Here is a 71642-nt window from a genome sequence, read left to right as displayed (position 1 = left end):
TTTGAAGTATTCCTCGGTAGGTGTAGTGCCGTTTTGTACGCCTTCCTTAGTATGGTTTCTGCTTGTTCTCTTTCTAGCTTGTTCATCAAGTGGTAAGGTAGCGAGTATGTGACTCTGCTGACCACTAAACTTTTAACCAACTTGATCCTGTCTGCCTCTTTCATGCCATGTCTTCTATTTGAAACTCTCGTAATCATCCTGCTTACTTGATCTGTCGATTTTTGGAGTAAGGTAATTGTGTGACTGCATTTTCCGCTGCTTTGCAGCCACATTCCTAGAATTCTTATCATGTTCTTTTCCGCTATAAGCTGGCCCTCTAAGTTTATTTCGATTTCGGCCTTGGTGGGGTTCTTTCCAATTCTAAGTATTTCCGATTTCTCTGTGGAGCAAGCCAGGCCTCTTGCCTTAACATAGTTTTCTACGCGGTTTGCTGCTTCTTGCAGTTTCTCTTGCTTTTGTCCTAGCGTTCCTTGGTTGGCCCATATTATGACATCGTCCGCATACATTGCATGTCGTATGCCCTCGATTTCGCCTAGTTCCCTGGCCAAGCCAAGCATCGCAATGTTAAACTGTATGGGTGAAATGACTGAGCCCTGTGGCGTACCTTTGCTTGGGGTGACAAAGGTTTCGCTTCTTATATCCCCTAGACCTATTGTGGCCGTTCTTTTTGCTAGGAAGGCTCTCACGTAGTCATGAGCCCTCTTCCCAGAATTTATGTTTTGAGGCCCTTTCATTATTGCCGCGTGGCTGACATTATCGAAGGCTCCCTTGATGTCTAGTGCCATTATGATGTTTTCTCCTGTCTTGGGTGCTTTGCTTAGGACCTCTTCCTTAATCTGTAGGAGGACATCCTGTGTTGATAGCTTTGCTCGGAAGCCAAACATACTGTGCGGATACAGTTCCTTGCCTTCCATGAGTTGCTGTATTCTCTTTGTGATTATTCTTTCGTATAACTTTCCCAAGCACGAGGTGAGGGAGATTGGTGTTAGGTTTTCTATCTGTAGTTTCTTTCCTGGCTTCGGGATCATTACGACCTCGGCGTGTTTCCATTCCTCCGGGATCGTTCCCTCGTTCCACAATTTGTTTAAGTAGATTGTTAATTGATCTATCGCCTCCTCGCTTAGGTTGCGAATGAGGGAGTTGTTAACTTTGTCTGCTCCCGCTGCTGTGTTTTTGGTTAGGGACCCCAGAGCTGCGTTCACTTCTTCTCGTGTGATTGGCCTGTCCATATCTGCGTTTTTTTCCCCCTGGTATTCCCCTTTATATTCTTCGGGTCTTTCCTGTCCGTAACATTTTTTTTTCAAGGCCTCGATTAGCTGCTCTTCGGTACCATCGTACTGGTGAATCAGCCTCTGGATTGCCTTGTTGCTCTCTGCCTTTGTTTTCCCTGGGTCCATTAATGTTTTCAGAATGCGCCACGTTTTGGCCGTGTTGAGCGTACCTTGTAGCGAACTGCTAAACTGTTGCCAGCTTTGCCTGGCCAGTTGCGTTGCATATTCCTCTGCTTTTGCTGTGATTTCTGCTATTTTCTTTTTGAGTTTCTTGTTAAGCTTTTGTCTTTTCCATCTTTTAGTGAGCCCACGTCTCGCTTCCCATAGCCCAAGCAGACGTTTGTCCACCTCCGGTACTTGCTCCGTCCTATCTATTTCATGCGCATATGTTTCCTGTATTTGTTTGAGCTGCCGACACCATTCCTTGATGGATATGATCTCTCCCTTTAGTTGTTGACTTCCTTGTCTGAACGCGTCCCAATCTGTTAAATGGGCCAATCCTATCTTTCTCTTGATTGTTCCTGCCTCTATTGACGTTCTTATGATGTAGTGATCGCTGCCTAGGTTTTCAGCGTGTTCTCCCATTCGACCTGGCTTGCTCCTTTCACAAAGGTTAGATCTCGGCAGGTATCTGGGCTTACGCTATTCCCTAGTCGCGTAGGTTGGTTTTCGTCTGTGAGTAGCTCACATGTTATCCTTTCCGCCGCGTCACTTATCTTTTGTCCTTTTCGTTCTGCCTTCTGGTAGCCCCAGTTCGGACTTTTGGCATTAAAGTCCCTGCTATGATGAGTGTGTTCGATCTGGCTAGTTTGTCTGCCTCGGCAAACAGCTTCTCGAAATCTCCATCTTTTTGTCTAGGGGGGCTATATAGGTTTATTATGAACGTGCTTCTCCCTTTATATTTCTTTTTGGGTATGATTTCTGTGATCACGTGTTCGATTTTTGTCCCCTCAATCTCCTTCTGTGCTATGGTTACTATCTTATTGCTAATGAGGGTTGCGGTCCTTCCGCTCTCTTGGCACGTGTATCCCCTTAGCGTGGGTGTTATGTTGGTTTCCTGTAGCATGATTATGTCTGGTTGTGCTCCTTTAGTGTTAATAAACTGCTCTAATAGGCCCTGCTTCCTCCGATACCCTCTACAGTTCCATTGCCATACGTTTAATTGGTTTTGTCCTGCCATGCTGTGTTGTTATTGTTTGCACTTTGGCTTTCAGGTCCGAAACGCCTCTCATTGTAGAGTCTATCTCTGGCGTCGTTAGTGGTTCTTTGGGTATTTTGGTTTTTAACGTAGGTGCGGAAGCTCTGTTCCTGCAACGCTTGCTTTTGCTGCATTTCGTGCATCTGCTTCTGTACTTTTACCATGAAACCTTTGATCTCGTCTCTGAAGTTTTGCTCTTCTGTCTGTTGCGTGTCCTCAACTGATGGAGCCGACGTGCTTGTCACGTTCCTCCCCTGTCTCTGCCACTGCAACTCTTTGATGAGTTCGTCTAGTTTTCTTTTAAGTTGCCTAGTCTCTGCGCGACATTGCTCTAACTGCTTTCTTAATGCCTTGTTTTCCTCCTCTAGTTTCTTTTCATTGTTTGTCTGTGTAGTGTTGGTATCCGAGTGCGGAAATAGTGATTTGGGAGGGCCTGCTCTCCAGCTCACCTTAACGCCACCTTTCGTCTGCTGTTGTTTTGGTCCGGGCCCGTTCTGCTTCCCCAGTGGCGGGTAGGACTCGTCCCGGCGTCCGTCCTGGCTCGTGCTTCTTCCTCGGCTCCGGCTCCTTGACTTGCTTCTGCTTTGGTCCCGGGAGTCGTCTTCTCCGAACCACCTTGGTCTTTTTCCTCGGCTACGGCTCCTGCTCCGGCTCCGCTATTGCTGGCCCTTTTGGGCGAATCTGCCGCGCAGCTCCTCCGCTGTCTTTAGTCGTTGTTTGCAGTCCCTAGTGCCCGTCTTGTGGTCGCCCCCGCAGACTAGGCATTTGGGTGTGCATTGATGCTCTGTAATTGGGTCTTGCTCTCCGCATTGCTTGCAGGCCTTGATGTTCGGGTTTGGGCAAACGCCCGATCGGTGTCCTTGCTGGCAACATTGTAGCATATCTGTCTGGTCGGCCTGTAGGGGTAGCACCACATTTCTCCCCCGTAGTATAAAACTTGCTTGGGGAGAATGGGGCCTTCGAAAGTAATGACAGCCGTGCTCGATCGGCCTAGCATTCTGGCTGCCAGTATATTCACTCCCTGCGTTCGGGTTCGTAGGTTCGCCTTGAGCTCTTCCGGCGAGGTCCCCGCGTCCACTCCGTGGATGACCCCCCGCAACGTGCCCTCCGGCGCCGCCACGTGTGCATTGATGGCGTAGCTGCTGTTCCCGAACGTTAGCTGCGTGATGCGCCGTATACGTTGCGCCGCCTCTTCGTTGTCGGTGCTTACTATTATGATGTTGGAGCCATTGCGCAGCCTGATGATCAAGTCTTCCGCCTTGCATCCGGATCCGGTGGCCGCGACCACCGCTCGCGCAACCTGGTGTGTCTGCAAGCTCTTGACTGCGAGTCCCCTCGGCCTGAGCACTATCTTTAAATCGTCCTTAAAAGCACTTCTTGTTGGGCTAGTTGGTAGCTGTTCATTATAAAATATGAAGACGCCAAATAAACAGACACACACAAGAGAAGAGAACGGGACAGGGCGCCACTCGCAACTGTTTTATTTACAGAACGCAGGCACATATATACTGTGTGTCAACACATGCGCAGAATGCAAACATTCATTCACGCATCTAATCAAACATTCATGACGCAACACGCTCAAGAAACCTCGTCTCGGCCTTATATAATGTTATCGAAGTATCGCTAACACACAAGCTGCCTTTCTTGCCTATGTGATAGGCTTCAACCAATTCCCTTGCTCTAGTATCTTTACTTCGGGCAAGAATCCGCACGTCTGAAAAACGTGGTTCACAAGAGCGTGCGGGACAGGTCCCGATGTGCTTAGGCAAATTTGGGCCCTCTTTCATTTGCTCAACATTTCTTTCGTGCTCCCTGACACGCTCATTAACACAGCGCCCGGTCTGACCTATATAGGAACGACCGCACGAAAGGGGGATCTCGTAGACAACCCCTTCGGCACACTTCATGAAAGGTCGCCCATGTTTGGTTCCACAGCCTTTTTCACTTCTTTTTTCTTTTCTTTTGGCGATTTGGGAGCAAAGGCTTCCGAGCTTCCTTCGGGCTGAAAACACTAGCGGGACGCCATGTCTGCTCGCTACCATCTTCAGATTGTGGGCCACCTTGTGCACACAAGATGGCATTGAGTTTCGACAATCAATTGGCTAGGCTGGCTTCAGCTGGGTTCCCTGGTTCGCTCCTAACAGGAGTAGCCGAAAGCCTATTACAGAAAATGAAGAGAAAGGTGATGAGAGCTGGAGCAGAGGCCCCTCGGCAAGAGGTGAGACCGGTGGCTGTGCCGTATGTACACAAGGTGGCCCACAATCTGAAGAAGGTAGCGAGCAGACATGGCGTCCCGCTAGTGTTTTCAGCCCCAAGGAAGCTCGGAAGCCTTTGCTCCCAAATCGCCAAAAGAAAAGAAAAAAGAAGTGAAAAAGGCTGTGGAACCAAACATGGGCGACCTTTCATGAAGTGTGCCGAAGGGGTTGTCTACGAGATCCCCCTTTCGTGCGGTCGTTCCTATATAGGTCAGACCGGGCGCTGTGTTAATGAGCGTGTCAGGGAGCACGAAAGAAATGTTGAGCAAATGAAAGAGGGCCCAAATTTGCCTAAGCACATCGGGACCTGTCCCACACGCTCTTGTGAACCACGTTTTTCAGACGTGCGGATTCTTGCCCGAAGTAAAGATACTAGAGCAAGGGAACTGGTTGAAGCCTATCACATAGGCAAGAAAGGTAGCTTGTGCGTTAGCGATACTTCGATAACATTATATAAGGCCGAGACGAGGTTTCTTGAGCGTGTTGCGTCATGAATGTTTGATTAGATGCGTGAATGAATGTTTGCTTTCTGCGCATGTGTTGACACACAGTATATATGTGCCTGCGTTCTGTAAATAAAACAGTTGCGAGTGGCGCCCTGTTCCGTTCTCTTCTCTTGTGTGTGTCTGTTTATTTGGCGTCTTCATATTTTAAATCGTCCTTGGGGAGCGGAGGCAGTCTCCTCCGCGGCACCCCCTCTCGTCCTCCTCACTTCGGCGCAGCTGGAGCACCGTCTGTGATCTTTGCGTCCCCTAGGGAATTTCTGTTCCCTAGCGCCGTTCCCGCCAAAACTTGGCTGCTCGATCCTTTGCCGTCTCGCTGGCGCCTCTTCTGTCTCCTGGACATGGCGATCTCCCATTCCGGGTCCGCGTCGTTATTGCTTTCTGCCTGTGGTCTTCCTGTCGTTGGGGTGCTGCCTCTAGGGGCTTGGGTGCCTGCCGCGGGCCCGCTTCGATCTTGCACGAGGACGGGCTCGGTGGCGTCGTGAAAATCTTCCTCCATGGTTTCCTGGGTTTCCGCCATGAAACCTGTCGGTCCTCTCGTCGATGATTGCTCAAAGTTGGTGTTGGGTATTCGGGACTTCGCTCCGGGTCGTCTCTACCTCGGGCCGAGGTCGGGGAGCCCGCGGAGCCCCGCTCTCGTGCTAGGTCTCCTTAGGCCTACCGTCCGGCCGACCACGGGGGAAATTCAAAGTCCGAGAAAATCCAAAACATTGGACTCACCGGTTTGAATTTGGGGTCCTCGTGGTCTTCTTCAGTTCCGGCGTCGATCCCAGCCAAAATTTTGGTGGTCCAATAGGGTTTGACGGGTCAAAAAGTCCAAAAACTGCGGAGTGCATGTGACACTCGTCCGCTCGCCTCGGCTTCTTCTTCTTGAAGAAGAAGAAGCTATATTTAGAAGAAAATACGCTGCGCTTGGCCAAGAGGCAACAGCCCGCGCTAGCTTCTAATTGTCGTCGTCGTCTTCACACTGCTCGCCTTTTCGTGATCGCACATATTCAAGGTGTCTACCAAGTTGACATTTCCAAATTCCCTGAGTTTTCCAGGTTTTCCCTGAGTGCCTTTGCACATTTCCCTGAGTGATGCAGAACTATGTTTTATGTCAAGACGGGCTGAAACCATATCGCCTGATACTGTCACTCTCTAGCAAGCACATGAAAAAAATAAAAAAGCGACTTAATCCAATTTGAATACTAAGGAGTAGTGTCTGTTATTCACAAAGAGAATAGAAGGCCGGGGTTAGTGAAATGCACAGCAAATAAAGTGTCTTCGAAAAAAATTGCACATGAAGTCGGACATTCACAAATACGAATAAAAAGGAGATGCACAGAGAAGCAAATATATTTGAATATTAGCTATTTCTATCAACTGATAGCAAGCTCAGTGGTATGAGGCCCGAACTCTGTCACAACTGAGATTCTCTCTCAACCACTCCTAAGTCAACCTCAACTGTCCTGACACACTCTCAGCCCGCGCACGACGCCTGAGTGTTCGGTTTCACTGCTTTAAAGAGTTTATTTTGGTTTGGATGAGGGACACCTGCATCTCGGCATCAGCCAAAATTTTGTTTTGTTTTTTTGAGCTCAAACTTCTTCCTTTCCCGTTTATTCCTCAATGCGTACATCATTTCTGTTCTTGTCCTCCTTCTGCCACTCGTTCGCTCCAAGGACTATTTGAAGCATCTTGGTCAGTTGCACAGTCCACGACCGATTTTTAGAACTCCCTAGGGGTCGGGAAAACGTTCGAAAGATCGGCAAGTTGAAAAAAAATAGATGCGTGTCATTTACTGCCCTTAGGGGCTCAAACCGCGACAGGCACGTTCGAAAACGCTCTGAAGGCCTGTCGGTACACATATTAGGCATATCGGCGCTCGTACTGTAACAGGAAATACCGGGTGCACGTGTGTATAATTAAGGAATGCATACAGTATTCCGTGGCAATAGCCCCTTCCCACGCTTGTTATGCTTCACTGCAATACTTTTGCGTATGCTTCGCCATGTTATAGTCCTGTACAGAGGCGAAGCTGACTTTCGGGAACCGGCGTTATGCAACGCCACCGTGTTTTCTAAGTTCCTAAGCCAATCGCGAGGACCACAAATGCGGCGTCCGTGCCATTACTGACAGCAGCTAATTCTTTCAATAAAAAACTCGGCACCCAACGGCAAGAAGCTTCATAGCGAACGTCGAAGCAGCTAGGCCTAGCGTTGCCGAAGTGGTGGCAACGGCTGCCAGCGTATCTGCGTGCGAGAGTGCCGGTTCGAGGTGGCGAAGTAATCAAAATGGCAGCGGTGGTGCCCTTGATTATTGCCGTTTCGGACCTGCGGTCACGGCAAAACGTCCGGTAAATAGGAAGGCGAATAGTTTTTGTGTCCGAAATTTCACACATTCTGATACGTTGGCTCTATGGGTTACGAGGCGGTGCCGTGAAGCCGTCCAAATTATCGGGAATCCGGAAAGTCGGTCGTTGACTGCACACTTGGCAACTCCTCCAGCCGACGACAGCACGTCAAAGACGATTCATTACGATTCCTGTCTGTTGCTCAAGCCAGCATTACCGCGACTTTCGACCCTTTCAATAAAATTGCCGCTAATTTTCCCTGATAGAGGCCCAAATTCCCTGAGTTTTCCCTGACTTTTTCCAGACTACTCAATATCCCTGATAATTCCCGGTTTTCCCGGTTGGTAGACACCCTGATATTGTTCCGTAGCAATATTATCGACTCCTCTTTGTATCACTTGTCATTCAGCATGTGGAACACTGTACGGCCGGCAGCGTATCGCATTGGTGTCTTCGCTGTAAATACGATGAGTGACCACCGATGTCTAGCCTAAAGGGCGGCAGTTCAAGGTAAAAAATGTCGCGCTAAGTTTCCAAGAGACGGCGGACGTGAGCAGTTTCTGCCGGAAGCAGATCAGGTGCAATCATCTTGCTAAGTTCGTCTGCGAAAGTCCGTGAATCCGAGGTTCCTGTAGACGGCCACGGAATTTCTGCATCAAGAGCGGATATCTCGCATTCGTTCGCAGGTGAGATGTCGCCCAATGACATGTCTTTTGGAAGAACTTGAGTCGAGTAGTTATAATTAAGAAGCGGGAGCTAAGTCTCATTGCCTGCAACAGTGACCACGGTATGGATAACAGCCAAAATTATTTCAAACAGTATGTCAGCGGTGGGACATAGTACATAGACACCGTCAGGAACAGATGGCAACGACAGTACAGTGACGTACATAGTAGCTTGAGGGGACTGGTTGATGTCTTCGGGAGACCATAACCGTGATTGTGTGACTGGTGGACCATAGAAGCCGTGGAGTAATTCAAGCTGAATGACCCTAGAAGCCCAGTCAAAGAGAGCCGAATTTCACGATAAAAAAGTCTAAGCCGAGTATAAAATTTTAAGGGCATTGTCCCAAAACGGCAAAAAAGGGATGTAGTTAGGCGCCCCGCGATGCCAATGCGAGCGGTGCAGATGCCAAGCACGGTAGGCATTCCTCCGTCGGCGACGCGGAGGGTGCGTAATCCAGCAGGTGTAAGAACTTTGTTTAGACATCGGCGCATTTGGGCACTCATCAAGGATACGTGCGCACCAGTGCTAGTGAGTGCAGAGACACTGACGCTATCAACTAAAACATCCGTCAAGTTCTGTTTGGTAAGCAAATGGATCAGAGGTTATTGCGGTCGAGTCGTCAATGCAGCGTCAGCTCCTGGAGGTACATCGCTTAGTGTTCCGGAGACGGCCGTCGGGGCTGCATCGGGGACGGTGGGCGACGAGCTGGTGGCGAACGGGACTGGTGACGTCGGAAAGACGACGAGAGAGCGCGAACGTCATTGTTGGGCTATTGCGGTGCCAATGGAGGCTGGTAACGACGATCGTTCTGTTCGGGGCGATAATAACTGGTGAATAGCGGTCGCAGAGGGGAGGAGACAGTACGGTTGTTACAATGTGGAGCAACGTGACTGATACACCGGCAGGCAAAACAGATTGGCCGATCACCTCCTATTCGCCTCTCGGCTGGATTTTGGTAGCGTGCAGTATACCGCGGCCAGTCGATGGACCTGGAGCATGAGACAGCTGTGAAGCAGCAACGGCACATACGGGATGAACTCCAAGATTAGCTAGTTACACGTGGACTATGGCCTGCACCAATGATGCTCTATGAAAGCTGTCTGACTCACTGGGGCGGCAAAGAAGGGATGCAGGTGCTATGGCTTCAAGTTCTCGCCGCACAATCCACGTCAGGTCATCTAATGATGATGGTCGTTGCACTCCTAGTCGGTGGTCACAAGAGGATGTCGCAGCTGTGTTCGGCAGACGTGCGAACGGCTTTGCCATGCGGCGACTCTTGACCTGATCAAAGTGTTGACACTCTTTTATGATGTCCTGTACTGTTGCACAATTTTTGCACATGAGCAGGTTGAAAGCATCGTGAGCGGTCCCATTCATTACATGCCCAACCTTGTCCGACTCACCCATATCCCTGTTGCCCTTATGACACAGAGCCAGCATGTCCTGGATGTAAGAGACGTAGGCTTCTGTGGATGTCTGGGCGCGGGTCGCTTGTTCTTTCTTAGCGGTGCTCTTCCGCCCCGGCGGGACTGCCGAATAAGTCCCTCAGATTCTGTTTGCACGTGTACCAGTCATTAAGCTCTTCCTCTTGGTTGTCATACCACACCTTCGCCGTGCTTTGCATGTAGAAGACCAAGTTAGCCAACATAATCGTAGGATCACATTGGTTGTGGGCACTCACACACTCATACGTGGCGATCCAGTCTTTCACATTGACGTGGTTGGTTGGCACTGCAGAACATTCCTGGATTCCGCGGCTGAGCCAGCACAACCATAGGGACTGTAGGTGTTGATGTGGGCCGCGCCATGTAGGGTCCTGCTTCGTCCGTCATGTTGTCCAGTCCAAGGTGACAACCACTGCAGAGCTCCACTGTTGTATCTCATGGGTACTCCGCACCTCTCACCATTTTGTTACGTTGTAGAAGTTAGATATAACGATGTATTTACAATAATTACAAGAGAGACAGCGATGCCAACAAGATGGCTGTCGAGGCCGATTCCACTTACACACGTCAAATTGTTATCTTCTGACTGGCGCCACTTTTGGTTGTGCCATAAAAATAATATGCTAACTCAAACTTAAGGGAAAGTTTCAGCACGGGGCCTGCTATGTAGATGTACGGGAAATCGGCAATCGTTTTCAGAGCAACCACTGCACCAAATGTGAATAGTTATGTCGAAGTTAGAAGAAAAAGTTGAAAGATAGCGATTTCAGAAAGCGGTATTGTAATTAGGCTGTCTACTTTCTTACGTAAGCTTAAAAAATATTTTGAAGAATGAAAACGACGTTTAAAATTCCACCTCAGCAACTAAAAACAATATCACAATTCTGTAAACTGCCCCTAATAGTACATCCAAACGCCTGAAGGGGACAGCAATGATATACGCCACCCTGAAATATACCACTAATTTCAGAACGTTGCATTTGCAAAACCCATCTAAACAGTGTAACGCATTCACATCGGTTGTAAATTCAAGCAAAATATTTGTTCGCTTTTGATGCTCCAACGAAAGCAGGCTATAAAAATTCGATACCTGCTTTTCATGGCTGAGTAAGCTGCACGCTTCTACTTTTTTTTCCAAATATACCAATTTCTTCTAATTGTTGTAAAAAAATTTATGGTCCAAATGAAAATTCCATTTGCTCTGCCTTATTTTAACTCTGCCTTTTATATGCAAGACATTTTATTCAAGTCGGTACAGCGCCCAGGCAGCACACCAGCATTGGTCCAACCATGGCCCAATGCTGGCAGAAATTGGTACCAATGTTGGACCAATGTTGGCATATTGGCAAAGTGCAACCCAATCCAATGCTGGCCCAGCGTTAAAGCCAAGATTGGACCAATGTTATGCCAATGCAGCAGCCATTGTGCTGCCAGCGTAGGACCAGCGTTAAAGCCAAGATTGGACCAATGTTATGCCAATGCAGCAGCCATCGTGCTGCCAGCGTAGGACCAGTGTTGATCCATATCGTTGCCATTATTAATGCCAGCTTTGAGCCAGTGCCCTTTGCATGACGAATATTCTAGATATGCTGGCTTTAGAGCACGCACACATTCTTACCGCAAACCTTTTGCTAGCGGCATTTTTTGTAGCAATTGTCCCCTTACCGTCTTCCTCAATAGTAGCTAGGAAAGCTCGACAAAAAGATGTCAAGAAGCAGAAGTCATATATGCTTGCAAATAATAATAAATGAATACTGAAATTGACGTTTATGACAGTTTATTTGCGAATGAATTTTTACAAACAGGCATTTTCCGCGGACCTAGATGGGTGACGCTCGGTTATCTTCAAACAGTTTATTTACAGGCACTGCCCTTAGGATAGGAATTGGGCAAGGTGCCGAGGACGGTGGCCTGGCCAGGGGTTTCAGTGCAGGGAGCTGACGTCGGTAGTCAGGTTGGTCAGTGCTTGGATGACGGCAGGCTGATCAGGCCCCCGAGGACCACGATAACGCGGTGGTTTCGTTGATATTGCTACCATATCCCATAGCGACTTCACCATTATATGGAAGAAATGCTTGCACTGTAAAATAAAAAGAAACATTATCAGAGATGTTGGTATGACAAATGTATGTGGCAGCGTTTTCATTTGAAAAATCGCCATACTGCAACAATATTATAAGTCTGAGCAGAGAGTTTGAAGGGGTGAATCAAGAAACTTTCTTGCAAGAGATTTGTCGGGTAACACTTCTTAATATTTCGACATATATGGCATATCTTGTACAAGGTGTAACGTAATATTTAGAACAGACATAAAATGCGCAGGATCCGTCCGCCTTGTTTACAGCCCACACCTACTCAGCGTAGCACTTTATAGTTAAAAAGTTGGAGCAAAACCTGCTACAGCACAAAAAGCCTAGTTTCAGACTGTGTAGACACAATGCGGCCTTCGTGCGAAATTTTTAATGTGGAAACCGAGAAGTTCCGTCGGGAAACACTAGTAAAAGAGGCACTTATTCTACGAAAAGAAAGAAATACTGTCGGCTGGAAATGATGCTTGACCTATAACAGTGAGAAGAAGCGCGTTTCCTCGGTATCACTAGCAGGATCAGGCCGCGCGCGTGGCTTGATAAAATCATAGTCCTGGAATTTGGGTGAAATTCACACAGATTTACACGTGGTTCTACTGCGGGCACTATTCAAAGGCTGCAAATAAAAAGAGCTATGTAATTACAGGCACTCTACATTAGCCAGGCGTGTTTCAGTATTATATATACCGCGTGAATTGTTGTTTCGCCTATATTAATTCTAACACTCACAAAAATTCGTGGCCACATTGCTGCGTATTTCAAGATGTAGGCTTCTCAGTAGGAATGACGACCGCAAGCGAGCATTTTTCACGAGAGGAGTGCGCTGGCAAGAACGGACAAGACGGCAAGCACTGAGGCGGTGTTGCACCCAGGAGCCGTGCTAGCGACGCATAGAAGGAAAGAGTGAAAGGAAAGGGTGAACGAAGAATATGGCGTAAACGCCACTTTCCCCCGCTGGACCTAGCCCGACCGCGTTTTGGGGTGACAGCGACGGAGGGCGACAGGGAGGACAATAGTGACCCCGCCGCTTTCCCCCATGCTTCCGAGAGCACCCAATTCGACACAGCAGCTTATGGCTGTCTGAACGCTTGACTGATAGCATTGACCACGCTCACGTGGGTGCGTGGGGGAGAGGCAAGCGGGGGCTGAAGGACGGAAAGCGAGGCCCCCCAAAAAATCCGGAATGCGCCGTGCCTACTAAAGGCAACGACAAGAGGTTGTTGACACGCAAATGCCAAAACGTGCAATTAATTTTTTTTTCTGTCAGCGGCATTCATGCAAGGAGCTTACTACACATGCACGAACAAATAAATAGAATAGGAGCATAATGATTATGTCGCCGCAACATGCCATGCATGCAAACAAAGAAAACTTTCACTAATACATATGCGCTCCATCTCGATGCAATATAAAACGGTTCCATCAGCTCTGAGGCACTGTAATTCTCGATTCTCCTCAGAATCCTGTCCCACCGAAGCCGCGGAGCGTACATGCAAAATATACGATGCGCGGTTAAATTCGCAATACCGTTGCTTCTTATGGAAAGCTCATATTCTTATTCACCATCAATAAAGCAGCGGCTAAATTTATGCGACTTCCCCTGCTAGCTACGTGGTACACTGGCTTTTCTCTTTAGGGGACGCATTTCGGTAAAGGAGAAGTGCAAAAATGGCGGTGTACCATTCATGGAGTTAACATGGGAGAACATATTTCTGGTTCCTGCGCAGTGTGCCTGTGATCAGTGCGTTAGTTTTCAAAACACGTTGTTCAATCTCAGCAAGTCGTAGAGCACTAAAAGCCGACAAGGCGAAAATTGGCTTATTACGGGCCAATGTTCTCCAAAGAAAGCCAACTAATAACCCATATTGGCAAATCCATACGAAAGTCGGTCCAATTATTCCCGCCTTGTTGAACGGCAGTGCCAATATTGTTTACTGACTGTGTAATGTGGGCCAACATTGGATCTCTATCAGAATGGCACAGCCAATATTGTTTACTGACTGTGTAATGTGGGCCAACGTTGGATCTCTATCAGAATGGCACAGCCAATATTCGCGCCACGCTGTTAACCTTAGGCCATCATTGGGCCAGGAATCAGAATGGCACTGCCAATATTGGAACCACGCTGTTAATCTTAGGCCGTCATTGGGCCAAGAAGTGCCAATATGTTTCCAACGTTGGCCCAACCTGACGTGCCGCCTGGGCGGTTTTGTCGGAAAAGCATTCCTGCGTTTTACATATATTTGATAGCCGGCAACGAAGATAGGCCCGAGCGATAGCTTCATCTTAAACAATGGATCACGCCGGTTCTATAGGAAAACGATGAAACAGAACCTTGACGTGTAGGCAAGCCCATGGCCACAGCGGTGTAGACATAATAAAAATATTTTCAAAGAAAGCTTCGCGGGAGCCATTATCTCGGCCAGACACCTCTCAAGAATGCCGGCCACGTGTGTAGCAATATCGGCGATTCATTGCCAATAGCGCAAGCAGCGGGCCGTTTTCGAGATAACGCTGTTACATAGTGCACTCGTTCCCAAGTACCGAAGCAACAGACTTAGAGTGTGCTTCTTATTAGTGTATTTTTTTTCCATGTGCGTCATGGCATACGCCATAGCGGCAATTGCGAATTGTTTAAGGTCGATGCACCGCATGGTGGCGAAAAAAGCAAACTGGACGAGACGTCCCTAATTCCTGGGTACGATAAGCGCGAACTATACAGAAGGTGATTCGTTTAGTTCATCGAGGACGCCACGGGCGTTTCAGCAAACGCATGAAAATAATAGAAAACGAAGGCTCAGTAAATATTTGCAAAAATCCTTACTAAGCAGTAACGTTACACTGCACATCGTACAAAACACAGACGTATTTTCACCTCCTGAATGTACGTGACATAGGGCTCCGTTGACGTCTGCACACGGCCGGAAAGCGCCTTCTGCGCGGCAAGTTGGTGACCGTAGGGGTTGCCGAACAAGTCTCGAAGCTTTTGCTAAAGTGAATCCGAACTGATGAGCTCATCTTCGTGCGTCCGAAGCCAAACTCGAGGTGTGCCACCGAGGTAAAAGACTACGTTGGCGAGCATGATAGTAGGATCCCACCGGTTATTGCGGCTGACGTGTTCGTAGAGGCTGATCCAGTCATCGACGTCTTCCCCATCTTTGCCCGAGAATACGCCAGGATCACGGGGAGCGGGGAGAGAGCGATGTAGGTCGTCGAAGTGGAAGCAGGTCTCGGAGCCGGCGGAGTCGAGTTGTCGTCGCCGGGAGCCATGAAGGAAGGCTCGAGGTACCGTCCACTGCGAAGCTCCGTGACGAGGTACAGGGAACGTCCACCTCCACCAGATATGTTACGTGGGAAGGTGCAGATGAAAAGCTATATACAAGTATATTTACAAGAAAATACGCTGCGCTTGGCCAAGAGGCAACAGCCCGCGCTAGCCTCTAATCGTCGTCATCGTCTTCACACTGCTCGCCTCTTCGTGATCGCAAATAGTGTTCCGTAGCAATATGAACACAATGACATAGAGTTCTCTCTGAACATTGCAAAACATAGCGGATAACAGCCAGGCTACGCATTCGAGCACTTCACGAAGGAGTTTATTGCAAGGCCATTAAATTTTTCCCACACATTTACGGCCGCATGCGCATTCGGTATAATATTCCTCTTCTTTACAACAAATTTCATCTACTAGAGCTCAGTTGGTGCACCGTTTGTAAAACACCCTATAACATTTCGGGTTGCTTACATACGTAATTTACGGGAAAGGCTACTGAACGTGGCGAACGCATTTCCCCACTTATTCTTGACATACACAAAGGAAGTTTCTCGTTTAATTCGCTGAGGTTATCGAGGAAGCCTATACTTCCTAGTGGAATTTTTGCTTCGAATAGGCAGGAAACGAGCATTCAGTAATTACTTGCAGTTGTGGCAATCATGTCAGAAACATTCGGCTTTATTTCATACATCACGCCTAGTGTGGCCCCCATTTCAACTGAATGTGAATTTGGCTTCATGCACAGTTATTCTATAGGCACTGGGAAACAGCTATAAGGGCCGACTCACGCTTTCAAACACTTCTGAAACAATCTCTACAAAAGCTGTAACTTATCAACGCACACTTCGCATGCTCAGTAACCATGACGTTCCCCTTATTTTAATAAAATTCAATCTGTGCGGCAATGACAGTCCTCTCTTGAACAACTAGCTAAAATTCGGCGTCATTCGCAAAACACACCTGTAACGTTAGGATGTGCACCTGGGCATACCGGTATTGCGCCTTCAGGTAAAAGACACGAGAACTACGACCGACAGATACACCGACATAAAGACCTTCGTGCCTGTCAATCTATCTGTGTGTCGTCGTTTTAGCGTCTTTTACGTGAAGACACTTACAACGTACGCTCCGGAGTACTTCGATACCTAATTTACGACAAAGGATGTAATACACCCGCACACTTTGCATTTCGCCTGAATATTACCTATAACCTTCCTTTATTTTTCGCAAAATATAATCAAGCTACGTTGTTGAATTCACCAAAGGCACTGGGAAAAGCAACTACAGGAGCGAGAGTGATGGAGTTGAGCCCTCCATTCTATTGCAACTCCATTTCAGACAACTCCACTCCTGTTATCATCTCAGAATTGTGCAAATTGGTCCATTTTTCACACTCTTGGGGTGTCCTATCTGGTAGATTCCATTCCACCTGTGCCTATATATGAAACACTTTCTGTATAATTGTTTACCACTTGCGTTTTAGTGCCTATGCAACTAAAAATTGCTTTAGGTTTTTAAAGATGCTAAAAATAATGTTACGTGCAATGTTTTTCACACAAGGGTGCCCCGTATATTTTCACGGCGTTGTTCACTGTAATCATTTAATGATGCTAATGTAATTTGAGTAACGTAAATCTTACGCCATCGACTCCGTAGTGGGCGAGCCCAATTCAAGGAAATGCAGGCAAGCAAAATTGAGAAGCTGGTCTTGAAGGAGATTGCTGCTGTCGCAGTAAATGAGTTCACAGCCAAAGAAACTGCTGAAGTCTGCTGCCCTTCCTTTTTTCACATTTACTGCCATGTCAACGGGCAGTTTCCCAGCACACCACTCTGACCGCATGTTGACGCGCCTTCTGCAAACTAGACAGTGCCAAAAATTATGGCTCGCTTTCCAAATCACTTTAGACTCACGCAGGCTGCAACCGTTTGCCATCTGGCCGTTTTTGGCCTTCTTACTTTCTTACAGCTCGAGCATGCTCTTGCTAAATCAAATAAACTTTGGAAACTTGAATTTTTATCCAAATAATAATTATAGAGTTCATTAACGTTAAAGGACTACCGCCATGAAACCACTGGCTTACATTCCCGATCTTTCATCACTTCGCAAAGTAGCTCGACCTTGTATTTTCCATAATTTTTATAACACAGCCCTTTGAAACCCTTCCAAAACAACAGCATGTGATCCTTCAAGTTGCGTCAACGATCCTAAACCAGTATAACGTCTCTCAGCGCATTCTTCTGCTCACCAGTCATCATTATTCGTGGGGACTCCAACGAATTCTAATCTTCCTAGCGACGCTGTGTACGCGTCCATCAATGCCAATCCAAATAAACTATTCAAAGTATCTTCTACAATTAACTGCGCCCACCCCTAATGTAAGTCAAGGAATTGGGTTCCTTGATGTATTGAAATAAATAAATAGAACTATAACGTTAACTAATTTACCTCCTTAACAATATGTTAAGGCGCTATCTGTAACTAAACGTTACTGTTTTTGAACAAACTTTATTATTGTAACAAGGAAAGGTTTCTGGATCATGAAAAGTATAGAATGTGTAGGATACCGTCTTCTAGCTGAAAGAGCCGGAGTAAAATTGGTAATTGAAAAATCCACCTGCATGGATTACTCTAATAGGCAAATTCACTAGTTTGTAATCTCACAAATAATTATCTAGCACTCCCTGGCAATGTATCCATTCCATCCCAACTCCATTTCACAATGTCTGGCTTCCATTCCATTCACATTCCACTCCGAGTGTTTAAGCATGTCGAACGATTCCGGAATCATTCCAACTCCGGCGTTGCCGCTCCACAACTCTGTTACAAACCTCATTATACGCATGAAAATAAGGTGACTATGAGGGTTGAGTATTGCTTTCCAAAGCGCATAATTAAACCATCAATGCTGTTGTTTCGTCAAGCACTACACTTCATATGCCCCCGATTTACAATAAATGCAAATTTAGTGTAAGGCATAGTTATCTCGGGGCACTGGGAAACAGCTGATAAGAGCCATAACGTTTTCGAGCACATGTTTACGAAATGCACATGTTTACGAAAGGCTATAGTTAACTGACGCTTTTGAAACTTTGCGCACGCATTACGCATAACATGGTCCCTATTCCCCTTGATTGTCAACTCTGTGGCATTATGAACTCTTTACTGAGAGTGCGCAAACATCCTGAATGGTTTGTAAATACGCTGGTAAGGCTTTTAGTAGAAGTTACCCATAACGTCCCCCTGTTCTACCTCCTTTGGTTCTTTCGGGGCAGCGTGGAAACTTTCTGGGCGTTCTAATAATACCACTAAACAGGCTAAAAATAATGGCTCAATATGTGCCATTTCGTCCTCAATTAATCAGCACACTTTAAAATTGTCCTGTTCGTCACAGCTCACATTCCTAGATTCACTCAAATTGTGGCTTAGTTATGTGAACAGCCTTCCTAAACAAACACGGACACAAAAACTGAAGCGCTAACAACGTGCGCATCGTGTGAGCCCTCATTTTCTTGTGTCTATGTTTTTTCAAGCGGCTGATAACTAATTAAGTAATATGAATTACGAACTAGCCCATCAGTACGTCTTAAGCTGTGGATATAGAGTCCGTCAAGAGTTTTGTCTTGACGCCATCCGCCACCCGCTATAACATGCATACAACATTTTCGAGTGCCTCTAGTCCAGCTCTGTTGTAGGAGGTTGCGTGCAGCAATGTTGAAAGCAATGCGATCAGTTAGCACTGTATTCATTCTCTAGCTAGATGCTGTACATAGCATTGTAAACTACGGTTAGCTGTCCGTTGGGTGTGTTGGTAAATGTTCTTGATGGAAAATGGCTTATGAAACGGAGACTTAACAAGTACACCGGACAAAGCGCTACTAGCAGCTGAAAAGGTGTTCTTACGTTCAGAGTGAATGTACGTCACCACGAAACCAGTCTCGCTGAAAACCAGCATTCAGCCCGTGATATCAATACGAAGCCACAAGCTGAAAACCAGAAAACCAGTGCAGACGTGGAAGCATCGGCTCCGTTTCTTTTTCCATGTTCCGCTCGTCAGTTTCGAGAGTGCAACGAAAAAAAGCATACCACTGGATCCGCGAAGCGACGGCGAATCTACTGACACCAAGATTCGAGGTGGGGCTTCTTTTTTTACAATCTTACGGAACGTTTTCTGCTCCTTAGTGAAGAATAGGGCCTTTGTCGGGCCCAGTAAGCCCACCTGACCGCAGCCGTGGCGGATACAAACATGAGAGATGAAGATTTTACTGGAAATGAAGGAAACAATGGTCAGGACGACTACGGCTGGCAAGTAGTGGCTGGCCGAAGATCACGGGCTAGCACAAAGGCTGTAGATCAGGACAGCACATTGCCACGTAATCAGCGAGAGCATGGAGTCAAAGGAACCGCCGTCGGTGGAATGGTCAAGAATCGGATTATCAAAGCTTCGAGGATGCCTCAACTGCCCGAGGAGCACAGAAAAATCATTATACGACCTCGAGGAGGGCTCAATTTGAACAAGGTGAGCACCACCACGATTGGTTCCGCAGTCATCGAGGCGTCCGGCCTAACGGAAGAGGAGGCCCGTGAAGATGTTGTCTGCCCGAACTTCACTCAAAATATCATCGTAGTCAGCACACCTAAGCCCGAACATGCTGCGAAGTACGTTAGAATCAAGTCTTTCAAGATTATGGAAGCGCAATACGAGGCAAATGCATACGAAGCGGCACCACATGCCACATGCAAAGGCGTCATCCGAAGAGTGGACATCAGAGACTCGCAAGCTATAATAACAAGAAACATCGTGCATGACTTGAACCCGCTTGCGCTGGCTGCCAAGCGCATCAAGACGTCGGGATCGGTCATAGTACTTTTCGATGGACTCGAAGTGCCCAATTTTGCCAGGTAGGAACCACACTAGTGAGATGCTACCTCTACAGGAAGCAATTCGACGACTGCTTCACCTGCGGAAGAGTCGGGCACCGCTCTGATGTGTGTCCAACACCTGACTTTGTTCAGTGCAGGGGATGTGGAACTCGCAACCCAGGAGATGAACATGTGTGTGTACCTAAGTGTAAATTTTGTGAAGGCGATCACCCTACCGGCGACAAGTTTTGTAAGCAGAGATTTCAAATCCCTTGCGTCGTACGACTTCGTCGAAGAGAGCGCAACAGGACTCGGTCGTCAACAAGAGTGCAGTCGGAAGCGCAACAGCTGGCGCCCAACCATCGCCCCGAGGACAGGGAGCACTCGCGCTCCAGGAGTCGCACCAGATCCAGGCATCGTTCACTATCCAGGGAGAGAAGGCGCTCCAAGTCAAGGGAAGCGCAGGTGCGTTTCGTGCAAAGGGACTCAATGCCTGGCGAGAAGAAGACGCCAGGAACCACTTGGGCTGACAAAGTAAAAGGTATGGCGAGAGTTGCTGGGGGCGCCTCGGCTGCTGTGGGTGATGACAATGATGCCAGAATAGAGCAATTAATTAAAGAAGTAACTGCTTTAATAAAAGATAATGAAGAATTGACCAGGCAGGTAGTGGAGCTTCGTAAAAAAAGACCAGTCGAGCCCTGCTAGAGTAGAGATAGATAGACCTGTAAGCAAAAGCAGCGATCCAGGAGAATCCAGCTCTCCTGCCCCCAAAAAGAGGGCGGTGAGTTCCGAGGATGAGTCAGTCTTCTCAGCCCTCACTGAAATAAAAGATGCAATTAAAGCGATAAGAGAGACAGTGGAAACGACCAACCTTAAAGTGGACCAATTGTGGAAATGGAGACTAACGGCGGAGAAAAGACTTAGGAAAATTGAGACGCGAGGGGATGACGACGATGAGTATCTGCCATCGGAGGCGGATAGTATGACGTCCATTCCTGGATTGTCGGGCGCCATCACAAAGAGGAAAGTAGTGGGTAATAGAAAGGCAGCCGCACCTAATAACAATGGAGAGTAATCAAGGATTTAACGTGTGGCAATGGAGTTGTCGTGGGTTCCAACACAAAAAAGCAGCACTGCGATAGGTGATCAGGTTATCTGAGGCCAGGCCAAAAGTAATTATGCTGCAGGGAACCTTAGTGGACGAAATTATGCTTACTGGGTACAAATTTATATGTAGAGACAAAAAACACGGGGAGGGGGTTGGCGACCCTCGTTGACAAAAAGTTGCCATACATTGAGCATGATATTCATCTTAGACATTCCAGGTTTGAATTTATTCTAGTTGAGATAATACTTAAAAGGAACAGAGGTAAGACGCAAAGCATTTTCTGTTTAAATATTTACAACAGTCCTAACGACATGAGACAGAGGTTTAGAGCACTCTTCAACAAGGCGCTTTCGGTTGCCAAAAACTGCCCGCTCATTATTGGAGGGGACTTTAATGCTCCCTATCACACATGGGGATACACTTGGAACACAAAGAAGGGAGAGGAGCTATAGGGTCTTGCCATGGATTTGGGGTTGTGCTTGATTACTGATCCGGCGTATCCCACCCGTTGCGGCACGTCCACAAGCAGGGACTCCACACCAGATCTTCCTTTCGTAAACAACTCAAGAGGAGCCAATTGGGAAAATTCAAACATGGATCTCGGGAGCGATAATTATGTCATACACATAACCATACGCATACCGAGACAGGAAACTAGAATCTTCAAATTCACTGATTGGGATCAGTTCAGAAAAATCAGGGCGAACAGAAGGAAAAGTGGGGCCTTTAGATGCCAAGCAGGATCCCCTTCAGACGTGGGTCACCCAGCTCAGAGAGGACGTCAAAGAGGCCACTAAAGAAATGAGGACAGAGGAAAATATTGAGGCTATGGACAGCAGGCTGGCGCATCTGATTGAGGCCAAACAGTCTATATTACAGAGATGGAAAACGCAGAGACTTAACAGAAGGCTAAGGAAAAAAATTGCGCAATTAAACAGAGAAATTGATGATCGCTCGAAGACTCTCGTGAAGCAACAGTGGGATGAGATCTGTAATTCGGTATGGTAGACTGAAGCATGGAGGTAGCTGGAACCTCATCAAGCACTTGCTCAACGAGAATGAAACAAGGACAAGCAAGGGAACAGCTATATCTAGGTTGGTTCATCAGGAAAGCCAAGATAAAACACAGAAGGATATCATGGATAGTCTCGCAGCCAAATATCTCCCACTTAAACAGCCAAACGAAGAAGACGAGAGCCCCGAATATACGGGAGGCATATGTGAAGAACTTGACCGGGACTTCACTGAGAGTGAAGTGAGGGCGGCTCTTCACAGTCTTAATAGTAGATCGGCGGCTGGACCTGACGGAATAACTAACAAGATATTAAGAAATCTGGATGATGAATCAATTTCTTATCTAACTGAACATTTCAATGAGTGTTGGAGAAAAGGGGTATACTCAAAGGAATGGAGGGTGGCCAATACTATCCTCATACAAAAGCCAGGAAAACAACTCACTCTGGACAACCTCCGTCCTATTTCCTTAACGTCCTGTCTAGGCAAAGCTATGGAACATGTCATCCTAAATCGACTCACTAAATACGTTGAGCAGAACGACATCCTCCCATACAACTTGATCGGCTTTCGTCCCGGGCTGTCAACACAGGATGCTATGCTGCTGATCAAACACCAACTTATACAGGCCAGCCCAGCGCATACGAAAGCTCTTTTGGAATTCGATGTGGAAAAAGCTTTTGATGGTATAAAGCATAAGGCAATACTTGACGTCCTCTCAGAGATGGGGTTAGGTAAGAGACTATTTAACATGATTAAGAACTTTCTTAGAAATCTAACTGCACAACTCATGCTGGGTGAGCTTAAATCAAAAGCTAAGAATTTGGGAAATAGGGGCACTCCACAAGGGGCTGTGCTCTCACCCATGCTATTTAATTTAGCAATGTCCAAGGTTGCAAGAAATCTGGAGAAAATTGAGGGTATACATTATGTGGTATATGCCGACGACATAACCATATGGAGTGCCAAGGGTAATGTAGGACAGACAGAGACCAGATTGCAGGAAAGTTTATATGTTGTAGAGAACACCCAGTCAAAAATTCCATCAAGCTACTGGCTTACATGTCTGATGGCTATACGTAATTTTGGACCTTGAAGGTCTACCAGTCTGATGGTCTACCAGTCTGATGGTCTACCAGTCTGATGGTCTACCAGTCTGATGGTCTACCGGTCTGATGGTCTACCAGTCTGATGGTCTACCGGTCTACCAGTCTGATGGTCTACCAGTCTATCGGGCTCTACCAGTCTATCGGTCTCTACCAGTCTATCGTTCCCTACTAGCTTATCGGTTAATGGCAAAAATGCATGATTGCATCAATTTTAAGACGTATTGGCACAGCTGCTACGCAGGCTGAAGGACTAACATTTTTGTTGTGTCTCAACCAGCTTGTATGCCAGTCAGTAGGCAGGCATGTGCGCATTCTACACTCCATTTTTAACAGGACAAACAAAATTGAGGTAACTGAAGCTTTATTTGCACTCGACATGAGCAGTTCGGTTTTGTTGTTGCATTGACGAAATTGGTGCAAAACCAACTGTCTTGAAGAAAATTCTGGAACAGCCTCCCCTTTTGAAGCAGATGGGAAGAGAAAAAACATGAAATGCAGAATATACTGTCTTAATGGAAAATATACACCATTCATATTTTACAGCAAGGGTACTTTTGCAGAAATGTAGGGAAAAAACATTATATGTGGGCAAGAATACAGGCTTACAGTATTAGAGATAATTAAAATGACAAAATTGTACTAAATGCTTTATCATGAGTCGGTCATTCAATAACAACAAAGTGACCTGAAAAACTGCCGCATTAACTGCTGTTGAAGATGCTTCCTGTACTAACCGAAGACAGCATGAATGGAATGAAGCTTTCATTCTGCTTTCTTTGGCACAGGCTCGGTGAAATGTTCCGCTAAAATGCTGTATTGTAGCAGGGTGACAACACAGAGGACTGCTCTTGCTGCAAATATCTTACCACTATGATTATTATATAAGTACTTTGTTGTCATAGCAAGAATGCCTGAGGATGCAGAAAACAAAAAATAACAACTGACCAGAATATATTATTACTGGATGAATGAACAAAGGCATGCACTTTACAGCTAACACAGAAGCCAGACTAGATTTCAAAAGCTATATAGCATAACCACTGTCGCATAACAAATAGGGCTGTACTATATATACAGCAGCCGACTTTAACAAAGGTGCTGCAGACAACAGAGGGGACCACAAAAACATACATATAGTCAGGCAGCCTGGAAAAAAACTTGTTAACAGGCCGGTTCATTAATTGCCACCTGCTTGCTCAAATATAGCCAGCCTTTCCGAGGTACTTTATTCCTGTTTAGGAACCTCTGTATCACAGCAAGGTTTGGGTACGGGCTAGTTCGTATTCAATGGTATCAATCGTCACTTACAGCGCCTACATAGACGAGGTCCCTCGTCTATGTATGCGCTGTAAGTGACGATTCTATATCACAATCAGTTGTGACCAGTTAGAAGAGATGCAACAGTATCCTTCGGCAATAAATAAATAAATAAAAATGAATAAATCCTCCCACACTTGCATTGACCACCCCTCTGGTTGGTGCAACTTTAGCACAGTCCGTTTTATTTGTAGAACAGATGTAACAGTTGCAACAAAACAGCACAGACAGAAGAGTAAAAGGGCAAGAACAAAACAAGGACACAATGGGTAACACACACTTATGCTTGAGTGTGTCCCATCCTATGTCATCTTGTTGGTGCTCTATACTCTTTCTGGGTGACATGCAACAGGAGGGTCAAAGGCAACAAAATTGCACATCACAGCCTTCATGTTCAGCACTGTAGTGTCTGTCACACTCCCGAGACAATAGCTCAAGTACTTTGTGTGTGCCCTCACTAAGCGGGCGAATGAAGAACACTTAAAGCTAGTGTTGACTGCTTGGACTATCGCCCCTTTTAGGAAGAAAAGATTCTGGGCACGTGGTGAACAGTTGACTGTGCCCAACGTGCCATAAAGTCTCTTGAACTTTCTACATGAGACTGGTTTAGACGATCGCCTCTAGAACCTGCGAGACATGGACAGTGCAAAATGGGTTTGCATGATAACTTATTGTGTGGACAAGATTACTCTTGCGTGTATTGCATCTACAGTACGCCTCCGCATATTGGATGTGTATATAGTAGCTCATTGTACCATAACAATCACCCGCCACCTACCCTTCCCTGTCATTACCATTTCCCCTTTCCCCAGGGAAGATAGCAGGCTAGAGACAAGCTCTCCAGGCCAACCTCTTCTCCTTTCTCTTCATTAAAATCTACTCTTCCTCCATGGCATGAGAGTATGCATTGATGTGACATCTGGAAACCTGAAGGCTCCGACTGATAGATTTATTGAACACCTTAATGTCCGTGGCTGATACACACAATTCAGCGCCGCTGCACGTCACCAAGCTTTTGTGACAAATGCTTGCGGACCATTTTCAATCGCTTGTCCGCCACCTCCTTTGTCACGTCGCCCATGTAGATGGCAAGCATCGCTGCATAGAAAGTGAAACTATTAACCTCATAAAGAAAACACAGAACTAAGCACAGTTCTTTATTACTCCATGGGCACATTCAGAAGTCACTGAAGCACAGTATGTAGGCAAAGACAAATTTAGTTTGCAAAGGAAGCCACTACTGCTTGTGAACGCATGAATTAATTTCCTTAAAAAAAATAAGTGCGCTATTATTGTTCTGCACAGTCGTGTGTAACAGTGGTGTGCTTGATTACTTCATATTTAATATGAAGCTATGAAGCATCCATGTATAAAAGCTGTTACACCTACTGCTAGTGAGATACTATCGACATGAAATGACGAACGGAGCTCCTAACTGAAGGTAAAGTCTGCGCCCATGCAATCGACACCATTGACGTGCACATACTTCCGGTTTGACCGTCCTACACAATGATGTTCCCTCTATACTGCAATATTTTAGTTTCTGTTCTGGTTCTCTTTTATTTGAAAGCGAAAGGTTATGGCAGAGTAATGACGACAGTGCAAACTGTACCACTGCGTTTCATTTGACACCAATAGCATATACGGTTTCACCGCAATGGGCAATAATACTCACCCTGTACTTTGATATTTTAGCTTCTGTTTTCTTCAATTTTTGTTCTGTCACATTCAAATAAAAGAGAGCCAGAACAGAAACGAAAAGGGGGAGCATCATCATGTAGTATATTCAAACCGGATGAGCACGCCTGCCGATGGTGATGACTGGACGGTCCACCCTAACCCTTCAGTTATGCTCTCCACTGTTCACGTTTTATTTGATGCCGATAGTACCACATTTTGCTCCATATGACTTGCAATGCATGAGCACTGTTAACACCTGACCATAATGAGCATCTTAGTATACCTACAGTGATGACAAATAAAGATATGGCTAACTATCCGAGTGCAGCAAGTTGCTGCACTAACTTCAGTAATGCATCGGTGATTGCAGCTTGCGTTCTTGTGCAAAATTGTAGTCAGAAATCTAGCGCAGTAAAACCTCGTTAAACTGTACCCGCTTAAACAGTAGTTTCGTTTTAAAAGTAGTACAGTGAAATCGCCGACTCAGTGCCCATTGAAAATAATTTTTTGTATCCGCATAAACCGTACCAGCTTATTGCGTGCATATCGGTTAACAAGTAGCGTTTCCACTTTTGATCGCACAATCACAGCAGTGCGTGGTCTCCATCGAGCAGCCCGGCAGAACACGCCTCAGAAATCAGAACGGCCTCCAAGCATCCTGTGCGTTTGCGCGTGAAGCCACATCAACATCATTTCGGCGCCACGCTAGAGAGCATTGTGGCATCGTGCAAAGAAGGACTCGCGTCATACGGAAGCTCGGATAAAAAAGACGCCGAGTGCTCAGCATAGAAGAACAAATAGGCATCGTTCGTGCTATCGAACGTGATACGAAGAAGTCGGTGCTGGCACACAACAAGGATCTACTGTTGGCTACGGTACGTGGCATTTAGAATGCGAAGTTGCTTGGCAGCGCTGCTGCGACCGTGAAGAGATGTCGGCTACAAGGTTCGACTTTTCGCCATTGTTGCCTCTGTTGTTGCCAAAGTGTCAACCAGCGACAGTGACGAAGACGACATGAAAAGCGACAGCACGGACGATTCAGGCCCGACAGTGGCAGAAGCTGCGCGTTACGTCAGCCTCATGAATGCAATCGCCACGATGAGAACAGCACCCGGCAATGAAAAAGGCGCCCCGCAACTTCTGCAGCGCTACCGCCTGCATGCATGGAGAACATGCAATGTCAATGAGAAGTTTGTCATGCGAGTGCTTGGCGAGAAGAGGGGGCTGGCTGAAAAGCTGGCTCGCAGCTTCAGTAACACCAGTGAACACTTTTGATCATGATCAAGCCCGATGCGTATCAGAATTCTCGACTGCGATTGGCTGCCTCACGCATCTTGCGCAAATGAGCAAATTATGAGTGAGCCGACGACAGGCCGCTGTTGTTGCTGCTAGGCCGCCACGGCATCAAACGAAAATAACACTTTTGTTGCGCAAAGTGAATAAATACTGCTTGTTCTTTCCCCCTTTCATCGCACTCTCTCAGAGTTCAGTTTTTGACAGGTAAGTGGGCGATCTCATGCTATTTCGGTTAAGCAGTACTGCTGTTTAGTAAGTACTTTTCCCGAGCTCCGGCCAACTACGGTTTAATGAGGTTTCACTGTAAGAGCAAAATATAGAAAACAGTTGCCAGACAAGTATAGTGAAAGCTCATTATTTCGAACTTCAATAATTCGAATTTATGGATAATTCGAACTGTACGATTTTGTCTGGTCAAGCTCCCCAGAAGTCTGTGTATAAAAAAGCCCATTAATTCAAGCGCGAGAAGGTTCCGCCATGGATAATTCGAACTACGCGCCACGGTGCCGGCGGCATGGCGCCTGGCACACTGCCAGAGAAGCGCACCTCCTGCATACACACAAGGCTGCATCGCCTCCGGAACAAAGAGAACGGCGAGAGAAAGCAAAATCGGCAGAAGATCTAACCGGCGCGGGGTCAGCCAGAAGGCAGCAGCGGCTGCCTCCTCTCCGTTCTACGTTGGCCACCCAGATCCCGTCCCTCCCGGTGGACTACGCGGCCAACAGAAAGGCATAGATGACGGGGGAACTGTTCGGACAGTGGCTAGCGAAGATGGACAAAAAGTTTGAGCGTTGTGGACGGAAAGTCCTCCTGCTCGGTGACAATTGTTGGGCTCATAAGGTCAACATTGAGACGAAGGCCATTGAGCTAGCCTTCCTTCCACCTAACACTACAGCGGCACTGCAGCCCATGGACCAAGGTATCATTCAAAATTTTAAATCATTTTACCGGCGCCATTTGTTGGAGCAAATTATTTTGTGCAATAATTATCAGGTGACGCTCCTAAGTGCGCTACACATGCATGTGCGTGCTTGGGAGCAAGTAACTGCAGTTACGATAGCAACTTGCTATCGCCACTGTGGCTTCGGCGCACAAGCTCTACAAGGAGGAAACCAGCCAGCTGCGCCCGAAGACGGCGTCACCGCTCCCATGGCGGACGTTTTGGACAACATCTCCTTTGCTGACTTTGTCGACATGGACGAGAGTGCAGTGGTGTGTGGTGCGCTGACAGATGAGGACATAATTTCTCAGGTCAGAAGCGCTGAACCTGTCGCTGCCAGTGACGAGGAGGAGGAGAAAGACGACGCGCCAGTGAGGCCCTCCGCTGCGGAGGTCATGGCTGGATTGAATGCTGCCCGTCTCTTCTTCAGTTTTAAAGAAGGCAAAGAGGAGGCCTTCCGCCACATTAGCTCGTTAGAGCAAGAAGTGCTAGCTGTCACCTTCAAGGAAAAAAGGCAGGCTACGATCACGGACATTTTAAAGCATTAAATTTCTGGCATGCCCTACTACTTCCAAATCGCCGTGTACTGTTGTTCTCCTTCACTTTTGTTAGTTCGAACTGAAGCGGCTTCCCCTTGCGGTTCGAATTAACGAGCTTTTACTGTACTATCGGCTGAAAGACCATGGTAACAATAACTCAAATAAACAAGCCTTCAACTTTCTTTTTGCTGCACAAATACTGAATTGGCCATCACATGCACAAATAACAGAGCTAAAATATTTTGTTTCCATTATTCAATGGTAGAACATAACACAAGGCAATTAATCAAAATTGATGTGCCAGTTTTATGTAGAATAAACCACATTATAATAAAAATATAAAACATGCACAAGATCAATATGTAAACTTTCTAAAGGCCACAGGAAAAAGATATATACCCTTTAGAGACGAGATTTTTTCTGGCGTGAGTGGTGGCTTTGCCTCGGTGTAGCCAAGCGAACGGGCTTTGTTCGAAAGTGTCCCCGTCACACTCCTCGTCTTTAATTGCTCTGCCGTCCATAACACGGTAGCAGCGCTTCTGCAAAACATAGAATCTGTCGAGGCACTAAACAAGCAGTCCCAGGATTTCTGGTCCAACCAGAAGCCACTGCCTGCATAAACCTGCATTACAGAAAGAAATAATCACTCACAAATTAGAAGCACTGACAGGTCTATATCACTTTTTTTTTTTTGCTTTATCAGAGGGCTAGCTGTCAACTCCATAACTAGTGTCATGCCAGATTTCCTTGAATGCACAATATATCACTTATGCACACAAAATGGAGAGTGTGGCTTCTCCATAGAGTTTCTTTAAAAGTTCTCACAAAAACTGAAAATTACAAAAATTGGACTTAGTGGTCGCAAACTGCTGGTGCATGTGCTGGTCTGGCTGACCAGCACACTGTTTACTGCGTGGCTTGCAACCACTGAGTCAGGCTGTGTAGTAGTTGAAAATCGCCCAACGACTGTCTTGCCGAAAGGCAGGTACAGGTAGGACTTTCATATGCATGCCTGCGAGCTGTCACAGAATAAATTCAGCTCATTCAAGCTGCAACTGAATTGATCACTTTGTGGCAACATTCAGGCAATATCTGCAGCTAATAAATTTGGTGTGATTACCTTTCCGTCATCTCTTCTGGAGCCTATCACAAAGTCTGAGGTGGCGTGCTCAAAATCTACAGCCTCCTCACAATGAAGATCGCCTGCACAACAAAATGAGGTTTCTAACGCACAAATTACAAACAGTGTAAGCAAGAACAAAGAAATTGGTATAATAGAATTCCTAGGACTAAATAATATATTGCATAGAACGAATAACTAGCACCCTGTTATAGTAACAGAAAGGGTGGTAAGAAAATGGAAACAGTCACAGTCAGCAGAGTATTTACCCTACCAAGTGTACATTTTTTTCATAAACATTAAACGAACAAACTAAAGCTAAAAATTATTCAAGAAATAAGAAAATCAAAATTGTACATCACTTCAGGGCCTAAGGGATAAATAAATTCATAAAGCTTGCCTTTAATAAAACCAAGGATGCTGCTCAAGTACATAAACTTCCTGTCCTTTGTGTCCTAATCCTTATAGCCCTCTGGCAGCCAATTATGCAGATCCCACACACTGTGGGAATCAATGTTAGGCAAAGCATTACACAGCTAGGTAACTAGCCATCTAGCATATAGGGACACTAATGTAGCGCAAATAGAACAAAGAACACACTGGAGAGCGTAGGCGCCACCCACAACCAATTCATCACAGCCCCTACAAGACTGGAAAAAACATGCCAGCAAGACTGCAATAAATCAGGCAGCCATATGGTGAGCAGCCCATGCTGCCCCACCATATGTTCTTTGCATTTTATTTGCCATGCAATGCCATGCCACCTTCCTCAAGTATAAAAGAAAACTAGGTTGTAGTGTTTTTATATGCCAAAACCACGATCGGATTATGAGGCACGCCATAGTGGGAGACTGGGTTCATTTTGACTACCTGAGGTTCTTCAACATGCACCCAATGCTTGGTACATGGGTGTTTTTGCTTTTTGCCCTCATCAAGATGCAGCCTCCGCCGCTCGGATTTGATCCCACAACCTCGGAATTAGCAGCCCAACACCACAGCCACAACGCCACCGTGGCAGGTTTCAAGTATCAACCAACTTGCCCAACAACTTTAGGGCCGCATAGCATCATTTGGGGATCCATGAAAATGGTGCAACATGCTTGTATGTGTTTGTGGCAACAGCAAAGGATGGCAAGGCAACTGATTTCTTGTTCACCAGAGATGAAACATTCAACTTATTCCGGTATGACCAAGGCTAACCTCACAGGCGGATGAACTGCGGCAATCACAAAAGTGGTGCATGCTTGCATGATGGAGCAAACTTGCTATGCAATGCGATGTATGTCAAGCATTTTAAAGCAGTAGCTTGCACATGTGAGGAATTGTGGTAGGCTGCTATTCTCTAATGACCTGTCGTTGCTCAGTGGCTATGGTGTCTGGCTGCTGAGCACGAGGCCGCGGGATCGAATCTCGGCCCCGGCGGCCGCATTCCAATGGGGGCAAAATGCGAAAACACCCGTGTACTTAGATTTAAGTGCACGTTAAAGAACCCCAGGTGGTCGAAATTTCCGGAGTCCTCCGCTATGGTGTGGCTCATAAACAGAAAGTGGCTTTAGCACGTCAAACCCCAGGATTTAATTATTCTCTAATGCCATGCATGCGCCTGTGGCATAATGGATATTCCATCAGGCTGTTGCACTGGGTAACCCTAGTGGGTAACCACCACCAGACAATTTTTGTGAAAGAGGCCCCCCAACAAGGCAAGACAAACTTCCAGAAATGTACCTTGTAGAAGCACAGAATGGTTTGTATTGAAATGTGCTTTTAAGGTGACATATAATGCAATTTGGCCATTCCCTTATTGGTGGCAGGGTGTCCAGATCAGTGTTACTGCCTCATCATTTCTTATTCTCCCAAGTGCTATGGATTGGAGCAATAATATTCGCAAATATTCAAGCATAAAATGGGTTTGGCTGAGGTGGGACAAGTGTAAACTGGCCACCAGTACGAAAGGTGGTCCACGTGTACAATCTGAATAAGCTGATCATGACGATGATGACTAACATGTGTTTCCTATTCGCACGAGGAAGACAAAGCTGTTAAATCTTCTGCACTGAGCTAGGTTCTACACAAGATATAAAATTGAACAATGTTTTTCCTTCACAACATTACCAGTAGCACACTATTTCTTACCTATATCTTCCAATGGTAATGGTGCCGAGGTTTCCACAGACTCTGCAGAATAACCACAAATTTATCACATATATTGAGTGACCTAAGCAGCTTCAGACATTAAAGGAGTACCGACACAAAATTTCGAAGTCGGGTTAACATGCAAGGTTCATTTATGTGGGCACACATACATCGTCTGCAAAATATCAACGGCAAATACAGCTTAGAACATATTTAAAATCAATTTTACAGTATGTGTGCGCAGCCAATTGCAAAACGCAGCACCTCGCGACATCGACATCTAGGAAGGATCGTACACAACCGAGAAAATGCTACGTTACGGGTTTGCGATGTCATCGCAACGGGTCCAGCGAGCAAGTTTCTCGCCGCTCTGAACATCCCAGTCTTCTTTTTTTCCCTGGTCACGACACTGACATCTCTCGCCGCTGACAGCGGCACAAAAATCAGCAAAAATTTCTTTCCGACACAAAGTAACTCGTGCAGTAAAGCGACTTCAGAAGTGTGCATGTTATAAAATGATGCGCAATATAGTAAATCACTGGAGTGATTTTGACTCGCAAGCAGTCAGCGCAGCCCCCACAGCAATCGTCTCTGTGAAGCAGCTCGCCTGGCCAGCGTGGTTTCTCATCGCTACCAATGGCATCGGGAAAACCAATAATATTGTCTCTTATGAGCGACATAAATGTGCAGGCATTGATTCTGTTGACGAATATAGGTGCTTTATTACAAGCTGTGGGGGGGTCGCAAGGGCCATCGGCCTCGGATCCTACATCCAGCGAGCTAGGCCTATATGCCGTTTGCCAGCGGTCGCCAGCTCACCTGGCTTGCTCGTTCGCTATACCATTGGTGTGATAAGTGGCAGAAGTGGGCCGAGTTTGTGCGTGCCACTGGATGCTTAGAATGTACCCCACTGAAGAGCAGCCAGATTTGCTCGTTTCATTTCAAACATGCCTGGTATAAACAAAACCAAAGCTGTTCGATGATCTTCCCCCAAGACTATGTTCCCAAGCCTGATGCTGTGCCAACTTTTATCCTGTCTTGTCTCGTGCTCCGGAATATGCTTCATTCCTTAAGCGCCCTGGACGAATGCTTCGTACTTCTTGTAGCAGTGCGTATGCATAATGATAGCTGTCGCTAGTCACACTTTCCAAGTCGCTGTTTTGTAGTGGAGCCAATCAAAAGTGGTTGACCACGTCTAATACGGTGACGACTTGCGCAACCAGGAAATAGTCATCGCTGGACAATGAAAATGAGAACAACAATGATGGCGAGGACATCGCAAAGCATGTGCAGGCGTAGCAGACCAACTAGCATCACGAATCTCGCACGCCCGCGAGCACGTCACAGTTTTTTGCGATCACGTGTCCAACTGTTTTTACATTCCTTGTTTGTCCTATCTTGCAGCTCTCTGAAACCAAAAATTGGACTGGTCACTACAGACAAGACTCCAAATAATTGCCTGTCACGCTCTGAAGCCAATGATGTTTCGTGCCGTGATGACTGGGTCATTAGCTACTTATTGCACCAGAAAAAGCAGGATAGAAAATTTTTTGTGTGAGTACTCCTTTAAGGCTTTAAAAAAATCCACCAGGCTGTAAACGTGCCACAAATTTTCATCTCCTTTCACTCCACAGCCTGCATGTACAACAAAAGTTTGATGCATACTCTAATGACTGTCTCACTCATTCAAACAGATTTAAATAGTGGAGAGATTGCTGTGGTGGCTGCATCTTCAGATGAATGAATGCATGACTCAGTCACATTATGATCTCTATCATATCAGCTGCTTCCAGTGCTATTTACTTATTTTTTTTAGAAGGCTGGCAGTGAAAACACCTACTCGCAAGCACCTGTGACAGAAGGATGCAGCAGATTCACCACTACTGAGTGTGAGAGCTCTGTAAAATACACGCAAAGTACATGAAAATTACCTCAATTACATCCCAGAAAAAATGAGTTCCCATGAACCATGCTTGAAAAGCAGTGGCTTCTTTATTTCATACTGGTTAAAAATTAGGTTATTCATTCAAGAGCCATATGCCAACTGCTTTATGCACAAGCATCTCTGTAACAGTGCTTAGATAAGCAAACATAGTAAAGCTAAGCCAAACACAAGACCAATGCATGGCAGCATGGATTGTAATATCGCTAGCACCTCATACACATGAATATGCTACCGGAAGCATGTAACGTACATGAAAGCTGCTTAGAACCTTTTTTCAAAAAGCTAGAAGTTGCATGAGTGCTTTTTTGGTGTAGTGCAACTAGTGCACAGATAACGAAAAGAACCCACAAACGGTCAGTCTTGTTCTTGCTCTACATCCATGTACTAATTGCGCTACACCAAAAAAACTTCATGATGACATACCAATAAGCCCATATCTCCGCACTAATCAACTTAAGTGAGTGCAAAACCTACAAAACACATAAAGAATTTGAATTCCAGCTTTCTAGGAGAATAAATGAATGTGAATATTTATCTTAGTACCTCTTATCCTTTGCTTCCCTGTACGAACCTAAGGCACCAATAAATCTTGATAAACACCTTGCAACTCCCTTCTACAAGTTCACACTGTTTGTAAAACTTGCCCTAACAAATATGTTGACAATGCCACATACACCAGAAGACAGATATAGTAGAAACAAATCATTTAACATATAAATATTCCTCACCCAACTCTTCTAAGCTGTTAAAATTTGATGCTGCAGCATTGTAGTTCTGAGGAATCTCAGGTTCTGAAGCAACAGCAGCAGCAGCATCCTTTTGGACAGTTGCAGATTCTGAGGAATAAGAATATTCGCATAATTACTGCACCTATATTCAACGACTACACACACCCGCCATTTAGCTGATGGTTGCCTATTTTCCTTAGTTTCTCTACTCACCTGATATTAAACATATCACAGAATTTCTTGATGGCTTTTACTTGCCTATTGACACTAAGCTAGCTCTACTATATTTACTTTCTTAGCTGGGAAAATTAGGCACTGAATATGGGAAATTTCAAGCACTTTCTTGGTGTACCTCACAGATGTTTCCAATTACAAGGTTATTAGATGTTTCCGCCATGATCAATTATGGTTTGACTTGCAAAAGTGAAAGAGTCCATAGAAAGTGAAATCGCTGCACTTTAAATAAGCAAGCACCTCTTACAAACATCATCAAGCATGCAAAACATCAATGCACAAGTGCATCAGTGTTTCACACTGCCAACAGTTTCCTTCAGGTTTGGCAATGGTGCTGCTGTTGTGCTAAGCTGTAACATGACGTGGCATATGCTGCCAAACTTATTTCAGAAACAGCTAGCACCATTACAGGTATAAATGTAAAAAGAATATGTACTGCACTGTAGTTTTCTTTTCACACAAGAGAATGTTGCATCTTCAGCCATAGCTTCATCACTACTGTTTATGTGAAATATATTCCTGATATTTATATTTTGTACAGTACAACTAAACCATGCAGCTCGATCATAGTTGAAGGAAAAAAACAGTCCCAAAACACAAAGAACAAGAAGAGAGGTTCACACCACAACGGCTGGACTATCAACTGAGCTTTATTAGAAATGGCGTAGCCCCAGCAAGGCCAGCAGAGCATGCACAGCAACAGCATCACTAATCACAGAGCATGAAAAGTCAAGTTATCGCATCTGTCGTGACCGAACTAAAAAGGCTAATTCTTTTTCAAGTAAGCGCAATGAGGTTGTACTAATTCAGCCGTCATTAGTACGACCTCGGTGCGCTTACTTGAGAAAGAATTAGCCTTTTTAGTTCGGTCACGACAGATGCGATAACTTGACTTTTCATGCTCTGTGATTAGTGATGCTGTTGCTGTGCATGCTCTGCTGGCCTTGCTGGGACTACGCCATTTCTAATAAAGCTCAGTTGATAGTCCAGCCGTTGTGGTGTGAACCTCTCTTCTTGTCCTTTGTGTTTTGGGACTTATTTTTCCTTCAATTATGTACCAATTGGCCCGAATTTCAACCCTTCTGCATCTTAGTAAAAGCCCTACGAAGAAAGTATGCAGATAACTTATGAAATTTAGAACTGAAATGCAAAGTTAAAATAAAGGGGAAGCGTTTGTTATTATATTCATCTCCTCAAAAAAGAAGGAAATGAAAGTCGAAAAACTTGCCACCAATGGAAGAAAAACACACAACCTGAGCATCACGTGTACAAGGCTATACAAAATTGAAGTTGTGCATGGCAGCTGTCCTTTATAGAAAATTAAGCAGAGTTGGCAGGTTGGCATCTACAGTTCTTTCAAGTGCCCCGAATTGCAAGTACTATATGTGTTCCTCCAGGGAAGGAAAAGTAACCACTGAAAACTAACATATAGCACACTACAGTGCAAACTTGCTGCAAATAGCATGTGCCCCTCATTCCTCCTTCCTCAACTGCCTCCCACTCGGATTCTTCCTTTGTGCTCGCAGTCAGGAAAATCAAGTAACCTTACACAAGAGCAGAACAGTAACGGATGCACAAAAAAGAATAAATGTGCACCAGTTGAGACTGTGACAAACAAAAGTTGGAAAAAAAGTAGTAAACAGCTGCCTGTTTGGTCTGCCATGTTGACCTACCACTTTAGCATTGCATAATACAATGTAAGCTCCAAGCTAAAGCATGGACGTTACTTACCTCTCTGGGCCAACTCCTCTGAGACGGTGGGCCTATGAAGTGGGAGTCTTGCACGTCCTACAGAAAGGGAATACTTGTGAGCTACGTCAAGAAATTAGACGGCCGTGGGAAAAAAACCCTCTACAGTAGCTTAGGTACCATCAGTGTGCTGGGCATGCATGGCTTCAGTGAACACAACATAACAGGATGAGTACTGCATAATGCAAATCGCCTGTATTATTAGACAATGACTTACCCGTCTGACAGTGCACCCTTGGTGCTGGCACAACACGGGTTGTGGACCCTAGAATATCAAAACACAAACTGCTGAAAGACCATATAGGAACAAACACTGTTATTACAAATACATTCCTGCAATGCGACATCATTACTAAAGTGATCACAAAGCAAGTGCCTTTATTGCATTTAACATTACAGTGCTTGCGAAGATAAAGTGCAGATTAATAAATACCTTATGCAACCTACACAAATGTTTGCAGAAGTGGTTTGTGTGGTTCACAGCAGACACAATTTCAGCAAACCAACACGTGGTTAACGAAAGTTTGGAAACTTTTTTTTATTTTGCAACTGTGTTAGAAATTTCAAGGCAATTGTATGTGAAGGCAACTTCACTTTGATTCTACTAAAGCACTGGTGTTCCCGGATATCAATTTCATACTCAGTATGCTAATCTAACCTTCAGGGGCAGAGATAATCTTAATAGATAGGGAAAAGACTGCATATGATGTAGCTTGATGCAAAAACCTCTTTTGCATTCTGGGAGCAGGAGCACAGCTGTTATCAGCTTTGCCTGGCTTTTACACTGGCATGATATACGCAATATGCTATGTCACATGATGGGTTTGCCTTGTTTCGACTCCTCCCTCTCCTTTAAATGTGAAATTCACACAGAGAGAGCCAAATTTTATTATGAATATAACGGAACAGAAGTACTTCATAAGAACCAAACAAAATGTAGTTGTCCTCAAATATGACCGTCTTCAAATTTCCTATGTAAATGTACACAACGAATGTGACAAAAAAATATAATCAACGAATTTTCATTAATTGTGCATCTCCAGACTCTTGCAAATATAGGCTCGGCAAAAGTGCTGAAGTGCCTGTGCAAGAACAATTTGTATAGCTAGCATAGTGTTATTAAATTTACTGACGCTTTACCTTGGAATGCTGTGTATGTGAGCGCAAGGCTGCACATTATGCTGGATCCATATCATCAGTTTCAATAAGAGGTGCTTCAGTAAGTTGCAAGTACAGCCTTAATATGAATCCTGCACACCAGCAATTTCTCTGTAACGCAACAAATTTCTTTGGGGATAAAAACCATCTTTTTGCTTTAGAGAACTCCTGAACCACCCCTTGGGCTTGGTGAAAAAACAGTCTGCAGAAAGGATAATAATAATATTTGGGGTTTTACGTGCCAAAACCACTTTCTGATTATGAGGCACGCCGTAGTGGAGGACTCCGGAAATTTCGACCACCTGGGGTTCTTTAACGTGCACCTAAATCTAAGCACACGGGTGTTTTCGCATATCGCCCCCATCGAAATGCGGCCGCCGTGGCCGGGATTCGATCCCGCGACCTCGTGCTCAGCAGCCCAACACCATAGCCACTGAGCAACCACTTTTTTTTTTTTTTTCTTTATTGCCGACTTCAACACGTCAGTTTACAAAATCAGTCCGCGCGAAGAACACAACACGTATGCTAAAAATACGTCGCCCTCACTTGGGGTTACGTGATGAGATTAAAATTCACGCATGTGTAGCAAAGCTTCCATTCTTGGAAGCCACTCAGGCACTGGGTCTTGTATCTTGTATCCTTCAATAGCTCTGCTAACAGATTCACAAAAATACTGTCTTATCGGCCTGGCATCAATGTCTGCGTGGCTGACCGCCATCCTGGATCGCCAAATACTGTACAGGCCCAATATCATAATCATGTCAAAAGGAACCCCGTCTTCACTCTCGACGGGTAGAAATCTAATTCCGAAAGCATCAACCGGTAAGTCTTTTTTAATCGTGCGTTGGAGAATGTCCCAAAAGAAAAGGGCTTCCCAACAATCTAAGAAAACATGTTCGATAGTTTCCGGCTTCCGGCATATGAAACAATGATTTCCCCAAGGCACAAAGAAACCCTTCGCTTCCAAATACGTCTTGACTTCAAGAGTGTTCGTATGGAGCTTAAAGAAGAAACTTTTAACTCCGCCTGGTACAGTCATTCTTTTCACACGTTTTAGAACTGACTGCCATGGACCTGCACAGTACAACGACCTGTACAACGGTACCGGAAGAAAGACCTCACACAGGTCCTTATAAAGTTTCTTTCGCGACACCACTGACAAATATTCAAACGAAAATCGCACTTGCAAGACGCGACATGCCATGTACACCTCTTTAAGGAAGCCAAAAATGCTCCCTTGCATACTCTCCGAACTAACAACCAAATTTGGCAAAACCCTGCCCAACCTAACCTGACACACAGTTCGCAAAAAGGGGTCATTCGTGTCACGAAAAAAACATAAATCGGTTAACCAACTGACGCAGATATAGATGGGCCAAACCTAGTCCTCCAGAGCGGACGCGGTGAAACAGATTGGTGCGTCGTGTCCGCTCCCAAGTGCTTCCCCACACAAAAACCGCAAATACACGGTGCAGCTTCTGCACATTGACGCGAGAACAATGAATTGCTTGCAAGACATACCACAGCTTGGTTACAAAAAAAAGGTTACAAATTGTGGCACGCGCGAAAATAGACCAGCTGAAGCCTTTGAGCCTGTCGGCCTTCTCACGCATTTCAGCAACTTGGCATTTCCAATATGGCTCACTGTCGCGATAATTCTCCAGCGGCACTCCTAAATATTTTACTGGGGTTGCTGTCCAAGTCATGTTTGCGAAATTCGTTGGGGTTAAGGGCCAGTCGCCGTGCCAGAACCCCAAACACTTAGCCCAGTTCACAGCACTCCCGCTCACAGAACAAAAGTCTTTCACAATTTGAACCACAACACGAACGCTTTCGTAGTCAGCACAGAATACGGCAATGTCATCAGCATACGCGAGAATGCGGACCTCCGCCGCATGCAAACGAAAACCATGAACGCTGTTGCTTTCAATAACGCTCAAACAAAAAGGTTCAATATACAAACAAAAAAGCAATGGTGACAGGGGGCAACCCTGACGCACAGAGCGTTGCACTTGGATGCGCGCTCCCACCCCCTTATTTACTAACAACCGCGTCGTGCATCCTCTGTACGCCATGGCTACGCCTTGGCAGATGACTGATCCGACATTAACGTGCTCTAAAACAGAGAACAAGAGGTCATGCGGCACCCTGTCGAAGGCTTTCTCTAGATCGAGCTGGAGCATTGCGATGCTTTCATGCAAAGCGTCGCAACACTCGAGCACGGACCGGGCTGTGTGTATGTTGGTATATATGGTGCGACCTTTGATACCACAGGTCTGATGTGGTCCCACTAATTCTTGCATCACGGCTTGGAGTCTTTTAGCCAGAATTTTCATGAAGATCTTGTAGTCTACATTAGTCAGGGATATGGGTCGGTAAGCGGTAACCTGTCGCAGTCTAGCTTCATCTTCGCTTTTTGGTATTAAAATTGTATGGGATGTTAAAAATGAAGGAGGAAGCATATCCTTGTCATAAGCCTCATTAAACAGTGTAGCCAAAACCGGTGCTAAATCATCTTTGAATGCCTTATAAAGCGGTGCTACTAGCCCGTCTGGTCCTGGGGACTTTCCCGGGTTGAGGTCTTCTATGGCTTTCCGCACTTCTTCTGTTGAAATGGGCAGTTCTAGCCGCTCTTTCGTATCATCACTAAGCCGCGGCATTAAAGAGAGGAAACGGGTCTTGAAGTCTTCGGTTCTTACTTTGGTGTAACCAAAGAGCCCGCTGTAGTATTCATAAAAGGCCCTTTCTATATTTCCTTTGTCTACGAAGATTACACCGTTCCACTCTATTTTTGGTATGTCATTCTTGCGGGCGTGCCTTTTTTCCAAGCCGAAAGCACGTTTTGTGGGCATTTCGCCCGCTAACAGCCGCTGTGCCCTCGCCCTCACGATCGCTCCTCGATATCGCTCCGTATCTATTGCCTCTAGTTTCTGCTTGACGGTGCGCATTTCTTCGGTGCAAGTGCCTGGCTGCTTTCCTTCTTGCATTATCAAAAACTTTAGGTCATCTCTCAGCGTGTTTTCCTGCAGCCTTTGCTTTTGCTTTATAGCGCACGATCGTTCAATTGCCATCATTTTCATAGCCTGCTTAAATCTTTCCCACTTCGCTCCCAGAAGTTCGTTGTCCGCCATTGGCAGTTCGTGTATCGCCGACGTAACGCGATCCACGAAGATATCATCGTTTAGAAGCTTCTCATTAAGTTTCCAGTTTTCCCACACAAATTTGCTTTTCGTTCCTTTTCTTTTACCTACATGGAAGACAACAAGACAATGGTCACTGAACGGCACTGGTTGTACGCTGTATTCGCTGCAGTACGGTATCAGTTCAACAGATACGTACGCCCGATCCAGACGCGCGTGACTCGTTCCTTGGAAATGGGTAAACCGAACGCCAGAACCACATCCGAGACAATCACCAACATCCTCTAGATGACAGCGATCAATTATGTCACTTAAACAGGCAGTACTCGCATCTCGGTAGGGCGTCGCACTGGTTTTGTCTCGTGCCATGCTTACGCAGTTGAAATCGCCAAGTAAGACAAGCAGACGGTCTGTGTCACAATGGTTGCCGACTATCTCAAAAACGTTTCGCCTCTCTTCCGTGTTAGTGTGTGCGTAGATACAGATAATACGCAATTCCAAACCAGCAAGTGTGATGTCACAGACAATCCATCGACCGAAAACGCAAGTCACAACTCTTTCCACAATCGCTCCCAGAGACTGGCGAATCAACAGCATGCAACCTGCCGAGGTACCCACGGCATGAGACACGCAAACATCATACCGACTACTGAACGAGAGCACCATTCTGTCGGTCTGGTCTTGACTCTCGATTTTGGTCTCTTGTATCGCTACAATATCCAATTCCTGCTCAGTCACGAGTCTCAGCAGCTGATTTTGCCTCCTCCTGGATGAAAGACCCCTGACATTAAGCGTGGCTACTACGAGGTGTCTTTCAAATGCCGCCATCGTTAAGCAAGACCAGGCCGCCAGTACGGCGCTTACCTTCATGCGCACAACGCCGCGCCGTGTAGTGCCGTCCCTCCATTATTAGGTCTTCGGGTTGTCGTCGCGAGGAAGCGACGACGATCGTAGCCCGCTGGTGACACGCTGCTTTTTCCCTTCGCCTACGCCCCACTGGCGTTCTAGGAGACGCAGTCGTTGCTCCTGGCTCATTGCACTGACATCGTCGTGGCGTCGTTTCGCAGCCGCAGGGTCAGACTCCATGGGTTCCTCGTTGCTTTTTTCAGAAGGGCGTGGAATATCATGCGGTGAATTGGTATCCATGCTCGTGGTTGCCGACTTGGGGGTGCTGGGCGCTGACTCACGAGTCCCTGGCATGACGCCTTCCTTTTCATCGCTCAGCGCTGCGGCCGTTGGGCTCTCGACCACTGGGTTGGAGGCAGCTTGCTCAGCTTCATCCTCGTCCATGTGCAGCTCACTATTATCGCCGAATGTTCCTCGAGTCGCGGCGCGGGCGTATGACTTCGTGCATTCAGCCTCTTCATGCCCGAAGGCGTGGCACTCGCTGCACTTGGGCACCTTGCAGTCCCGCCTAATGTGGCCTGTGTTGCGGCAGCGGAGACATATCGGCGCACGCCCGGGCACGACGACTAATACTGTACCGTTCCCGATACGCAGCTGATGGGGTATGCGCTCGAGGCTTACACCTTCTCGAAGAACCAGCCGCACAACGCGAGTAGTCGAGTCGGCGTTTTCAAACCCGCCGGTCTTCCATCTATCGCTCGAAACTTCTTTCACTTCGCCGTACTCGGCGAACGCCCGCCTCAGAGTTTCGTTGCTGACGTTGAAGGCACACCAATGCACCTTCAGCCGCACTTCCTGCCTTTCAGGGTCAAAGACAACGCAAGTCTTCCCTTTAACAACAATATGCCCGATGTCGAGCAACTTTTTCTTGGCTTCTTCACTACGGAAGTTGACTAACCAGACGTGCGACATCTGGTACGCTCCAATACCGCCCACCTGTTCAATGACGCCGGCTTCTTTCATCGGCTGGCGGAAATCTTCTATCCTGTAAGGCCTTCCAGCGGTGTCGCAGTGAAGAACAACCATTGTTTTCAGTCCTTCTCCGGTTGGCAGCGGCGGCAGTACAATCCTGTAATCTTTCAGGCCGTCCAAAAACGATGTTCCGCGGCCAGAATCGGCCGTTATCACTGCTCGCGAAGAGCCAGCCATCCTGCGTCCTTTCACGACCGTGGCCGGAAGCAGAATCGCCACTGAGCAACCACGGCGGGTACGCAGAAAGGATACACTGCTATAAACGTCAGTCAAATTTTCCATTCATGCACAGTGGAGCTCAGTTGTGTTGTGCATATGGAGATCATAAGCAGACCATGAATTCACCTTTTTTCTGAAACACTCTCTTTTCAACAGAAGCCTTCTCACTCTTTTCGGGTGCCATATTTCGTCATATAGCACATCCCCATATGAGGCTGCTGTTGGCCAATAGCAAGAAGGATGCTTAGATCAGTGCACTTGTTTCTAATGTTGCTGTATATATTTATTAACACAGTTTAATAGAAATTGAAGTTAGCAAAAATATGCTTTCGAATTTCCATAAGAATTACGTACTTCGGAAATAAGTCAACTAGTATCCTCTGCTCTTGCGCGGCATAAGAATTAAACTTTGGCCACACCACTTATCAGTGTCGTAGCCGCTGAGTCTCATTACTTTCATCTTCACAAAAAACCAGCGTGAAAAAGACATGGACAAGCAAAGAAACAACAAACACGGGACTGTTTTGCAACTCTCGTTTCTTTGCTCGTCCGCACCTTTCACATACAGGTTTTTGTTAAAATGAAACCACACCAACTACCCAGCTATTAGTTTTGATGAAGAAACCCATTACTCTCAACTTGTTTTGAATATTGAACTGGCCTTGAACCATATTAAACTTAGGGTCAGACCCCACGTACGTTTGCCAGCGCGTGCTCACTCCTGGCTGCTCCTCGCTAGATGCCTTGGCAGACATCGCTTCCTACTGAGCTATTGATAGTGCTAAATTAAGAATGCACAAGTTCGATGTGGTACTATTATTCAGTCAAGCTGTTTCAGGACAAAGCCTGTCCACACCACATTGCACAGCCAGATTGGAGAACATGAGCACAAGTGCACATTCCAGCCAGTGTTGTACATGCAGCAAATGCTGCATATATGCATTACAGTTACATGTTGCTGCGTCTGCTACATAGCGTAGATACTGCGGCTGCCCCAGGGTACTGCAATGAGCCCACTAGCTGAGCTCACTGCAGCTCACTGAGCACAAGTGCACTTGGCATAGCCTTTGCAGTGCATGGCATTGAAGGAGCACAAGGAATACGAAGGGGATTAACGGTGAATTTGAATGCCAATAAGTACACTTCTACTGAATGCATTGAAGCACTCTTTGAATGCGAGGTATTTATGAAATAGACTATATTAACTTCAAGCTCATTTCCCAAGTTCTATACAAAATTTTTCACTGTCTTTTTAACAGTACATATGCACAGGATATAAAATAAGGCTGAATGATGCTTTGAAAATGTAATCATTGCATGCTATACAAGCACTCCAGTTGGAATGTTATAGTCCAATATGATGATACATAATGGCCCTTATGCTACATCAAATACAGAAAAAAAATGCTTTCTTGAGTCATTCTTTGTTCTTTTTTCAATACACTTTACTGCGGAAAACAAAATAGTGCTTCTAATGAAGATTAAACTAGAACACACAGCAGAAGATAGAACTTGCCTCCAATGTTCGAAGGGGTGACAGGGTCCGGCTGCGCCCGTACTGACACATCGAACGATGTGGCATAGACAACTCTGCTTTCTGAAAGGTTTTTGAAGGAGGCATCTGAGCTGTCAACAATTTACCAGCACCTGAATGTCATAACTTATCATGACTGGCACCAGTAAATGACAAATGATAACTTCTATATGAAATAGTATGTACTCCACAAAGACATAATGTTTAATTAGCCCATTGACAAGAAAGCACAAGTCAAAAACAGAGAATGGAGTAGAAAACTAAGACAACATAGCAACAGATGCTGCCAGCTGTTACTGCTTGTCGTTTCGCCAATGCTAGCAATGAACACAAACATTTCTCCTAGTGCAACTTTTGCGTTTGGGAAGCACAGTTGATCCCTTATGTTTCTTTGTTTAAGCAGTGTTGATATGAGTCAAGGAAATAACAGATGTCTGCAGAGCAATAATCTCCAATAACACTGACTGTGCTTGCACAACAGTGTCAAAATACATTACAAGTTCTTACACTGAAGTGGTGGTAACACAAACATTTCTAGCATTTGTAGCAATGAGCATTAAAGGGAAGCTGAAAGGTTTTCCAGAAAAAATGAGTGAACATCTGTACATAATAGTTTTCAACCCTCCGAATTCGAATATCGTATCGAAATTGAGCGAAAGAAAGCTCAAATATATTTTATTTCGACGAAAAGTGCAGCAGCGGACACGCCGAGCTCGCGCGTCTCGTTTCCGCCTGTGATTGGTCGGGCGCCTCGTGACGTCAACACTAGTGTTCGTCCGAACCAACCGCTGCCGCTACACATGAAGCGCGGTGCCACGTAGTTTGGTGCTGTTTTTCTGAGATGGTAATGGAAAGTTTAGAGAGACTGCGTTTTTCTGAGGAGTTCGGCGTTACTCCCTACATGTACGAGCCGATTGCGAAGAGCCGGCCTCTCAAAGAAGCAAACGATGCTGGTGCGAGCAGTGCTTTCGACGCGAACGAAAGCGAAGTCTTGGGATCTCCTCGTGTTGGAAATGCTCTTTGGCGAGTATGTTTTTTGCAAAGCGATCTAGTGATCTCGCCGATCTTTCGCCGATCTAGTGAGCTCGTTTCCGGTCAAACAACTGTAGTGTTGTGTTCCTGCATGCCTCCTCGTGGAACGTAAGCGGGGATGCGATCGTCGGCATTTGCGCGCTGTCCAAAGCTGTCGGCAATCTACAAAGACGGTTTAAATGCGTGAAAAGCTTCCCGGTTCATGCAGTACGTGTAGTGACTTTCATCTGTGCGCCATCCGCACACTACTCGTAACCGAAGTCGTAAAGGCGGCGAATTCCGTCGGCTACGTGAGACGGTCGGTTTCTCGCTGTGCGCGAGAGAAGGGGGGAGTGTAGCGTCCTGGCGTGTGCCGGCTTTCCAGCACATGCAAACTCTACATTTGCACTGCGTTATGGTAGCTGCCTGCAGGCTGTTTTACAACACACGTGCAAATAGAAAATTAGCGGCGCTTTGCAACGAAACCTGCATCAAGGGCGGGAGATAAACATGCACCTTCCGTTCAGCATGCTAACACGAAGGAGCTCGCAGTAAATCAAAATCCAGGTTTGGGCGAGTTCGTGAATTCATAAGGCCTTCCAACACCAGTTATCATCAGTCAGTCCGCACTCGTGCAGTCTTTGTTTTTGTTGCTCCGATCTTTTCGCGCTGCGTTTAGAAAGCCTGCTAGTGGCAAGTTGTCCTCTCTCATTCTGTGGCCATATGCAGCAACTGCACAGGCCGAATTGCAGGGCTGGCCGTATACGTATGTATCAAGCTAAGGTGCACTTGGTAATTTGACACTAGTTCTTTGCATGTGTTCATGAGTGCAAATGCTTCTTTGGTAGTCTTTGATGGCATTTGGAAGACAACATCGTCGCGGCCGCTGGTGTTCGTGCAACCGTAGGCTGCACAGAAAGCCAGCATGATCGGCCCACCACTTCAGTTGATGCTGCGCACGTTGACTACCACTCTACATACACGCAGACGCACCAACAAAGGAATGCAGGGTCGATTGAAGCAGATTACGATGGCACGCATGCACAAACAAGCACGGTCAGGCACGGTCGCGGAGGCTGCGAAGGAACAGAACACTAGTGTTGTCACAACACCGTGGTTTCCGGTCTCCGCTCGCATCGTCAGCGTCAGCAGCAGCGCGCGGCATACGACGGGGAGCGGAGCTACAGCGCAATTTTAACCGACGATTACGTCGCTCCTAATTGAAAAAAAAAAAAAAATTTTACCTACATGGTTTATAAGGTTCCCGCAACCATATATGAGTGTCCTAATGAATTCGACAGACTCTTAAGCTTCCCTTTAAAGCTCAAAACAATTTCACTTTTTATCTTAGCATAGTTTGTTTCATGGAGGCAAAGTTTCTGGCCAGAAAATATGAATACTTCATAATTCAACCAAATTTGCCCCTACATTGCCTTTTTGGTGTAAGTGCAATGCTTTGAAAAGTACATTCTTAACTGAGGCACTTATTTATTGCAGTTCATCTGCATGCTTTTTCTCTGCAAAGGCACCAGCTCTAGTTGATATATTTTCACAACCACTTGCAATTCCCTTTATGAGACACCAAGAAAACTGAAGAAAACAATTTGTACTTTTCCTTTCATTCAGATTTTCACTTGGGGAACAAACAATGAAACAAATTGGACTTGAAAAGGCAATGATCTCTGCAAATGCCAACAAGCTCGACTTCTGTGTACAGAGCATGGCTGGTGCAACATGTGCATAGCAGATGCACCAAATTTCACAGCTATACCACAAATTTGCTGCATTTAGCTTCTTTGTAGAAGGCATATCGCTTTACCATTGTGCTCTGTATTGTTCATCTATCTAGCACTCTAAACAAGAGGTTCACAGAAAGATTAAGTCGTAAGAAGAAACTTGTGGCCAACACCAAGTTCTTTATTGAAATAATGCAAAATGCAAATACGTTTTCATAAAACATCTGCTCGACCAATTGTAATAAAATTCGCTGCACTTAAGAGAGTTAAATTCTAATGATTAAGAAATTTTGATTTAGGAATATAATGTGAAAAATATTTCCAACAACAGAAGCACGAACTTTACAAATCCATAACTCAGCACCAAAAGCAGACATCACAGTTCTGTAAACTTCATCCATTAGAGCCATCTAAATCAGACAAATTTATTAAGATTTTACAGCCTATATGAATTGGTTAAATGTTTACAGGGGTTCTGCAAAAGTCCAACCCATAAATTAAAGGCACATAATACATCAACCTTGTCCCATTTATATGTCATAAGGTGACATTTACAGAATTGTGAAATGGTTTTTTTTTGTTGTCGAGTTACGAAGTTGTAAGCTTGATATTCTCATTTTCTGAATTTCTGCAATTTTTAACAATTCATATGAAAAATTGATGGCCTAATAAAAATACCCTTGCTGCAGTCCCTAGATAGACGTTTCTTATTAAATGCAGTAAACCTAATCAAACTTGAAGCAGTGGTTACCGAGAGAAATAATTTTTCTGTTCCTATGCATTTTGAAGCCACATACATAAACTTCCACTAGTCATTAACAGCATTCAAACAACAGATGTCTCAGGCTGGAGACGATGCTTCAAGAATGGATAAGAGCTCTTGTCCGACTTTTGTTGATCACATAGCAAAAGGATCTCAAGCATTTCCTACGTGTTTCCACTTAACCAAAATTCCAAACATTGCTTCAGTGCTTCTTGCTGCATTAGCATGATCAGATGGCAGTAACAATGCTAGGCTCACAAAGGTTCCTAGAATTTGCAGGACTGTCCCGAATATCAATTACAATTTCTGCGTTCCAACTTTCCCTTAGGAGTGAGCACTAGGTCCACATTGAGGTTTGACGATACTGCTGGGGGGGGGGGTATTCTCTAAGTGTCCACTTAGTGGACATGTCCGTTTTGTCTGCTGTTGAAGTTCCGATTGGCTGGGCTGGGCTATGCATCAGAAGGAGACAGGCGACCCCTGGCCAATCAGAACTTCAGCAGCAGAAGAAATGGACGTGTCCAATAGGTGGACACTTACAGAATATCTCCCCCCAGGTCACTCTATGCACAATGAAAGTCCTCCAAATTGCTCAAGCCTGCCTCTTTTTAAAAGTATTTTTCAGAAATGTCACAATGGAAAGAATATTTCATAGAAAAATCAAATGAGTGCAAAACTACCAATGGCAGAGTCTGTCATGACTAATTTCCACCTAAAATGCATTATTTTACACTTTAAAGCATGGTCCAGTCTTGAAAGCAGTAAATTGGTGCAATGTCATGTACTGCTACCAAACTCCATATGTAAATATTCATTTCTAAGCCATGTCTGCCATCCTGAGCTGCCCATTCTACTTCGCACCCAACACCAGGCTTTACCAAGTCAAGTGGCCTAGTCGATAGGCCTTTTCTAATACACTCAATCCTGAGCACATGACAGACTGACCTTCCTCAGGACGATATGCCACCAGACAGCTGCAACCAGTAAAGCACGAAAAACAATAATACAGGGTAAATATAACTGAAGTGAACCAGGCAACACAGACAGGAACCAATAGCCTCAACTAAACCAGAAATATGAAATATCCTGCATTTGTTTACACTGTATGTAACATGGGGCCCTAAACATTTTTATGGGATCAACTTCATACTTGGCGTGCGAATTTTCCAACAGTACAGTAATGATCCAAAATTCAAGAAATGAAAACACTCACCACTTTGAAAAAGCTTGTAACAGAGTGTCTTTTGCAGCTCCATGTTCCTGGCACGAAGCTGCCGCACTTCTTCATTCAGCTCCTTGTAGTGCTCCTCGGCACATATGCAAGTGCCTCTTGGCAAGGCACTGCCTTGATCCTCAGGAACCTGCTGTGCCGAGGAGACTACTTGAGCATTTTCAGTGAACTGGGCGCGCAAGCTGTCCAGCTCATTTTGCACAGCTTGCAGCTGCAGCTGTAAAGCTGCATATGCACTCCTCGGGACAAAGTCAGACTCATCGTCCTGCAGGACTTCGTCCGCCAGCTGCAGCTCCGACCTCTCGCGTACTTGAGTCCTTAACTTCTTTTGGGACTGCTCCACCTGCAGTTCAATAAGGCACAATAGATGCCCTGGCAAAATGAACGCACACCACTTTCTGCACAGAATGTAACAGTTAAGTGTAATGCAGCACGACTTTATTTACCTACCTACTGCAGAATAAAAGTAAAACACAAACAAAGCTATATACAATAACCAACTCAATGTGAAAAGCAATAAAAACAAAGCTGAAATGATATTTCTGTAGATGTGGTGCAGATGTTGTTACACTCACAAACAAAAGAAAGCTAGAATTTGCATTCCATATTTCTGCTGCATGCTAGTTAAAGGTGCTCATATTATTATGATGACGACTTGGGATTTCAATGGTACACTCATAACACCAATAATAACTAACCAATTCACATACAATAGGTGTTTCCATTACTATACAAGAATTTTGTTTAAACCGTGTGTGGCAGATAGCAAAGTTGTAGTCCATGAACCCGATTGCTCACAACGACTGCCAAAATGGGCACGACACAAAATAATTTCTGCCAATCATTGAGGGCTACCGGCAGATTTGGAAAAGTGGCAGTAGAAGATTGAATAACAGTTCATTTAATCAAAATGGAGGGGACATGCTTGAAAAGTTTGTGGCCCTTTATACGAAATGTCTCACAACTTCAAGGGTCCCAGAGAACTGGAAGAATGCCAACATTCTACTAATCCACAAAAAGGAGACGTTAAAGAATTGGAAAATTACAGGCCCATTAGCTTACTTATTATATAAAATATTTACCAAAACAATCTCCAATAGAATAAGGGCAATATTGGACTTCAGTCAACCAAGGCAATAGGCTGGCTTCAGGAAGGGATTCTGTACAATGGATCACATCCATGTAATCAATCAGGTAATAAAGAAATCTGCAGATTAGTCAGCCTCTCTACATGGCTTTCATAGAATACGAAGAGGCACTTGATTCGGTAGAGATACCAGAAGTCATAGAGGCATTACTTAATCAAGGATTAGAGCAGGCTTACATAAATATGTTGGAAAATATCTACAAAGATTCCACAGCTACCCTAATTCTCCACAAGAAGAGTAGGAAGATACCTATAAAGAAAGGGGTCAGCAAAGGCGACACAATCTCTCCAATGATATTCATTGCATGCTTGGAAGAAGTGTTCAAGCTAGTAAATTGGGACCACTTAGGAGTAAGGATCAACGGCGAACGTCTCGGCAACCTTCGGTTCGCAGATGACATTGTCCTGTTCAGCAACACTGGGGACGTGTTACAACAAATGATTGAGCACCTTAACAGAGAGTTTGCAAGAGTGGGGTTGAAAATTAATATTCAGAAAACAAAGATAATCATCAATAGCCTGGCAAGGGAACAAGATTTCATTATCGCCAGTCAGCCTGTAGAGTCCGCGAAGGAATATGTTTACCTAGGACTCACAGGGGACCCCAATCATGAGAAAGAAATTCATAGAACAATAAATTTGCGGTAGAGTGTATACGGCCGACATACTCAAATTCCTACTGGAAGCTTACCATTATCACTAAAAAGAAAGATGTACAATCAGTGCATTCTACTGGTGCTAACATATAGGGCAGAAACTTGGAGACTGACAAAGAAGCTCGAAAAGAAGTTAAGGACCGCACAAAGAGCGATGGAACAAAGAATTATAGGTGTAGCGTTAAGAGACAGGAAAACAGCAGTGTGGATCAGAGAGCAAACGGGCACAGCCAATATTTTAATTGGCATTAAGAGAAAAAAAAAAGGAGCTGGGTGGGGCATGTAATGTATAGGTTAGATAACCGGTGGACCATTAGGGTTACAAAATGGGTGCCAAGAAAAGGGAAATGCAGTCGAGGACGGCAAAAGACTAGGTGGGGTAATGAAATTAAGAAATTCGCAGGTGCAAGTTGGAATCGGTTAGCACAGCACAGGGGCCAATTAGAGATCGGAGAGAGAGGCCTTCATCCTGCAGTGGACTTAAAGTAGGTTAATGATGATGATGTATACACATATAGATAAAGCACTTTACATGTTACTGAAACTTGCAGCACAGATTCAACTGTTTTAAGATGCATGTGGCGCATCTTAAATATCATTATTTTAATCACTGCTTTTGCTTTTGATATACCTGTGCATGCAGCAGCTTATGTGGGAGAACTTGCATGGACTAGAACATGAAACCTTTTTTACTATTTAGACAACTATTTGGTAATATGGAGTATGTTATGCATGCACAATGCTATATATAAGGCTTCAATTACAAAAAGGCTTGCAGTTTACATAGTAAAATTATTCTGTGAAGGCTTTGTACTGTGACCTACCATGAAAAAATTTCTGATCTCAGCTGCCAAAGTAACTAAAACATTATTAAGAATAAAATTGTGTTTGCATTCTGTTCTTTCTCCTGCAGACGTCACAAGATTTTGAATCAGTTATAAGTTCAGAGTGGGCACTCCACCCTCTCGCTTTCATCGCATTTGTCTCTTCTAGCTGTTTCTTTTGTCACCATGCAAACTTGCCCAACTGTCTGCTTTTGCCTTATCAGCACACTGTTGTCTTAGAGGCGATGTGAAATTGACTTGCAGTACATCTACAGAGTGTTATGAAGGTGGAAAGTGCTTGGTTTAAGTGAATGGTGGTGCATCACTTACTGACTTATTCCACTATCACTAATTAGCACGCGGAATGCTTGCAGGTGTTCCTAAAATTTTTTTACCATTCTTTTCGCTGTAGTATGTGTGATGCAATCACATTGACTTCCGTGCAGGTTGGACATCACTGTCATTACTTTTTGAAGACGTAAGGCAGTTCAGCACATAATATTAAGTGCTCTAGCCTTCTGCCTTGCATGCAGCAAATGCAATTATCAACAAGGCATTATTACCTTTTCTTTGCTCCTTTTTCGCCCTTTTGGCAAGTCCACCAACACCTTCCTGGGGCGCTTCTCCATGTAGGCCTGCATCTCCTCCATCGATTCTGCAGATAATATAACGTTGCGGGATGCAACCCAAACACACGCAGACACAAATATCCTACAAGGCCTACTTGCATAATGTTCCTGCAAGCACGACAACGCCGTTACAATCCAAGGAAAGACGCCGCCTTTTGGAGACTCTACAGCCGTTTTGAAGCACGCCTACATGAAATGCTCATGGTGCAATCATTGTGCGATAGCGTATATTGAAAATTAAAGACTCCAAGTGAATGCACATACAGGTAATGCTACCGCCACTTTCGAGGCGTAACACACATTGTGTGAAAAGGTCTAGATAAGCTGCTTCCCGACTTAAGTTATGTCACTACGGCCGCTGCCTATACACAACGCACGCTCTTCGATCCAGGACATCACTACGAAAGGGTACGAATGAAGCTTGACGTGTCACTTACCAGCGAGATGCAGGATTCGCGCTTCATAGAAGTCACCGTCTGTGTTGTCGTCTCCAGGCCAGTAAACGCTGTAAGATTTGGTTGGCTGGAAATCGGCAACGTTCTTGGGCTTGAAGTCGCTTATGGCGCAGTGCTTGACGACAGCCGTCTTGCCATCGAATTCGTATTGCACGAACGCAAACATTGTCACGCAGCTCAGGTCAGTGGCGGCAAGCTAGGAGGCACGGGCGAACCAAGCGAACTGTCACTGAGAGAGTAGCAATCTCCACGTGTTCACGTTATACCACGTGCTTGAGATGTGACGTCCTATTGACGACATTACCCAATGTCATGTGATCTAAGGCGCGAACATACGAAAGTGCCACACTGCTTTCGTGCTAGTGTAGCTGTTTGCGGGACGCACAATAGAGCCTTTTCATTCAAAACGCGTGCTAAATAATGTGAAACAGGTGTCCACACTAAATGAGCCACCATGATGCCGTTATAAGGTTAGGAAATGTTGGCTGCACTTTCTTAATCTTTCTTTTTTAATGCAGACTTTCGTTACATCTGCGTCAAAAGTTAATTTTGCACGACGAACGGGAAGTTTCCGAGAATTACATGCAAGATAGATTAAAACGGCAAGGTGAGTGGGTGTAATAAAAGCGAGATGAATTTTTGTTTTTTTTTTCTAAATTCGGTATTCGTATCATATTGCATAACGGGTCACTCTGTATATATGGCATTGTATATACCCCATGATTTTCTTATACATTTAAGTTTATCTCAATTGACAACAGCGACAATAGCTAATAATAATAGGGAAAATGCAATTATTCTGTGGAAGTGGGATTGCCACGTCGTGAAATTACTCCTTTGAAAGTTGGCAGTGAACACTTTTTAGGGCGCTGCACGTGTACACTGATGCAGCTGGACACAAAAGTGAAGACAACTTTTATGCTTGGCACACATTTGCAGTCACAACTTGCTTGCTCTTTTCTGCATTATTTCACTTTTGGTAAGCTACATGGTGTTTCGATCGTGAATCCTCGAAATATTTTAATTGTGAAGCGTGCGGCGCTTGAAGCACGATTAACTGTCGACCTACGCTGCGTTGGATGCGCCCAGTTACCATCCTCAAACACATCTTTTCTTCCTGCTTCCCTTCCTTTCTTTCTTGTTCCTGCGTTTTTTTCTTATTTTTTTTTTAATTTCCTTAATTAATATTGCGGTCTTCTAGTTCGTTGTCCTCCCGAAAAAACCCTGGCTTAATTCCCAGTCCCGCGGTTGTTGTTATAGCGCACGGGCTAGTCTAGCTTCGGGGTTTTGACGGTTGTTAATCTGTAACTTTTCCATATATGGTCATGCACAAGCTTCTACAGCGATTCTTTAAAACTGATGGTAGCGCTAAAAAGGACGAACACACGGTGAAAAGACGACACGACGACGAGGAAACGCTACTCACAATTGGTTTATTTTTTGAAAAGGGTTCAATATTTAAGAGCTATTCAATATTCTAGAGCGAACAACTAACATTTTAAAATATGAACCAAGCTTAGTTCTTGCAAGCCAAGAGCAATAATGCATAGTGCTTCATGCTTGAGTGTTTGTACAAAACATGCGAATACTTATGCGTGATACGGAGGTATACAATCCTACGACTTATACAAGTGGACATTCAGGAAGCTGTTTATACAGCGAGATATAGCAATGCATATGCTGCTGTGACGGTCCCGACTCCCCCTATTTCATTAATGATGGAACTTGTGTTGGGAAGAATTGATTATACGAGAGTACAGCGCTGTAGTTATATGTATGTATTAGAGTGCTGCAACTTATGATGATCGGCAAAAGTGCTGGAAAGCGTTTAGAGCACCCTGCACATGTATCTTGACTTCTGTGATTTCCGCCAACATCGCATAATCTACAGAACGCAGATCAAAAGTCATGTAAAAGAACTATAAAGGATGACTTATAATTTCGGTATAGTGTGGATAATTACACTGATATCCACAAGTGTGCTGAATCGGGCTGGTTCATCCCACGCACAGTGGGAATCAATGTTATGCGAAACATTTGCATGTAGCGGGCTCGTTTGGGATTGCGCAAAGCGTTACCAGGTACATATTTGTGTAATACAAATAGCTCTGTGTCTGACAGGAGCGTGCGTATTACGACATCAGCAAGACGACGGTGACGACCATCGCGTGACGACGACGGCATGATTTCGACGTGAGCTTATACGACATGCCGATTGTTGGTTTCAACACAGGTATACTAGACGAGCGTAAGAGAGAGAAACGCTAATAAGTGGCCGCATCAGCCTAAGTACAGGGTCCTGAATATTTCGCTGCGCGTGTTCTCAAAAAGGTTTTGTGCTCATCCCTGCACTGTTCTTGCTCAAATTTTGCAAAACGATCGCATTTTTGCATCGAATTCATTTAGTATAACACTTCGCACATTTACTTGTTTGGTTTTTATGAAAAAAAGTGCAAATATACTGCACATATGAGAATGCAAGCTGCTGCCGTCACTGCGCAAGCATAAACTTGTGTCGCCGCCTGCCGTCAGATGCAGAAAGCAGCGTTTCAAGGAGGGCATTCGCCTATCCTAGGAGTGGGCAACGCGCGGAAGCCCTCCCTGAAACGCTGCTTTCTGCAGCTGACGGCAGGCGGCGAAACAAGTTTATGTTTACTAGCAAAGAAAAAAAAGCAGCGGCCAGGTGGCGACCATCAATGTTTTCCATCTCACAAAACACAATATATATCCATTGCTCACGCATGGCTCCATAATCTTGGATAGTCGGCCGCGTGGTTCGGTTTGTACATGCCTCCTTTTGGGGTTTCGACTAAGTTTTGTGGTATTCCGAAGGTGAAGCTAGCTCTTAGTTGTGTTTGCCCGCAAGTATTTGCAGCAGCAGTAATAAGCGTGCCGCAGGCCCAGCTTGCTCTCTGCTAGTGTTTGCGCGCAGCATGTCGCAGAAGACGCGAGGCCGCTACAGGCGGTACTTGGAACCGAACTCAACTGATCAAGTACCAAAGCAGACCCTCAGCAGCATTGCCAAGCGAGCGAAAACACGCAGCGCTAGCAAGGTACGTGCAATACTGATAATTCAGTGATTATAACAAGTTCTTTTTGGGTGGAGGGGGGGGGGGCAGTTTTTGACATGCCACTTTGGTTTAGTGGCTGTGGCGTTCTGCAGCCGAGCACAAAGTCGAGTTCTGTGCAGAGAAATATAAACATCTTTATTGACTAGTCAGAGGACTGTTGGCGGGGCCCCTAATCCAGGGCTCCCATGACGATTGCCGCGGCGCCGCTTTACGATGCAGGCAGAAAGTAAAAACAGTCCTGTGTAGTTTTTCGTACAGAGCTCGATCAAGGCTCTAGTCTAGAACGGTGAAAGCAACTGCGAGAGCATCAGACGACCACCAGGGTCAAAAGAGAGAATGCGTCACTTAAAATCACGACGTAGCTGAGCCGCAGCGAATTGCGTCTCTTTTTCTCAAGCTTAAAAAAAAGACTGGGCTTGAACGCGTTGAACTACCACAGAAGAATTGCTGCTGTGCCCTATATTCAGGTAACAAATCTAGAATAGACAACGCAGTTGCAAAAGTTATCTCTGATTTCGATTGCTTGTGTAGGCAAATGAGTATAAGCAATAACTGAGCATGTGACAATGTAGGTAATTGTTGCCCTCAAATATAATACATTTCTTTCACATGCTATTACCACATCGACCCAAGAGGCCAGTGCATCAATTCCCTTTTGCAGGATTGTGCCAACTCGTTGGATTCTTTCCCTTGCCGTCAGATCTTTGCATTTCTAAGTACTTGTGCACTTCTTGATTTAACAAATAAATAAGCACACAATTGTGATAAAATATAATAAATTGTATTATATTAGCTTGATAGCTTAGGGGAGCTTTCTGTATCCTTGGCATTGAGATTTGTCAGCAGCCATTTGTATTATTGGAAAACAGGATTAGTTGTATTTTAAACTAATGCACATGATGCAACAAAACAGCATCACTGTGTTGCTTCCAATGGGCGTATGTTTTCTCTATTTTGTCATAATTTCATCCTTTGCTCATGTCGGTATGAACTTGAGCGCAGCAATTAAAATTAATCCAGGTTATATTAAGTGTCATGTTCTCATACGATTCTGTGTACAGTGCACTTAGAATATCCTGCTTCTAAGATGCCTTACGAACCACCTGAATTGAGTATTTTGCAACTGATTATATGGCAGCATGTTATACACATATTGTAATATCAATTATTAATAATGGCTGAACAAGGGAAGCCTCAGCCCAGAGCGAGCCTTCCATTGTGTGACCCTTTTTAATGTTTTGGATATCAATTATATTACTTATTCTTTGTGTTATTATTAGTTGTGATACTTCTGTTTATTACACATCACTTCCACTGTAATTTATCTGCCCAGTACGCAGTAAAAGTAATTACCACTTAATTAAAACTGGAAGGCCTTTTTTTCCAGGTTGTTGCACCAAACAAGCAGGCAGCGACCATTGTTTGTGCAAAGGACTCTCCAGTTCATCGGACAGCCAGTGTTTCTGAAGATGCATCTCGGGATGGCAACCTGAGCATGTTACCAGACATGGCTGCTAGCTGCCTTGATGATGAACCGCCAATGCCTTATGCCAGCAACACATGTGAAAGAGACGAGAGAGACGAAGATGAATGCTCTGTTCCTGCTCCCAGTGTTGCCATGCAGGATGTCGGCTCTGAAACCGAAGAAGAGGCCGACCATACACAGGTGCAACATGACAGCGAAGGTGACAGTGCAGCCGAAGATTGTGACACGGAACAGTTCGGTTTGGATGATGCCCCTGAGCAGTACTTCTTGAAACTCTCAAAGGAAACGCTCCCTTCGCAGTCGACGACAAAGGCAGAGGCACTGTTGCTCATCTTAGCTTATGTTGTCAGTGCTGGACTGACGTGGGCTCAAATTAGAGGTCTGCTAATTTTGATAAATGCCCTGTTAGGAAGCAATGTAGTGCCTGGAAGCACATATTTCTTCCGAAAGCTCTGGAAAGACAAGAAAGAACTGATAAAGCTACATTTTTTTTGTCACACTTGTCATGAATATTTGGGGAAGTTCTCAAGATCTGAAGAAAATGTGTCGGTGACTTGTCAGTCATGTGGCATGGAGAAGACGCTTCAGAGCCTGAAGCATTCTGGGAGTTTCTTCTTGATGTTTGATATGAGGCAGCGGATGCTAGATATATTGAAGAATGTTGGTGGTGCACTGCTTCAAAACTTGCAGTTGCTGGCATCGCGACGCTTTATACCAGGAACATACAGTGACATCACTGACGGTGATTTGTATAGAAGCATAAGGAAACAGTTTAATATGAGTTGGTCAGATTTGACACTGTGCTTCAATACAGATGGTGCACCAGTTTTTGAATCGAGCAAATATTCAATTTGGCCAATTCAAATTCTTTTGAACGAGCTTCCTGCTCAAGTCCGGTGGCAAAATATAGCAATTGGCGCTCTGTGGTTTTCAAAAGTTCACCCTCCAATGCATCTTTTCATTGGCAAATTTGTTGAAGAGCTTGCCAGTATTGGAACTCTTACATGGTCCCATGGTGGAAGACGAATCAAATCAGCGGTCCATGCAGTTACTTGCTGTGTTGATTCGCCAGCTAGAGCTGCAGTTCTGAACATGAAGCAATTCAACGGCTACTTTGGCTGTAGTTGGTGTTTGGAGAGAGGGACAGCTGTAGAAGGTGAGTGCACGCATGGTACTTAGTGCCCATAGCTACAAAGCACTTTGAATTGGTGTTGTCAAACTCTTATTGGCAACAGAAGCAAAAATATTAAGTGAGTACTATGAACCAGCAAGTGGAGGGCAAATTGAGTGCAAGCTTAACTTTACACATTTATCATAGAAAGTGTATTTATTTGTCCAGCACCGAGGCTAGAGCTGGAGATCTATCTTGATAGATGGAAAAGCTGGGTGGGTGAAGTTTTGTTGCATATGTTCCCATCTACTAAATGGTCTGGATAGTTGCAATGTTTTTATGCCACATTGGGCAATTTTTGACTAGTTTTTCTCAAAGCAGTGTATATATTGTTTTTTACAGGACATTTTCTATAGAACATTTCTTTAGAGAACTGGTAGTGGAATTTAACATAATTTATCTCCGTATGAGCAAGTTATTTGTGGCTTAGAAGTATGGTTCTTTGTGCTAGTTGGTTAGATACATTAATGGGGATCATAGCGCTATAGGACACAGACTAGAGGGAGACAACAGGACAAGCGCTCATGCTGTTGCCTCCGTCTTCTCTGTGTCCTATAGCGCTATGATACCCATGGATTAATTTGTGGCTTCAGCCAGACGATTTGCAAATTTATTACTTGCAGAACATACAATTCAGCTGAACCTATCAGTGATGGCATTATGACAGCATGCTATGAAGCCACAGGAACATTAGTATTCCTGAGCCAATTTCCGTTTGTATCTTTTTCAGAAGGTACTTTTTTCAGAAGGTACTTGAAAGCCCTTTTTAGGACTAGTGTGTAGGTCAGCAGAAAAGTTAAGTGCTTTTGCCTGTGCATGGAACGGGAGTTTAAGCTATGCTGCTGCAATCACAAGCAGCAGTCTTGGTAAGCCGACAATTCTAGATGCATTGCAAAAAGTGTGGCGAAACTCGCATGTAATTTTAGGTCTCGTTGCCCTTGTTTATGGAACAAATCTCAATGGTTGCTCTCCGATGTGGCTTTGGTTGGCGTAGGCGTGCTTAGCTCGGAGATCAGAGACGGCATGCATAGAGGAGCTACTGCCCTACAAGTTGCAGATGCTTCCTGTTCAGGAAGGGCTCATCTTCATTGCAGAGTGCAGCTCGTAGGCGCTTGTTCTGCGGCAAGGGTTGGCGTAACTGAGCAAATGACCGCAGCGAAGAATGAAAGAGTGAATGCGGACTGCAGCAGGGGACGAGATGTGAGGAGGAAGGCTGTGGAGGAGGGTATGGCGAAGGCATGAGAAGAAAAGTGTAGTGTAGCGATGATGGCTGCGAGTTGGTGCCAGAGTAGTGCGCGTCATCTAGGAGGTCTGCCGGCGGCTGCTGCTGTGATTCGCAAGCACGCGTCACACACACGCTGGCTCCCGCAATCTCTAAATTAGCAAGGCAGTCGCGCCGTACTTCACTCTGTTTGCAGTGGGCTGCACAAGACTGATTGTCTGTGCCAGCCAATATATTGCGAAATGAAAACATGTATAGAGCTGTGCTCCAATTCTGCATTAGGGAGTATCCTGATTGTCGGTGAATTTATTTCTTCCTTCATGCATTGCACTTTTTGTTTTCAATGTGTCATGCTGGAGTGATGCAGAAGAAACTTCCAAAAAAATAAGCCAGAAGATGGTAATGCCAGTAGTTGTGCTGCGATAAGTTATGTTGTTGGGTTGAATGGTTGCTTCCCACTAAAAAAGACCCAGGTTTGAGTCTCAGCAGAACATTGGTTCTTTTGCTTTATTACTTTATGTTTATATTTTACTTTATATGCTGGTGCTTGATACTTGTTTCCATTGCTATGCAATGTCAAAATAAATCGAGCAGAAATTGCAGAAAAAAAGTGATACATTTTAGTAGCACGAGCTCCGAGGGACACTCTTGTTTCTTGCGCAGCACTTCCGGTCACCTGCTGTGATGACCGGGAACGAAATTGAATATAAAAAAAAATAGAAAAATAAACATGGTACAGTGCAAAATTCATGGGTACAATTATATGTATGACATCAAAGCATAAGTTTAGAAACAAGTTGAGTTACTGAAATATCTGGACCGCGCCAACATATGCACAAGTTGTCGCAGTTACTCCAGTCATCGTTCCACTGATGCCTTCAAAACCAACGCCGGCCCACATGGCCTCCATGACTACCAGCGCACCTAGCCAAACCAGCTATCCCATCCATCGTCCCATCCGCTACTACTGAGGCTATCGTGGCCACATAGCACATTTTTGCCACAAGCGCCAGCAAGCCGAGCGTTGCGGATATGACGTATACGAACGGGATGACTTTTCGCCCAAAGCTACTTTCCATTGTCTAGGGAGCCTCCATGGTCAATGCCATCCTTATGCTCCACCACGCGGCCGCTCACCATCGCCTAATGTAGCATCCAAGATGGCTCCGACGTACCGTCCTGCGAGACGCTGCTCGCCATCACCCCTTCGCCACTCCACGTCCCCACTTGGACCTGCTTCTCAATTCGCAGAGCGTCGTCCGGCTTTTGGAGGAAAAGCTGCATCAAACGACAGGACAGAAATTCCTCTATCGCGTCCGTGCAACATGATATTGGTTGTAGTAGAAGGTGTACAAGTAGAAGCTTTGATAGACACTGGTGCTAGTGTTTCAGTTATTCACCGTGAATTGTCTTCGCGACTTCGGAAAGTTACGACCCCCTATGATGGACCTACGCTACTCGCTGCTCAAGGGGCCGCCATTCGACCTACTGTCATGTGCATTGCTTGTATATCCATTGATGGACTTCTGCATTACGTACAATTTGCAGTGCTAAGTTCGTGTGCCCAGCAGCTCATATTGGGATGGGATTTTCTTTCTATGGCCTCCGCCTCCATCTGCTGCGGGCAACGCATTCTCCACATGAACGACGCGACCTATTCACTTCATGCAGATGATGCTCCACTTCACTTGCTTGCTGCAGAAGATACTGCGCTACCTCCTCGCCATCAAAGCATTGTTACTATGACGTCTGATGTCATTGACTGCGGCGACGTGCTCGTATTACCATCTGCAAGCGGTCTCGCAAGAGGGATAACCTTTGCATCAGGGCTGGCTTAGTTTTATCATGGCTCTGCACTTCTCTACGCTACAAACATGACATCTGAAGATATTCTCATCCCTAAAGGCACTACATTAGCTTGCACCACTGAATTGGAGTCTATCTCTGTTGTTTCCTTTGACAGTTTTTTACTGCAGATTTAGCTGCCACATGTATGCGAATAAAGTGGGAATGCACTGAAAGGTAATGTTTTAAATGATTTAAATGTAAATCAAAAATAAGTGGTTAATTACTTGGGCATGGTAGCTATCTGCCTAAAAAGCGCACATAAATTTATGCTGAATGCTTGGCTTTTTAAGCTAGTGTGCTAAACCACTTATAGAAACATAAAAATCATTGTGGTTTAAACATTGGTGGATTAACTGCAGAGTCCATCAAGAATTCATTTAACCCTCTTATTTACATCACTGATCATTTTCCCACTGTACTGCCGAAAGCACCATTGCTGCAATGCTCTGTGCTGCCACCAGTAGTAGTGGTACCACATCACATTATGTTTAGGTGGCATGCTCTGCACACTTTACCAATTTTAATAGCTGCAATCACCATATTTTATCTGGTTTTGTTATGCTATATGGACAAAGGCCGATTGCTGAGTCACTTATTTTGCAGGAATACTTCTTAGTGTATGTGAGTGAAGACTTACTAATGCTGAATTGCTGATACTGCCATATGATGTAATTCATAGCTTATTCTGATGCGTTCAGGAGATGACCTTTGCATTTGTGCGCTTATATTTGCAGGAACACTGAAGTACTTGTGCCATGCAGAGCCAGCCCCAGAAAGGACGCATGAAGGTGTTTTCAAGGCGATGCTTCAAGCTGTACACCAGAGAACTACAGTCGCTGGTATTAAGGGGCCATCTCCTTTGATGAAGCTAAAAAGTCTAGACCTTGTGTGGGGCTTGCCCCCAGACTATATGCATTGTGTTTTAGAAGGTGTAACAAAACAGCTGACTGAGTTGTGGCTTTCATCTGTAGGATCTGCCTATTACATTGGCAGAGAGCTGAAATTGCTGGATGGGAAGTTGTGTAGCATCAAGCCACCAATAACATTCGGACGAACACCGCGACCGCTCTCGGAGCGTTCTTTTTGGAAGGCTGTTGAATGGCGGCATTGGCTTTTATTTTATAGTATTCCATGCCTTTCAGGTGTGCTTGCACAAAGTTTCCTGGCTCATTTTTCTCTGCTTTCGAAAGCTGTTTTTTTATTGCTTAAAGATATTGTTACTGCAAGTGGCATAAATGAGGCAGAAGAGCTGTTGCTGAGATTTGTTGCTCATATGTCAAGACTTTATGGAGAATCTTCAATGACATTTAATGTCCACCAACTGCTACACTTGCCGAAGTCAACACGCATGTTTGGTCCTCTTTGGGCAACATCGACATTTCCCTTTGAAGATGGCAATGGCTTTGTATTGCGTCTTATTTCTGCGGCGAAGTTTGTGCCAATGCAGGTAGCTGACAGGTGCATTATGCGAGAGATGTATCATAACTTGGAAAGAACAGTGACTATGTCTGCTCGCATAGCATCTGCAAAAGCGAAGATGGAAATTCAGTACAAGGCATGCTTTCAGACATGTGTTCTTGGTGTGCCCCAGCCATTTTCAGGGATGTCAGAAACTTTGCAGGAATTGTTTATATCTAAATTTGAGAGAGTGCCTGAAGTTTCAAGGTACTTCCGAGCACAGGTTGGCACAGTAGTCGTACATGCTGCAGACTATTTAGTTCCGCGAAAAACCTCTTCATATTATGTCAGCATGAAGGATGGCAAGTACGTGCATGTCTTGGGAATTTATGCGGACACAAGCTCCATATATTTTCATTGTCAGCACATGCTGATTGGTGCTTGTGCTTTTGATGTACCTCACATTATGCACTGCCAACACCCACCGCCCTCAGAAAATCACTGCCTGTACAGCAGTGATGACTTGCAGGCACAGTGTGTATTCTTCACTGTAGGCAGCTCATCCTACATCTGTGATGTTGGGAACTCTGTAGAGAAGTTTTGATTCCACCTGTAGATGTACAAGGCCTACAGGGACTGACTACTGATCTTTTAAAGGAATCCTTTGTGGTGAAATGGCGAGTTTACGAAATGTGTACAGCGAGCTGAAAGTATTCTTGCCTGCAGTAGTTAATCATATGAACTCTCTTGATGTGCATCAACACTAGCAATGTTTGAACTGAGAGAGCAGTGGGGACTTCATTCTGCATAATTTACACCATAGTCTCTTGTATAGTTTCTGAGCCGCCTCGCATTTCAATCCAGGCTTGCAGCGCTCTCTCTGTCGAAGCACCTATGCGGAAAAGTCGCAATGGCAGTGTATGCACTTCTGGAAGTCTTAAAATGTGACAAAACCTGTTCGCCTTACTAAAACTGTGGCTTGGGATGAAGGATATAGTAATAGAGCAATGACTGCTGTCTGTGAAGTAAAGCACACATTAGGCTGTCATAGCAAATCTGTTGTTTTGCATTCAAGAGCCCCTTACTTCGCTGTAGGATTTCAGTGGCTTACTTTTATACAATGAACTAGCTGCATTGGCCGAGAGCCCCAGTCGTGTGCCACATGAAAAAAAAACAAAATATATATGTATCGGTTAGTGTTCTTGTTTTGCACATTGTCAACAAGTCGCAAGGTTAATGTGCTTGCGTTTAAACATGTAATGGAGTTGTCGTCGACTGTGTACCGGGTTTGAAAGCTTAGATTTCTAATTATTCTTGCTGTTAAATGCCATATTGCGATCAATGCAATTTGATCAATGCGGCGCCATAAGCATTGGTGTGCGATATTGGCAAAAATGGTGCTGAAGTGCTGCGACAGCATTAAGTCTTAAGTATTTAGGCCCCAGTGATCACGAGAAGTTGTTCAAGACAACTGTGACTAAGTTTTTACCCTCTATGCTAACTAACTTTGCCCTGGAGGTCGTAGACAAGAATGACATTGCCAGAACGTTTGCACAGAAGCTCCTGTCATGAATGGTCTAGAAGCTGTAGATGCAAATGATAGCAATACTTTTGTTTGTGTCGCACTTCGTATTGACTTTTTGCTAGGGTAGCTTGTAATACTGTTTCCATGTGAAACTAAAGCACAAGGAACCATCTGATGATAAATGAGGACAATCTGTTACATTTGTTCCTGCACACATATTTTTTGCAGCAGATGCAATTTTTATTTGTGGCAATCTCTTTGTTCTTGCCAGTGGGCATTACAGGCACATATTCAGTGAAGTGAAGCTGCGCAAAAAAAAAAATGCAAACTATTAGGTGTCTGCTCTACTGAGCTTTTATTGCTGAGTGGTATAATCGAAGCCTATATTTCTTTTGGACATGGTGGAAAGGTTAACATCGCGACATTTGAAATTTGCCTTTATTTTTCCCATATAACAAAAATCGGGAGAGCACCACAGACTAAAAGCTGCAAAAGTGTTTTCAGCTTTTGTTAGGAATGTTCTCTGCTGATGCTGCATGCATGTTGACCACTTATTTGTCAGGGGTTCTGTTTTCTGTCATTGTGGGTGAATTACAGTTTGTTTATTTTGCCTGGCAGTGGCAAGCAGGCAGGCTGTCATGGCTATTGGCTAGCGCTATGTGCAGTGCTCAATTGTTCTTTAGCATGGCCAAAGTTTAGCCGCCCTTTCTAGTTCTCGGGAATCTTTTCTATTTCACCATACAGTCGTGGATTGCTTGAAAACTGTGCCCAGTATACTATTGATGTTGGTGACTCTAGAGGCAGGCATGTCCTCCTTTTGGTATCTGCACATCCATGTTCTTGTAGGAATCTAACTGCAATGGTTCTGTGCCAAGTCTTGTAGACTGCTGCTGAGAAGGGAGCTGCTTTGTTACGTGCGTGTGCTCTGGTCATAAAATTGAGTTTTTCTACCTTATTGATAACATTGAATTGGGGCTTGTTGGTCTGGCCGCAAGCTGAAGTAGTGTGAGGGTATAATTAATTTTTCCCCCTTTCTCAATCACTAATGTGGCATTTTTATTTATTTGTATTTTGCATCTGGTCATCAACATGCTTAAAAACTGATCAATAGTCCTGTCTGCTGATATTGTTTGCAAAGTGTCTATAGTAGAACACTTTGCACAAACCATTGGACTGTTTATTTTATTATGTGTTTTTCACTGTTATTGTGTGCGAGTAATGACATGTGAAAGCTGTTGTTAGTGAAGTGTGTCTGTCATGGTATGCTTTGTACAAACTGTTGTAATGCTATTTTTTTCCCAGTGCCTTGCACTGCTGTATTGCTACTTCGTTTCTATGTGGCATTGCATGGTGTGTCCTGAGCTTTTGCAGAATAGCTAGTTTTCTATTGCTGTTTCTTGTTTATTGTATCATTTACTTCTAGTGGTCCTTTTATAAAACGAGAATCGATCAATATGTAATTGTTCATCTAATTTATTAACCGATATTCCACAAGTTGTATTTCTTTTTTTGCACCTGTATAAAAAAAGGCTCTTTTCATGCATTGCATTACCTAGATATGTACTGTGCTCACGGATTGAAACACGACACTGAGAGCGTGGCCACCAGTACATGCAGCACTGCTCGTAGAAGCAAGGTGTTGCATTGTGGTACTTTGCGAGTGAGGTTGTTTTGAGCGTATGCTTACTGCTTCTGGCTGCCTATTAATTGGACTGCGGTTCTCTGCAGCGCCGGAGGGGCGCGGCAAGCCTGGTGCGCTGGAGCGTGCTTGCGTGCCGATGGTTTCACGACATTATTTGCTCACGCACTCTTTTTATACATGCCCTTCCTATGCGGCACATGTGTTGTCCACGTAAGGCACATTTACGTTCATCTGAATAGAACGAACGTCTGCACGAAGGAATAGCAAACTTTATTGCAGAATGTAACCTTCTAGAAAAAAAAAAAAGAAAGAATAACATTTGCTATTCCTTCATGCAGACATTCATTTTATTAAGGTGAACGTAAATGTGCCTTACGTGCACAGAATATCTGCCATATTGGAAGGGCATGTGTAACAAGAGCATGCGAGCAGACAGTGTGACGACATTGGCGGCACACTCTAGCGCGCCAGGCATGCAGCATCAGTGGGGCGCTGCGGGGAACCGCAGTCTCATTCATTGGCAGCTGGAAGCAGTAAGCCTATGCACAAAACGCTCTCACCCTCGCGGTATACCACACTGCATCACCCTGCTCTCACGCGACATTGCATATACCGGCGGCCACCCTCTTGCAGTGTTGTGTTTCAACCTGTGAGCACCATACATCATGCTTGCCATGTAATAGGGTGTGCAGACCTCATCAAGCCTTTGTTGCTTCTTGTCTGTGTCCTCGTCAGTGCCTGTTACTGAAATCACCTTGGAACTTGGAATGGTCGGATAAAAGAAACTTGCAGTAAGCATTTCGACAAGAGGACCTAATTGGGGTGGCAAATGTAGCAGCTCATGTTCCAGCACTCTTGACGTAGATGCAGCAAGGTGTAGGAGCTGTGTGCCTCTATTACTATGCGAATTTGTGGTAAGGCGGGCGAGCGCATGCACCTCCATAAGGTTTACTAATGGCTGCTCGGTAGCAATTTCATCAAATGTGCCATGCCTTTCATTGTGAGCTGTCTAGAATGGCAAGCAGAGCCGGCTTTTATGCCACCACATGTAACAAATGGGACCATGGCAGATGAGAAAACTGGTTGTGGGAAGGCCATTACTGTTTGTATGGGATTATGAATCACTTATGATGCACGCAAAGAGTGCAGCCATTCCCTCCTCTTACGACATGTAGAATAATGCCATAGGCTGCTAATCAAGACAGAGTTGAAAAGCATGTGGAGGCATTTGAGGAGAGGGAGATGCCACGGTCATGGTTCGTCGAAGCCAAATAGCCTTGAAGCTGAGAGCATTTCGCAAGTGCAGCTGCACAGGCCAGTTGTGCTAGCATTTTATACATGCACAAATTTGCTTACAGCTTTCTTTGTCCTTGGCGATAATGTAGCTGATTGGCACATTTCTGCTAAGGTACTTCCCCTAGCATGCAGTGCGATTGAATAATATATGCAAAAGAAACGCTCGAATAAGAGAGTGCGTACACATGGTGGCAGTTCATAGGGCCAATTGGGCTGTCCTGGTCGAGTTCATGTTGGGGTGAATGGTACATACGGTTCTTTAGAGGTCAAGGCTGAGAGGTGCTGGGGATGGGCGGTGGGTTGCATAGATTCAAGAAGTACGTACATGCCAGTCGTAGTTGCCTATCTGAAGGTTGTCAGCTGCGAGCCTGCAGGAAGACATAGCCATGGGAAGACCAAGCCTGTGGCTGTACATGAAACGTGCAGTCTTGCCCACTGACAGTGTTATGTTGAATATACATATGTTTTTCCAGTGTGACGGATCTTGGAATCGGGGCCGAGGTGCACCAGGCAGGTGTATGCTGACGGCAAGGGTCCAGCAAGGGCTGATGTTGAGGACCGTGTCATCCATTGGTGCTCTGATGGCACTGGCATAGTACAGCAAAAGCTGGTGTCTGCACGATCAGTCGCAGCTGATTCATGCTATTTCACAAGCTTAGCTGCAGGAACAATGCAAAGGACAGGTGGAGGTGGCTGGTGCGAGAAGCCGTCGGGAGTGGTGTCTTGGTGTGGTAATCTCGGTGTACCTGCAGTATCAATGTCTCATGAGGGATTCCGATAGCTGTCATTGCTTAATTTATTAAGAGCAGGTTTACTTGCTGCTGGGGACATGAATATAGAGTACACGAATTTGGCGGCAGCAGTGATACCAGAAAAAGCGGCAGTTGTGTAGGACTTGCAGCTGCAGCATGGTGGCGTGGTGCCTTACTCATGCTGAGGTAGAATTGACACTCAAGCTGAATGAATACATGGCAAGGCTACATCTGTGAAACTTTTGCAGTTCAGGCATCTGTGGGGATCAAGAGCACTGCTCTTCAGAAGACGGTCTACTTGCTCCTGCTTGCTAGGAGAATTCCTATGACAACAAAGTTGGGGCGGTGGTGGTGGTTGCTCGAAGTGGTCCTTGGACTGTCATGTAGAGAAAGTGTGCCTGGTAGAGTGAGTGGTAAAGCCTCGGAAATGGTTGTGAGAGGTCACCAGATACAACAGGTTGGGATGAGAGCCCGTGGCAGTGTGTAAGGAAGAAGTGGGATTTGTAAAGAAGCGGACAGGATTTGTGGTTGGCTCAGTTTTCTTTTGTGGGAACAGCAGGTGTGCGGACTTATCTGAGCTGGTGTGACAACTCATGGGATGAAGAGAGGTTGAAGGTCTGGACTGGCATGTGATAACAATCAGCATGGGTGAACATGGGTAAGCATTGTGAAGATATGCAATGAGGCCACTGGTCATGGGGTGAAAGTGGTCATGACAGCGTGCTGGGAGGAAGACGAAGTATAGTAGCCGATTACGCTGTGCCGCAGGTTCTTACAGATGTTTGGCACAGGAGGTGCCATTCACAGTTCCACAATTCGGCCCTCTGAAAGCTCCCGTAATGCATGGTGGTAATGCAGCAGTAAGTCAGTCACATTGTTAGTGAAATGGCTGTCCGGCTGGCTAAACCAGAGGGCTCGTTAGGCGATGCAGAACTCCAGGAGGCCGTGGAGCTGTGGGAAGTCTGCTGGTACAAAAAGGCTGCCGTCGCACTCGCTCTAAGTAGCTGTGCTTGTGCTTGCATGGTTGGCTCGGTTGCCTGAAGTCGCCATTCCGTGAAGGTGGTTGGGGAGAGGTAGCAGTCAGGTGCAACTGTTCATTGAATTGACCAGCCATGGCACCAATAGTTTGTGAGAGTGGTTGGTAAGCTCTGCTGCCTAGGCAGAACGTGCTAATGTGTTCTATTCATGTGCAAATCTGCATGTGGCATTCTCCTTCCTCAGTAGAGCTGTAGCCGATTGGTGCACCTCTACGATCCAAACCCAAGCTTGTGTGTTTATTTGCTTTCGTGAAGTACCTAATAAAATGAATGCCCCTCAACATGCTCAGCAGCAACTTTTGTACATTGAGGCATTCATAGTTATAGGCACAGGCACTTGAGAACCATGAGTGATACTTGTGATTTTGATGTAAAAAAAAAGTGCTTACTTAGAGACAAGCATGGTGAGAAAATTTAACAATGATATCACTACATGCACATTATCTGACAAAGGATAAGTGACATATACCTACACATTGGTGCATTTTCTTGTAGGCTTCACTGTTGGGTCGCACAGTTATGATAATGTTGCACAGTTATGCAAGTTTGTTTATTCACGTTGCCCCTAAAGGCCCTCCAGGAGAGGGTATTACATAGGCGGGGGTGGGGGGTACCCTTGCAAATACTCTTGCATCCCCATTTATGACACTACCACTGAGAGCTAGCTTACATGTTGTATTATCTGCGGTGTTTGTTTGCGTAGTGCTTGGTCTAACTGATGTGGATTTTAAATAGGCTATGTTGCTCATTTTTTAGACGTTTTTAAGAAAATTGCTTTGTCACCTCTAAGCAACTGTTTTGTCAATGTATCTTGTCACCTCATGGCAGTTGTTTAGCCCATGCTTTGTTGATGTACATCTGTGCATAATTTTTATTCACCAATAAAAAGTGAAATTTTCTGAACATATTGTCTTTTTTAAAATGAAGCGTGTGAGACACGGACAAATGAGGAAAGACAAACACAGTGCTGTGTCTTTCTTCATTTGTCTCTGTCTCTTGTGGTGTTTTTATTATGAACATGTACTACCAACATGCCCAAGTCAACCCTTGATATTTTCTTTTAGCTCTCTGCAAGCCTGTAGAATAGTTGTAGACCTGTCGAGACGAGAGGAACGGTACGACCTTCGGCTGGACGGGCAACGAACGAAGTGCCTGGTACTGTTTGTACTGGTACAAATGCCCGGCACCACTATAGTGGTGTCCTCTATTAGATGGGTAAGCCACATTAGTGTTGTCAGTGGTGTTTGTGGCACCCCGTGGATTAAATGCAACGACACACTAGATCTTACTTTCCGTGATCGGATTTATAAGTTCAGTCTCTTGGGTGGCACCACGCACCTTCCAGGCCTTGCAACCTTTTCGGGGATGCCACCCAATATAGATTGAATATTTGATTTGAGCTCATTCTAACTTGCAGGTGCAAGTTAGAATTGTCTAGCCCAAGACTGGTATTTGGATATAGCAGGGAGAGGCCTTCTTCCTGCAGTGGATACCAAAATAGGCTGACGACTAGAATGAACGTATATGCAAAGAATCCACTATGAGTGCAGTGTACTTCCTGTAAGATATTTCATGTAGAATGTTTAACAAACTGTACAGTTACAGGATATTTGTTGTAGACCATTGTGAATTAGCGGACTATTGGGATAAGCTTCATGTAAGATCAACATATTTTCAAGTGAGACCATATGTTTTATGAGCTGGTTCAACACGAACGACTACAGACTGTGCTAGCAGAACAAGGATGAACGGGGATGTGAGGATAAATGTGCTAAACTTGCAGCAAGTAGTCTAAAAGAATCGGTATGACAATTGGTGAAGCATCCTTCATCAAACGTGTGATGGGAGATGAAAAAAAAAGAAAAATTATATTTTCCTTGAAGAAACAAAACCAGCTTGAAGCGAACACAGAAATGAAAGCTGAATCTAAACAAAAAAAAGAG

At 45.1% G+C, this 71642-nt stretch overlaps 3 protein-coding genes and 2 long non-coding RNA genes across 5 annotated transcripts; 1 reads left to right on the top strand and 4 right to left on the bottom strand.

The window, feature by feature from the left end:
* Positions 1-25441: 25441 nt before the first annotated feature.
* On the bottom strand, positions 25442-29945 carry LOC140219641 (uncharacterized). The gene is made up of 2 exons (XR_011895922.1): positions 29361-29945; positions 25442-25604 (listed from the first exon to the last, which is right to left on the bottom strand). It is a non-coding gene; the product is annotated as an uncharacterized lncRNA (long non-coding RNA).
* Positions 29946-34937: 4992 nt separating this feature from the next.
* LOC140219640 (uncharacterized) lies at positions 34938-37142 on the bottom strand. The gene is made up of 3 exons (XR_011895921.1): positions 37088-37142; positions 36853-36909; positions 34938-34995 (listed from the first exon to the last, which is right to left on the bottom strand). It is a non-coding gene; the product is annotated as an uncharacterized lncRNA (long non-coding RNA).
* A 4935-nt stretch (positions 37143-42077) lies between these two features.
* On the bottom strand, positions 42078-43254 carry LOC126535262 (uncharacterized). The gene has a single exon (XM_050182163.3). It carries the CDS (start codon positions 43221-43223, stop codon positions 42078-42080), a length of 1146 nt encoding a protein of 381 aa, XP_050038120.2. The 5' UTR covers positions 43224-43254.
* An 831-nt stretch (positions 43255-44085) lies between these two features.
* Positions 44086-52835, bottom strand: LOC140219545 (uncharacterized). Its single transcript, XM_072289428.1, has 4 exons — positions 52731-52835; positions 49523-49883; positions 44782-44862; positions 44086-44111 (listed from the first exon to the last, which is right to left on the bottom strand). The coding sequence occupies exons 1-4, from the start codon at positions 52815-52817 to the stop codon at positions 44086-44088; spliced, it is 555 nt and encodes a 184-aa protein (XP_072145529.1). The 5' UTR covers positions 52818-52835.
* A 3277-nt stretch (positions 52836-56112) lies between these two features.
* Positions 56113-64051, top strand: LOC140219544 (uncharacterized). Its single transcript, XM_072289427.1, has 3 exons — positions 56113-56304; positions 57710-58796; positions 63942-64051. Exons 1-3 carry the CDS (start codon positions 56185-56187, stop codon positions 64049-64051), a joined length of 1317 nt encoding a protein of 438 aa, XP_072145528.1. The 5' UTR covers positions 56113-56184.
* The last annotated feature ends 7591 nt before the right edge of the window (positions 64052-71642 follow it).

This window comes from Dermacentor andersoni, chromosome 7 (genome assembly GCF_023375885.2).
Source record: "Dermacentor andersoni chromosome 7, qqDerAnde1_hic_scaffold, whole genome shotgun sequence".
In the NCBI taxonomy this organism is placed as follows: Eukaryota; Metazoa; Arthropoda; class Arachnida; order Ixodida; family Ixodidae; genus Dermacentor; species Dermacentor andersoni.
Note: the sequence above shows the minus strand (reverse complement) of the source record. Positions and strands in the feature narration are given on the sequence as shown.

Bases quoted from the DNA above. Each gene is read 5' to 3' on its own strand.
- LOC140219545 (XM_072289428.1), bottom strand. From the start codon at position 52,817: ATGGAGGAGATGCAGGCCTACATGGAGAAGCGCCCCAGGAAGGTGTTG. The intron at 49,884-52,730 runs GTAATAATGCCT...ATTGAACTGCAG, and splicing joins GAAAAAGGAGCAAAGAAAAG to GTGGAGCAGTCCCAAAAGAA. The intron at 44,863-49,522 runs GTGAGTGTTTTC...AAAACCTTTCAG, and splicing joins TTACAAGCTTTTTCAAAGTG to AAAGCAGAGTTGTCTATGCC.
- LOC126535262 (XM_050182163.3), bottom strand. From the start codon at position 43,223: ATGGCTGGCTCTTCGCGAGCAGTGATAACGGCCGATTCTGGCCGCGGA.
- LOC140219544 (XM_072289427.1), top strand. From the start codon at position 56,185: ATGTCGCAGAAGACGCGAGGCCGCTACAGGCGGTACTTGGAACCGAAC. The intron at 56,305-57,709 runs GTACGTGCAATA...CTTTTTTTCCAG, and splicing joins AAACACGCAGCGCTAGCAAG to GTTGTTGCACCAAACAAGCA. The intron at 58,797-63,941 runs GTATTGGAACTC...CACCGCCCTCAG, and splicing joins ATTTGTTGAAGAGCTTGCCA to AAAATCACTGCCTGTACAGC.